The sequence below is a fragment of the Herpailurus yagouaroundi genome, unplaced genomic scaffold (assembly GCF_014898765.1).
Source record: "Herpailurus yagouaroundi ecotype Mexico unplaced genomic scaffold, PumYag 160, whole genome shotgun sequence".
NCBI lineage: Eukaryota > Metazoa > Chordata > Mammalia > Carnivora > Felidae > Herpailurus > Herpailurus yagouaroundi.
Genome location: NW_024412401.1, coordinates 19448338 through 19520091, shown reverse-complemented (window position 1 = coordinate 19520091; position 71754 = coordinate 19448338). Strand labels below are relative to the sequence as shown.

At 42.1% G+C, this 71754-nt stretch overlaps 1 protein-coding gene and 1 non-coding gene across 3 annotated transcripts; one reads left to right on the top strand and one right to left on the bottom strand.

Moving 5' to 3' along the window:
* Window positions 1-6094: 6094 nt before the first annotated feature.
* On the bottom strand, window positions 6095-6199 carry LOC121035205 (U6 spliceosomal RNA). Its single transcript, XR_005792793.1, has one exon. It is a non-coding gene; the product is annotated as a U6 spliceosomal RNA (small nuclear RNA).
* A 17635-nt stretch (window positions 6200-23834) lies between these two features.
* DCAF12 (DDB1 and CUL4 associated factor 12) lies at window positions 23835-63320 on the top strand. Of its 2 annotated transcripts, none has more exons than XM_040481485.1 (9): window positions 23835-24447; window positions 25530-25784; window positions 48747-48953; window positions 50043-50103; window positions 55299-55492; window positions 56710-56775; window positions 57911-58073; window positions 60389-60567; window positions 61111-63320. In XM_040481485.1, exons 1-9 carry the CDS (start codon window positions 24370-24372, stop codon window positions 61267-61269), a joined length of 1362 nt encoding a protein of 453 aa, XP_040337419.1. In that variant the 5' UTR covers window positions 23835-24369; the 3' UTR covers window positions 61270-63320. The 2 variants fall into 2 exon arrangements, with proteins under 2 accessions (XP_040337419.1, XP_040337420.1); XM_040481486.1 differs by lacking the exon at window positions 23835-24447 and adding an exon at window positions 24874-25193.
* The last annotated feature ends 8434 nt before the right edge of the window (window positions 63321-71754 follow it).

Here is a 71754-nt window from a genome sequence, read left to right as displayed (position 1 = left end):
CCATGGGGGTGGGGAGGTTTCACTTTTTCAGCCAGAGTAGGTTTACACCCACATGCAGCTCTTGGATTTTGGTTAGTGGCCAAGAGGGAGCTGATGTCAAATGGTCCTCTGATGTTTGCCAGTCCCCAGAGTATCAGGGGGCACAGCTGGGTGGGTGGATTTCAGCCTAGAGCTCCATCTCCCAGCCCTCTAAAAAAAGTGATCCCATAGCCAGATGGTAGGGGATGGGGAGTGGGGAAGGCTGGAGAAAGGAAGAATTAGCCAGATTAACACCTGGTTCCTTCACCAGAGCAGGGGCTCATGCATGAAAGCAGGATACAGATGGTCTTCCAAGTAATTAGAGAAATTAAATCCCCAGTATTTTTAATCCCTGTATGGCCAGACTGCTAAAAAAAAAAAAATAAAAAAAAAAAAAAAAAAAAGGAAGAAAGGAAGGAAAGGAAGATGTGAAAAGTCCTTTGAATCTTTGCTTGGGCAACGTGTTACATCTTGATATTCCTTTCCAGCAGTAGAATTTCTCATCTTCCTTTTTTACAATACCCTGAATCATGTTTGTTTGTTTATTTTTAATGTTTATTTATTCATTCTGAGAGACAGAGAGTACAGGGGAGGGGCAGAGAGAGGAAGAAGGAGAATCCCAAGTTCTGTGCTGACAGCTGTGGAGCTCAAGGTGGAGTTCAATCCCCAAACCTCGGATCATGACCTAAGCTGAAATCAAGAGTCAGACCTCAACCAACTGAGCCACCTGGTGCTCCTGTTTTGTTTTTTAAGTAATCTTTGTGCCCAACATAGGGCTCAAACTCACACCCCATGATCAAGAGTCACATGCTCTTCCTACTGAACACACCAGGTGCCCCCCCGGGCCTTTGTGAGTATTGATCACACCACTACAGAGAGTGAATGATGCCCTAACGGTGTGATAGAGGGGAAAGATTGGGTGGCAATTGGTAAGGTTTTAGTCCTGCCTCTGCCAGTAATTTGCTGTGTGTCTTTTGCAACTTGCCTTACCTCATTAAACCTTACATTCCTCTTTATTTTTTTTTAACTTTTTAATGTTTATTTATTTATTTATTTATTTATTTTTGAGAAAGAGACACACACACAGAGCACAAGCAGGGGAGGAGCAGAGAGAGAGGGAGACGCAGAATCCAAAGCAGGCTCCAGGCTCTGAACTGTCAGCACAGAGCCCGATGCGGGGCTCGAACTCACGAACCTCAAGATCACGCCCTGAGCCAAAATTGGATGCTTAACTGACTGAGCCACCCAGGTGGCCCAAATTCCTCCTCTTATGAATGGGGGTAATACTGTTTGGTTCTCAGAGTGTTTGAAAGGCTGAAACAGAAAAGTGCTGTGATATTTCGAAAAGCATAAAGTATTACAAAATAGAATAAAATATGATTTTATTCATCTTCTCTTCTAATCATTCTTTTTTATTTTATTTTATTTTATTTTTTAATTTATTTATTTTTGAGAGAGCGAGTGAGCACAAGTGGGGGAGGGACAGAGAGAGAAGAGAGAGAATCCCAAGCAGGCTTCTACTGCCAGTGTGGAGCCCGACACAGGGCTCAAATCTGTAAACCACGAGATCATGACCTGAGCCGAAACCAAAAGCTGGACACTCACTCAAATGAGCCACCCAGGCGTCCCATTGTTCTTTTATATTTTAAATGTATAAATGAGTCCCTCACCCTAGATCCTTACTCCCAACAAGGAAGTTGAACTGGATCATGCAATGATTTCGGAAGGCACCAAGCATGAACTGAAATTGATCTGAAAAGACATAGATAATAGGGCCATGATTTAACAGGTTTCACGGGGGGCATGTGTTCACTCATTCACACAACAAATAAGGCAGAAGTGGAGGTGTTCTTTTCTGCTGCTACAACAGATTGTAAAGGCCTCTGGCCAGCTGCTTTATCTAACTACCATGCTGAACAATCGGTTGGTGCCGGGTAGGGAAAAAGTAGTTGTTACTCTGCTTTTTGTGCAGGCATAGGGATGCTGGTTTGGAAGATTTTTAAAAACATCTCCAGTTGCTTGGAAGCATCATTCACAAGTTAAAATATAGCAAGTAGTTGGGTTTTTCAGACTAGCAAATATACATATATATATATATATATATATATATATATATATATACACACACACACACACAAATACACAAAGATTTATTTATTTAAGTAATCTCTACACCCAACGTGGGGCTCAAACTCACGATGCCAAGGTCAAGAGTAGCACACTTCACCAATTCACCAACTTAGCCAGTCATGTACCGCACAGTAGTAAATATTTAGTTTAATTAAATTTTATTTTATTATTATTATTTTAATTTTAACTAGGCTCCACACCCAACATGGGGCTTGAACTCACAACCCTGAGATCAAGAGTCACATGCTCTGCCAACTGAGCCAACCAGGCACTTCTAGCAAAAAATTTTTTTTTTTGATGAAAAAAAGTTTATTTATGTTGAGAGAGAGAGAGCAAGCAAGGGAGGGGTAGAGAGAGAGGGAGAGAGAAAATCCCAAGTAGGCCCCACACCCAGCGCAAAGCCTGACACACCCAACACAAAGCTCGATCTCAAGAACTGTGAGATCATAACCTGAGCTGAAATCAAGATTTGGATGCTTAACTGACTGAACAACCTAGGCTCAGTCCCCCCTAGAGCCCCCTAGAGGGCCCCTAGAGGGGGCTCTAGCAAATATTTTAAACATTAGTAATAGTCAGTGTTAGCTAGGATGTGAGAAAATGGACACTCTCACAAGCAAAGTGTAAATTAGTAGAATCTTTGTAGGATGACGTAGCCATAACCGTTCCACTCCACCTCAAATTTCACAACAGAATCAGGCTATAGATGGGAAGAGGGATATCCCTTGATGCTGAAAGTCCATTTTATTATAGTTCTTAACATATTTAAAGCATTTGATAATTTTATATGCAATCCGATATAATTTAATAATATGTATATAATCATATATCCATTTGACAGATAAAGAAACCAAGGTTCAGATTTATCCCTCTGATTTGTTCAGAGTCTCACTGTTAACAAGTGGTGGAGGCAGGATTAAGACCCTTAAACTCCAGGTGGTACCCTTTTCCTAAACAACAAGATGGGCAGAATACAAAGGAAGGACCTCTTTGCTACAATGGACCAACAATAGTTTCTGGAATAAATAAATGTTTTAAAAAAGAAACATTTGGGTAGGCATACCATATGCCAAACGATCACTCAGGGAGTTGAGAAATGGTTTTGATGTCCCCTGTGGATTGTAAAAATGTGTTTGGTTGCAAGTAACAGAAACTCTACTCAAACTGCAGGAGAGTCCCAGACAGAGTCATCAGGGATGGTTTCTATCTCTTGGTTCTGTTTTCCTCAGTGTTGACTATATTCTTAGATAGGCTTCCCCCATGGGACGGCAAACTGATTCCAGCATCTCCAACCTTACATTGTTCTAGTATAATAACCCCTGCATTTGAAAGCCTTTTCCCCAATACCTCCAGTTTTGGCCAAAACTAGATTATGTATCCAATCCTAGAGTCAAATGGCTGGGTCAGCTCCAGGCCAAACCATGTGAACTAAAATTAAGAGTAAAATCAGAATTCTGTTACCAAAAGCACAGCTACTGTGAAGATCAAAATAATACTTGGAATACCCTGTAAGGTAATGTGGAAAAGTTAGAAGTTTTGATGAAAAAAAAAAAAGTTTTGATGGAAAAAGGACATAAGGCATTTGTGATTTCCACATTGAAAACTTCTTCAAATTCTGGGGCTCCTATGTGGCTCGTTTGGTTAAGTGTCTGACTTCGGCTCAGGTCATGATCTCACAGTTTGTGAATTTGAGCCCTGCATTGGTCTCTGTGCTGACAGCTCAGAGCCTGGAGCCTGCTTTGGATTCTGTGTCTCCCTTGTTCTCTGCCCCTCCCCCACTCCTGCTCTGTCTCTGTCTCTCTCTCTCTGTATCTCAAAAATAAATAAATATTTTTAAAAAAAATTTTTAAAGACTTCTTCAAATTCTCTTTTATGGAAGGAGAGAAGGCTTCCCAGGAGCAAGACAGCTCCTTTATTCCCCACAAATCTGATTGTACTAGGAAGGCAATGCCCTCTGCTCACCGTGACAAGGGAGAGGTGCCTGTCTACTGCCTGGCCAGATGCCTACTGCCTCACTGTACTCTGAGGAGAGCTTCTGAGGGGGGAAATGGTTTCCATCCTTAAGGCTATTTTACTGGCAGCTGGAATTAGCAGGAAAAATACAGAAGATATGAGTTCATTAGTATGTCTAGAGCTAGAAATCTGGAACCAGTGGGATATGAAAGAGCAAAGGTGTGTATATGTAAACATTTATGTATAACTATAACAAAAGGAGAATGGATTAGAAGAAAGGAAGTGAAGGCAAAAGAGAGAAGAAAAAAGAGACAGTTTGGTTTTCTAAGTAGGTTTTGTATTCTCATTGTCTTTCTTCCCTTCTTCCTCCTTTTCTTTTTAATTTTTTTTTTAACGTTTATTTATTTTTGAGACAGAGAGAGACAGAGCATGAACGGGGGAGGGGCAGAGAGAGAGGGAGACACAGAATCGGAAACAGGCTCCAGGCTCTGAGCCATCAGCCCAGAGCCCGACGCGGGGCTCGAACTCACGGACCGCGAGATCATGACGCGGGCTGAAGTCGGACGCTTAACCAACTGAGCCACCCAGGCGCCCCATCCTCCTTTTCTTAGTTAGCATATTGACTAGACAGAGACAGAAGTATCAGTGGCTCAATCAAGGTGAAAATTTCTTTCTTTCACAGGTAAAAGTCTGAGTTGATAAACCATGAAAACTGGTCAGGTGAGAGGCTCTGCTCCCCAAGGTCCTCCTCAGACTCAGTTCTGTCCATCTTTTTACCCTACCCATGGTATTAGCATTCTCATCCACAAGGTCAAAATTGACTCACCATTACTACATCTCAAAGAGAGGAAGAGAAGTGTTAGCAGCTTCCTATTAAATGTGTGACCTGAGAGTTGCCAAGATCATTTCAGCTGGCTTCCCTTTTGGCTAGAAGGTAGTCACGTTGTCCTACCCAGCTACAAAAGAAGTTAAAAACGTAGTAGAGTTGGGGCACTTGGCTGGCTCAGACAATGGAGCATGCAACTCTTGATCTCAAGGTTGTAAGTTCAAGCACCATGTTGGGTGTAGAGATTACTTAAAAATAAGATTTTTTTTTAAAAATATGGTATAGCTGACAGCCAAGCACCCAACTAAGCTTAGGGGAATCCATTACCAACTGAAAGATGGGCATATTGGGGAACAATCACTGTCCTTTACCCTTCCAATCAAAGCCAGTTTCTACCCATTGTTCCCCCTTGAAACTCTTCACATCCTTCAAGAATTAGCTTATGTGACCTCTTTTAAGAAGCCTTACCAGGGGCACCTGGGTGGCTCAGTCAGTTAAGTGTCCAACTCTTTATCTCAGCTCAGGTCTTTTTTTTTTTTTTTTAATGTTTTTATTTATTTTTGAGACAGAGAAAGACAGCATGAGCACGGGAGAAGCATAGAGAGGGAGACACAGAATCCGAAGCAGGCTCCAGGCTCTGAGCTGTCAGCACAGAGCCCAACGTGGGGCTCGACCTCACAGACTGTGAGATCATGACCCGAACTGAAGTCAGACGCTTAACTGACTGAGCCACCCAGGCGCCCCTCAGCTCAGGTCTTGATCTCAGGGTCATGAGTTCAAGCCCCATGTTGGGCTCTGAGCTGAATGGGGAGCCTACTTAATAAAATAAAAAATATGCCATTCCAGATCCTCTTGTTCCACTGAGTTCCCATAATTCCTTAGACTCTATGGTATTTTAGTTAGATGGGTTCTCCTACTAGTCTATGAGTTCCTTGAGGGCAAGGATGAGGTCCAAGTCAGATCTCTTCCAACCACCACACCTACCACACAATAGGGCCTAAAAAATGATTACTAAATTACTGAAACTTCTTCTCTTTTATGGACCTTTTGCGAGTAAGCTGGAAATCTTAGCATGTTGAAAAATTAGAAACCCCTAAATTCTTCAGTGTCTACTTCCTAAAAGCAAGGATTTTCTTCCACATAACCACATTTTTTTTCTTCTTTATTGTTTTAAATATGGAACACCACAAGTTTGTGTGTCATCCTTGCGCAGGAGCTGTGTTAATCTTCTCTGTATCCTTCCCCTTTTAGTATAGGTGCTGCAGAAGCGAGCACTACATAACCACATTTTTAAATTATAATTTGACAGAGATCTCCTTAAATGCCTAGAGGAAAGGAAAGAAGTGAGGGAGGAAAAACAAAAAAAAGGAGTAGATTAGAAAAAGAATCTCCAGGTCTTTGGAGTAACCTGTGTTTGGATCACTCCTTCCTTCAGGCTTAGCCAGGTTGTTTACAACTCTGCCTTAACTTCCACTTCCTGCTTCCCTGAGCCTAAAGATCAGCCAAACGTGAAAGCTTATGGTCATCTCAGTTCTCTTAGCATGTGTTCTTCTTTCCCCATGCATGTGGCTTTCTAGATTCCCCAGTATACCCAGGAACCTTTCAAAGCCCTTGTCTTATCTCCTACTAAACTCTCACTCCCTGGACTTTGTTCCCATGCTTTTGGTGTGTCTATTGTTCACCCAGCTGTTATTTTCTGCCCAGGCAGCAACAGCTTGTTCACTTGCCTTTCAATGCTTTTAGGAAAAGTCCTCTGTTGTGCCATCATAGAATTCCAAATTAGGTAAAACAAAGGGAAGCCCATTGCATCAGTCCTTCAGGAAAACCCCGGAGAGCTCAAAAAGACAAATTCTATCCCTTTGGAACAAGGTCCACTCTGCTTCTGAAAGAAGCAGCTACCCACACAAAGATGGCAGGAACATGGGCTGCCATCTTTTTGAAAAATAATTTTTTTTAATGTTTATTTATTTTTGAAAGAGAGAGAGAGAGAGAGAGAGAGAGAGAGAGCAGGGGAAGAGCAGAGAGAGAAGGAGACACACAGAATCCAAAGCAGGCTCCAGAATCTGAGCTGTCAGCACAGAGCCTGATGCAGGACTCAAACTCAGAAACCATGAGATCATGACCTGAGCTGAAGTCGGACACTCAACTGACTGAGCCACCCAGGAGCCCCATGGGCTGCCATCTTTAAGACTGCTGCTACACCTAGGGGCACCTGGGTGGCTCACTCAGTTAAGCATCAATCTCCTGATTTCGGCTCAGGTCATGATCTCATGGTTTGTGAGTTCGAGCCCTGCATCAGGCTCTGAGCTGACAGCTCGGAGCCTGCTTGTGATTCTCTTTCTTTCCCTCTCTCTCTTCCCATCCTCTGCTCGACTCTGTCTCTGTTTCAAAATAAATAAATAAACTTAAAAAAAAAAAAAAGACTGCCACTACATCAGTGAGTAGGGTGGAGCTAGGGTAAGTTAAAATACCACAAAGATCTCCTACTAAGTTTCAGTGGACTTTCTCTTGGCTAAACATTAACTCGGTTGCTGCAAACTTTTGACTATCTCCCAAAGTTCTGGTAAGGCTGAAACAGTTGTGGTCAAGTTTTTTCAGTGTTTCTGAGGAGGAATGGATCCCCTTCTCTGCTATTTTCCCTGATGCCACTCTTATCTTCTATGCCTTTTTCTTGTACTTAATCTTTACATTTTTGTGCTATTCTTCAGGTAAATTCCTTAGAACCATCTTCTAATTCATTAATTCTCTCTTTGACTGTGTCCATTTATAATAGTGTATCTTGTAGATAAGGGCACCTGGGTGTCTCAGTTGGTTAAGCCTCTGACTTTGGCTCAGGTCATGATCTGCAGTTCGTAGGTTCAAGCCCTGTGTTGGGCTCTGTGCTGACAGCTCAAAGCCTGGAGCCTGCTTCAGATTCTGTGTCTCCCTCTATCCCTGCCCCTTCCCAGTGCACACTCATCTCTTCCTCTCTCAAAAATAAATAAACTTTAAAAAATGTTTTTAAAGATAGTGTATCTTGGGGCACCTGGGTGGCTCAGTTGGTTGGGCGTCCGACTTTGGCTCAGGTCATGATCTCACACTCCGTGAGTTTGAGCCCTGCATCGGGCTCTGTGCTGACAGCTCAGAGCCTGGAGCCTGCTTTGGATTCTGTGTCTCCCTCTCTCTCTGTCCCTACCCTGCTCATGCTCTGTCTCTCTCTGTCTCAAAGATAAATAAAAACATTTTAAAAAATTAAAGAAAAAAAAGATGGTGTATCTTGTTTACTGAGATTTTTCCACCCCGGTAGTATAACAGATAGAAACTTAGCATGTCTAATTCCATATTGCTTCTATTTCCTTTGCTGTTATGATCTATAGTTTAGAAACTTCTGCTTAGCCCTGCACATAGACGTGTTACAGCTAAAGTTTCCCAAAACTGTTTTTTACCCAAAACCTACCTCACCCAAGGAGATAAGGAAGTACATACAGAAATGATTATGCTATATTTAAAATTTATAGGAATAATGTGTCCAGATTCCTGTATACAAAGATCAACTGACCAAGGACAAAGAAGTTTACCTCACTTTTCACAGAGTACCTGAGTGGCTCAGTTGATTGAGCTTCTGACTTTGGCTCCGGTCATGATTTCATGGTTAATGGGTTCAAGCCCCACATTGGGCTTGCTGCTGTCAGTGCAGAGCCCACTCCAGATCCTCTGTCGCCCTCTCTCTGCCCCTCCCTTGCTCATGAGTACTCTCTCTCTCAAAAATAAACATTGGAAAAAAAAAAAGAAGTTACATGACTTTTCTCAGAGGTCTACAGACATCAATCACAACTTTTGACTTCAACACCCCCCTCCCCACTTCTCCCTTTTGCTAACATAAAAGAGGCTTGAATTTCATGCTGAGGGGAGATGGTCCTTTGGGACAATAGTCATCATCTTCTCAGTTTGCTGGTTTTCCAAGTAAAGTTGTTTTCCTTACCCTAACATCTTGCTTTTCAACTTACAAGCCTGTCATGCAGCAAGCAAAATGAACTTGGACCCAGTTACAACAGATATACTTTTCCATTTTAGGAAATCTTTCTCCAAATTTCTAATTGACTCATTTATTTTTTTTTAAACTTTCCATTTAAAAAAATTTTTTAAGTTTATTTTTTTAGTAATCTCTCCTCCCCATGTGGACTCCTCCCAATCAAACTCATGATTCTGAGATCAAGAATCACATGTTCTTCTGACTGAGTCATCCAGGTGTCCCTAAACTTTCCATTTTTCATTTTGTTAAGATTTTTTTTTATTTTTAAGTAATTTCTACACCCAGCATGGGGCTTAAATTTACAACCCCAAGATCAAGAGTCACACACTCCACCAACTGAGCCAGCCAGGCACCCCAAATTTTCCATTTTTCAATAATCTTAGATTTATATAAGTTAGGAGGTAATACAGAGGGGTGCCTGGGTGGCTCAGTCAGTTAAGCTTCCAACTCTTGATTTTGGCTCAGGTCATGATCTCATAGTTCATGAGTTCAAGCCCTGCGTTGGGTTCCATGCTGACAGTGCAGAGCCTGTTTGGGATTCTCTCTCTCTCTCCCCCTGACACACTCTCTCTCTCTTTCTCTTTCTCTCTCAAAATAAATAAATAAACTTAAAAAGAAAAAAGATAATATAGAGAATTCCTCTGTATTCTTCACCTAGTTTCCCTTAAGGTTAACATCTCACATAACTATAGTATGTTTATCAAAACTCAGAAACTAACATTGATACAATACTAATAATTTTATTCAGGTTGCCTCATTTCCTTCACTAATGTCCTTTTCATATTCAGAATCCAATCCAAAATACCACATGACATCTAATTGTCAAGTCTCTTTAGTCTCCTCCAATCTGTGACTGTTTCTCAGTCTTTTTTTTTAATTTAACTTTATTTTTTATTTTTTAAAATTTACATCCAAATTAGTTAGTATATAGTGAAGCAATGATTTCAGTAGATTCCTTAATGCCCCTTACCCATTTAGCCCACCCCCCTCCCACAACTCCTCCAGCAACCCTCAGTTTGTTCTTCATATTTATGAGTCTCTTCTGTTTTGTCCCCCTCCTTGTTTTTATATTATTTTTGTTTCCCTTCCCTTATGTTCACCTGTTTTGTCTCTTAAAGTCCTCATATGAGTGAAGTCATATGATTTTTGTCTTTCTCTGACTAATTTCACTTAGCATAATACCCTCCAGTTCCATTCACATAGTTGCAAATGGCAAGGTTTCATTCTTTTTGATTGCTGAGTAATACTCCATGGTACATATATACCACATTTTCTTTATCCATTCATCCATCAATGGACATTTGGGCTCTTTCCCTACTTTGGCTATTGCTGTTAGTGCTGCTTTAAACACGGGGGTGCATGTGTCCCTTCGAAACAGCACACCTGTATCCCTTGGATTAATGCCTAGTAGTGCAATTGCTGGGCCGTAGGGTAGTTCTATTTTTAGCTTTTTGAGAAACCTCCATACTGTTTTCCAGAGTGGCTGCACCAGCGTGCATCCCCACCAACAATGCAAAAGAGATCCTCTTTCTCCGCATCCTCACCAACATCGGTTGTTGCCTGAGTTGTTAATGTTACGTTTCTCAGTCTTTCTTGGTCTTTCATGACCTTGGCACTTTTGGTTTTTTGTTTGTTTTTGTGTTTGTGTATTTTTGTTTTGTTTTGTTTTTTGAGCGAGAGAGAGAGGGCCCAAGTGAGCAAGAGGGAGAGAGAAAGAGAAGCCGGGCTTTTCCCACTGGAGCTAGAGTTCGCCTGATGTGGGACTCAAACTCATGAACCATGAGATCATAACCTGAGCCAAAGTCAGATGTTCAACCGACTGAGACACCCAGGTGACCAACCTTGGCACTTTTGAAGAGTATCGGGCAGATATGTTGTAGAATGCCTAGAATGTCCCTCAATTTAGATTTTTTCTGATGTTTTCTCATTATTAAACTAGAGTTACAGATTTTAGGAAAGATGCCACAGAGGTGAAGTGCCCTTTGTATTACATCACATGGAGGAGTATATAATGTCAATCTGACTTAATATTATTAAAGTTAACCTTGATCATTTAATTTAGGTGGTTACTGCCAGGTTTCTCTACTGTAAAGTTATATTTTTCCTTTTCCATATTCTATGCATCAGAAGTGAGTCACTAAGTCCAGCCTATACTCAAGGAAAGGAAAATTAATCTCCACTTCCTGGAAGGAGGAGTATCAAAGAATGTGTGTTCTTTTTTTTTTTTTTTTTTTAATTTGAGACAGACAGAGAGAGAGAGACAGCAGGAGTGGGGACAGGGGCAGAGGGAGAGAGAGAGAGAATCTTAAGCAAGCTCCACATTGAGCGCTGAGCCTGATACTGGACTTGATCCTGAGATGCTGGGATCATGACCTAAGCAGAAACCAAGAATCAGATGCTCAACTGATTGAGCCACTCAGGTGCCCTAAAAGAACATTCTTTAAAAGATTTCTTTAACATAAGTATGCATTAGATCCTCAAAGGAATAAAGGAAGAATAAGAAATTGTATAAAGTATAAAAAGAATAAAACATTATGAAATGAAAACAGGCAAAAATAAAATAAGAACAGGTATACATAAAAATCAGTCAATGTGAGGACATATGTTAAAACTACCACAGTAACTAGGACACCTGGGTGGCTCAGTCAGTTAAGCGTCAGACTCTTAATCTTGTTCAGGTCATGATCTCACAGTTTCTGAGTTCAAGCCCCACATCTGGCTCTGCCCTGATGGTGTGGAGCCTGCTTGGGATTCTCTCTCTTTCCCTCTGTCCCTTCACCCCACCCCATTAAAAATTTGTTGTTTTACTTTCCTTTATATGGAATGAATTATTCTTCTGATTATGGACTTTTGGGTGAGGGGGCATCTGAGCATCTGACTTTTTTTTTTAATTTTTTTTTAACGTTTATTTATTTTTGAGACAGGGATTGACAGAGTATGAATGGGGGAGGGTCAGAGAGAGAGGGAGACACTGAATCTGAAACAGGCTCCAGGCTCTGAGCTGTCAGCACAGAGCCCGACGCGGGGCTCGAACTCACAAGCTGTGAGATCATGACCTGAGCTGAAGTCGGATGCTTAACCGACTGAGCCACCCAGGCGCCCTGCATCTGACTTTTCTACAATGAGTTCTACTAAAGAGTTTAGGAAATCTACTTATAAACTCATTTTGGAGTGGGAAGTTTTGCTCTTTTGTTTCATTTTGTTTTGTTTTTGTTCTCATTGCTCCCACTCTTCCTTATGTAGAGTTACAGAACTCTAGTCCCAGGCAGGAGAGGGCAGCAGCTTGTTTCAGCTCCTCACCTTAGCTTCCTCACCTTAGTCCCTAGTTTCTAGCACTGAGACTGGCTCCTGTTCACTGCTTTGGAGCACTTCTAATCAAGGTTTGGTCTTTCTGGTGACCAGTCACCATCCAGGAGCCCACCAAGAATCATCTCATTAAAACCAAACACACAGGGGCGCCTGAGTGGCTCAGTCGGTTAAGTGTCCGACTTCAGCTCAGGTCATGATCTCATGGTTCATGGGTTCAAGCCCCGCATCTGGCTCTGTGCTGCCAGCTCAGAGCCTGGAGCCTGCTTCAGATTCGGTATCTCCCTCTCTCTCTCTGCCTGTTCCCTGCTTGTGCGCTCTCTCTCTCTCTCTCTCTCTCTCTCAAAAAATAAATAAACATTAAAAATATTTTAAAAAACACACACTGTGGGGCACTTGGCTGGCTCAGTCAGGAGAGGATATGATTCTCAATCTCAGGGTTATGAGTTCAAGTTCCACAGTTAGGTGTAGAGATTACTTAGAAAGAAAAAAGACACTGCTATCATCTAGGAAATTCCAAAGGATTCACAAACTCTGTTAAGAACTAGAGTCAAAGACCAAATATTAGAAGAAAAGATATTCCTTGTGCTCCTATCACTAGGAAACTACAAAGGTTTCAGGAGGTATGTGCTAGGAAGTAGGGACAGAGACCAAATAAATATATTTTCTATTATGTCATACAATTATTTTGCAATATATATGTATATCAAACCATCATGGTGTACACCCTAAACTTACACAGCGTTTTATGTCAATTATATCTCCATTAAGGTAGAAAAAAATTTTGTTTCTACAATCAGTTGACTTTAAGTAAAGGAGATGATCCTTCATAATGTGGGTAGGCCTCGTGCAACCAGTTAAAAGACTTTAGGAGCAAATCAGGTATTCCTGAGGAAGAAGAAATCCTGCCTCAAGACCACAACACCAGCTCTTGCCTGAGAATTTCCAGCCTGCCCTACCGATTTTACATTTGCCAGCCTCCACAATCAGGTAAGTCAATTCTTTGGAATAAATTTCTCCCTCTTTTTCTTTCTCTGTCTCTATCTCTGTCTCTCTGATACATATGTATATGTATCATTTCTCTGATATGTATATATCAGAAGGATTTATATACATCCTCCTTCTGGTCTTTTTCTCTAGAGAACACTACCTGATAACAGACTAAAATCTAACAATAATGAAATAATTAATAAATTATGGTATATTCTTTGAATTATTTTTCAGCATTTAAAAATCATGTTTTCAAAAGATATATAAATAACACGGGGACATTTTCAAAATATTATGTTAAGTTAAAGCAATAGAAGAAATTAAATCTGCAATTTTATTTAAAAAAAATAAGCACACCCATAGATGGAAGGAATATAGATATACATACATAATCAAGGAAAATCACAAAAACATTTATTGCATTTATTTCTTTTTGCATTTCTTTTTTTCAATGTTTATTTATTTTTGAGAGAGACAGTGCAAGCAGGGGAGGGGAAGAGAGAGGGAGACAGAGGATCTGAAGTGGACTCTGTGCTGATAGCAGAGACCCCCCATGCAGACTCAAACTCATGAACCACAAGATCATAAACTGAGCTGAAGTCAGATACTCAACTGAGTGAGCCTCCCCAGGTGCTCCTCTTGATAATGGTTTTAAAAATATTTTCTGGGCATCTGTTATTGATGTTATCAGAACAAAAATGTTATTCTGTAATTGCCTAATGATAAGAAAATCTTTGTTCCACTTTGTAAGCCGTGTTATCTTTCTATCATTAGTTGATACCCATATGTTTGTTTTTATGCTAATCTTGCCTTGCATTTGAGTCAATAGATATAACTGGTAGAAAGTTCTTCAACAAAATTTGTACATAATATACTTCTACAATTCTTATATTTCGCAATTAGGCATTTACAAAACGCATGAAGGAAATAGAATGACACCATAAGATATATATTTTAATTAGCTATTTTTTCCCATCTTTTTCCAAATAAATTACTTGAGCTTAGAGGGGCGCCTTGCGGCTCTTGATCTCAGGGTCGTGAGTTCAAGTTGGGTATGGAGCCTAATTTTTTAAAAATTACTTGATCTTCTAAGCAGAAAAATTTCATCTCTTCCTTTCATTTTTCATCTTATTGAAGTTACAAATAAAAGTAAGATTGTTTAAGAAACAGGAGGCAGGAGTCAAAAGCCAAGGAAACTGGGTAATTTATAAACTATATAATCAGTTTCTGAATGACTAGAAATTGTATGTTCTTAACACAAAATCTATCAGTGTGCACCAAATTATACATAAAATATAGAAATAGAATTTCTGCTCTCAAAGTAGTTGATGCTCTGGATAAAATAATCTAGGTTCTTAAAAAAGAAAAAAATAAGAGAGTACTAGGAAATGCTAAAATAAATACCACTTGCAACTTCAACTGGACCCAGATATTTAATGCAGCAGAATTGAAAATAATCTGGAGCAAAGGTCCTGGGTTCCAGTCCTCACTCATCCCCTCTGACTATGACTTGACTTTTTTGGCTTTAGTTTTCTGTAAAGGTATGAGTTTAATGAGATGAACTTTCTCTATAGCATCTTCTACCTTTAGTAATCTATGCCTCAGGATCTGAAAAGTACTTCCACAGTGGGTGAAATAATTATCATTCACATGCCTTAGAGACCTCTAACATCTTTGAATCATCAGAGAGCAGTTATTGAGTGCTTACCATCTGTCTCCATTCATGTTCTTATGTCCTCCAGGTCTCTCCTTGCTGTTTTTTTAAATTATGGTTTGTGTGAATTAAAATACCAAATCCTTTCTCCTCACAGAAATGTTTTCCTCCCAAGCCCTTTGCTAGCAAGGATACTTAATTAGCTCCAACACATTAAGGGTAGAGTCATACAGGGAATTGTGGCAACATCTGCTTTGTTTTCTCCAAGAAATCTATGCAAATAAACAGGAGGATTTCCTGTTACTAAGCATGTATAACATAACTCAATTTGTCCAAAGTATTTTATGCTACTTTGTTGTTATTTATTCTTCCTGGAAACACCAAGCCAGGTATAAGGTGATCAGGTCCTGGGTCCTCTGCCTATTGAAGGGCCTCCTTCTGCATGTCACACTGTGAAGGAATGGTTACAAGGACTGACTTGGAGGGGTGGGAGTGAAGAAGACTGGAACTGTTGGGGGTTTTATTTAAAGCTATAAAATAGTTTGAAATTATCTTTAAAAAGAGCAGTATGTGGGGCACCTGGGTGGCTCAGTTGGTTAAGTGTCCACTCCTGGTTTCAGCTCAGCTCATGATCTCATGGTTTCGTGTGTTCAAGCCTTACGTCAGGCTATGTGCTGACAGCACAGAGCCTGCTTGGGATTCTCTCTCTCCCTCTCTCTCTGCCCTCCACCCTTCTGCTCACTCTGTCTCTGTCTCTCTCAAAAATAAACTCGGGGCACCTGGGTGGTTCAGTAGGTTAAGCATCTGACTTCGGCTCAGGTCATGATCTCATGGTTCGTGAGTTCAAGCCCCGTGTCGGGCTCTGTGCTGACAGCTCGGAGCCTGGAGCCTGCTTCGGATTCTGTGTCTCCCTCTCTCTCTCTGCCCCTCCCCCGCTCATGCTCTGTCTCTCTCTGTCTCTCAAAAATAAATAAATGTATTAAAATTTTTTTAAAAAAACTTTAAAAAAAAGCAATATGTAAGGTTATATAGATACAGGTACAAAACATACTGAGAAAAAGCTAGATCATACATCAAGATGTAACTTTTGGGTTTCGTGTCTTCCTTTTCTTTCCTTGCTTTCCAACTTTCTACTTTGAGCACATATTACTTTTTAATTTGAAAAAAAAAAGTTATTTTAGGGGCAACTGGGTGGTTAAGTGTCCAACTCTTGGTTTTGGCTGAGGTCATGATCTCACGGTTTGGGGGATGGAACTCCTCATCAGGCTCAGCTCTGACAGCATGGAGCCTGCTTGGGATTCTCTCCCTACCTCTCTCCCTGCCCCTCTCCCATTTCTCTCAAAAATAAATAAAAAACTTAAAAAAAAGAAAAAAGTTATTTTAATAAGTAAATGGATTTCTCAAGGTTCTGGATGCAAATTGTTGCTACATTAGTCTCATCACACAGTCTCTTCCCTACACCTATTGTTAAACCTACTGTGAACATACTTAGAGAACTTGTAAAACATATATTTGACTTACCTTTTGTCAGTCATTCAACATGTAGGGAATGTATAAAATATGCTAGGTGCCTTCCCTAACACTAGGGATTTGGAGATAATTAAGGGTATCCTCTGCCATCAAGTAGCTCTCAAGCTAATAGAATAGATATGAAAACAGATCATTATCAGCCTGGCTGGCTCAGTTGGGAGAGCCTGTGACTCTTGATCTCAGGGGCATGAGTTCGAGCCCTACGTTCGCTACAGAGATTACTTTAAAAAAAAAAGTATTAAAAAAAAAAAAGAAAACAGATCATTACAATACAGTGTGATAAATGATCCATAAAATGTCCTGTGGGGGAACAGAGGAAGAACATCTGAGAAAAGTTGAAAGATGAGCGATGGTAGGAAGAGACCAGTCACAGAAAAGTTCATGCTTGAGTCCAAGAAATTATTAACTAAGAATGAATGATTCTTATTACATGATGGAATGAATGTACAAACAAGGGACTTTTTTTAATCTTGGAAGTTTCAAAATGCATTCATTCATTAATTTATCCATTTATTCAACAAATATTTGTTGAGTGTTAGCATGTGCACGTAGAGGCCATTTTTAGGCAAAGCAGCTGAAGTGATGGAATGTAGAAAGGGCAGGACCATCAAGTAACCCACCTCAAAATATCCATAGGTGCTAACTAACCAATGGGCTACTTACAGATAGGCACAGTTACCAAAAAAGGGAAGATTGCATACCTCACCATACCTCCTCATCTTCCCCCTTTAGGAACAGCCCCCATGAATTGCCTCTTTGCAGACAGCATCTTCTCCGCTGCCTGCCTACTTCTCTCTTGAGGTGTATTCAATTTGTTCTGCTGTGGGTGAATTCTTTCACCTCTCACACCACCAGCTTTTACCCGATCTTACCCCACATTTGGAGTCCCCCATCAGATCAAGAGATACCCCATATATACACCACATTGCACTCAGGCACTAGAGATAACAATGATAGCAAAGACATCCATAGTCCCTACTCTCAAGCAGCTTACACTCTAGTGGGGGTGACAGACATTAATCAAATAATCCTACAAATGCATGTAAAATTCTAACTGTGGTAAGTTCTCAAAGGAGAAACATACAATGCTTTGAAATTAAATAATGGAGGTGGGGGATCACAACTAATCAAGGAGCCCAGGAAACGCTTTCCTAAGGAAGTAATGTTTCAACTGACATCTGAAAAATGACTAAGTACTACAACAGCAAAGAGGAATAGAAAGAGTATTTTTTAAAATATTTTTAATGTCTATTTATCGTTGAGACAGAGAGAGACAGAGCATGAGCAGGGTAGGGACAGAGAGAAAGAGAGAGAGGGAGACACAGAATCCAAGGCAGACTCCAGGCTCTGAGCTGTCAGCACAGGGCCCAACACGGGGCTCGAACTCATGGACTGCAAGTTCATGACCCGAGCCGAAGTTGGACACTTAACCAACTGAGCCACCCAGGCACCCCTAGAAGGAGTAAATCAAATGGAGATAAAGCTGTACCCAGGCCCCGTGGCAAGAGGGAATATGTTGGTTGGATTTGGAAGGATTGAAAGAGGGTCAGTATGGTTGGAACTGAGAAAGGAGGAGAAATATAGTAAGAGATGTGGCTGGAGTCAAGTTAGGAGCCAGATCATGCAGGGTCTCAAGGGTCAGATTAAGCATTTTTTTTTTTTAACGTTTATTTATTTTTGGGACAGAGAGAGACAGAGCATGAACGGGGGAGGGGCAGAGAGAGAGGGAGACACAGAATCGGAAACAGGCTCCAGGCTCTGAGCCATCAGCCCAGAGCCTGATGCGGGGCTCGAACTCACGGACCGCGAGATCGTGACCTGGCTGAAGTCGGACGCTTAACCGACTGCGCCACCCAGGCACCCCTAAGCATTTTATTTTTATCAAAAGACCAAGAGGAAGACAGTGAGGAAGTAGAGATGACCATGGGGATAGTTTGATCAAATTTGCATTAAAAAAAGAACTATCTGCTGAGTGCAAAACACAAGAGGTCAGAGTAGATGCATGTGGTCTATCTCTGAGATCTTCACAAATGGTGCAATCAGTAGGTGATGGGGCAGCTGGCTGGCTCAGTCAGTTGTGCACGTGACTTGTTTTTTGTTTTATGATTTTTTTGAGGGGGTGCCTTGGTGGCTCAGTCGGTTAAGTGTTTGACTCTTGGTTTCAGCTCAGGTCATGATCTCATGGTTTGTGAGTTCGAGCCCCACATCAGGCTCTGTGCTGACACTGTGGAGTCTGCTTGGGATTTGCCCTCTCTGCCTCTCCTCTGTTTATACTGTCTCTGTCTCTTCCAAAATAAATAAACTTTAAAAGTAAAATAAAATTTATTTTTAAAAATTTTTATTTAAAAAATGTTTAATGTTTATATTTTAAAGAGAGCATGACTGGGGGAGGGGCAGAGAGAGAGGGAGACAGACTCTGAAGCAGGCTACAGGCTCTGAGCTGTCAGCACAGAGCCTGATACGGCTCAAATTCATGATCTGCGAGATCATGCCCTGAGCTGAAGTTGGACACTCAACTGACTGAGACACCAAGACACACCAAAAAAGATTTTGTTTTTAAATAATCTCTACATCCAACCTGGGGCTTGAACCCTGAGATCAATAATCATATGCTCCACAGATTGAGCCAGCCGGGCACCCCAATGTGCATGTGACTCTTGATCTTGGGGTTGTGAGTTCAAGCCCTGCAATGGGCATAGAGCTTACTTTAAAAAAATAAATAGGGATGCCTGGGTGGCTCAGTTGGTTAAGCATCAGACAATTGATTTCAGCTCAGATCATGATCTCACAGCTTATAATCTCATGCTCCCTCCGCCCTTCCCTTCCCCCTCCCCTCCCCAACTCATGCATGTGCAGTCTCTCTCTCTCAAAATATTTTTTTAAAAATTAAAAAGTTAAATTATTTTAAAAATTAATGAGTACATTAATTAATGAGTGGTGATGTTAATAAATGTGATTTAATTTTTTTTTGAGAGAGAGACAGCGCAGCAGGGGAGGGCCAGAAGGAGAGAGGGAGAGAGAGAGAGAGAATCTTTTTTTTTTTTTAATGTTTCTATTTTTGAGAGAGAGAAAGAGAGCATGAGCAGAGAAGGGGCAGAGAGAGAGAGAGGGAGACACAGAATCTGAAGCAGGCTCCAGGCTCTGAATTGTCAGCACAGAGCCCAACAAGGGGCCTGAACTCACAAACTGGGAGATCATGACCTGGGCCAAAGTTGGATGCTTAACCAACTGAGCCACCCAGGTGCCCCGGGAAAGAGAGAATCTTAAGCAGGCACCGCACTCAGCATGGAGCCCAGCCCGGGGCTTGATCTCACACTCTGGTCTCAATCTCATGACCATGAGATCATGACCTGAGCAGAAATCAAGAGTCAGATGTTTAACTGACTGAGCCACCCAGGTGCCCCAATAAATGTGATTTAAAAAAATACATGACAGACTTGGACTAGGGTAGTGGGAGATGTGAATTGACTCAAAATATTTAGTTTTTTTTTTTTTTCAACGTTTATTTATTTTTGGGACAGAGAGAGACAGAGCATGAACGGGGGAGGGGCAGAGAGAGAGGGAGACACAGAATCGGAAACAGGCTCCAGGCTCTGAGCCATCAGCCCAGAGCCTGACGCGGGGCTCGAACTCACGGACCGCGAGATCGTGACCTGGCTGAAGTCGGACGCTTAACCGACTGCGCCACCCAGGCGCCCCGTTGACTCAAAATATTTAGAAGGCAAAATAAATAGGACTTGGTGATGGAATAAATGTGTGAGGGTGTTTGAGGAGAGGTTACAAGAATTGGGAGAGACAAAGATGATTCCCAGGCTTTCATATGTCTGGAGAACATTTTTTTGTTTTGTTTGTAGAGCGGAGAGATGAATTCAATATCCTCTCAGATTAATTTCAGTCTAGGGTTGTGGCTTGTATTTTTTTTTATTTTATTTCTTAAATTTTTACTTATTTGAGAGAGACTGTGCGTGTACATACAAGTGGGGAAGGGGCAGAGAGAGAGAGAGAGAGAGAGAGAATATCCTAAGCAGGCTCCACACTGTCAGCACAAAGCCCGATGCAGGGCTCAAACCCACCAACCGTGAGATCATGACCCGAGCCAAAACAAGAGTCAAACGCTCCACCAGCTGAGCCAGCCAGGTGCCCCAAAAGTTGGACACTTAACCAACTGAGTCATCCAGGAGCCCCAGATAGTGTGTGTGTGTGTGTGTGTGTGTGTGTGTGTGTGTGTGTGTGAGTTTATTTATTTTGAGAGAGACAGAGCATGAGTGGGGCAGGAGCAGAGAGAGGGAGAATTCCAATCAGGCTCTGTGCTGTCAGCGAAGAGCCTGACAGCAGGCTTGAACCCATGAAACTGCAACCTCATGACCTGAGCCAAAATCAGGCGACCCCCAGATTGTAGTTTTTAAATTTTCCTTCTTCCTAGCCTGATTGTCTTAAAAAGTACAAGGGAAGAAACCAGGTGAAAAAATTTTGAGCACTTATATCTTTATATTGAGGTATACTTAATATAAACTGCATAATTTTTTTTTTTAATGTTTACTCATTTTTGAGAGAGAGTGAGCAAGAGAGAGCAAGCATGAGTGGGGAAGGGGCAAAGAGAGGGGGAGGTACCGAATACAAAGCAGCTCCAGGCTCTGAGCTGTCAGCCCGGAGGTTGACACAGGGTTTGAACCCACAGACTGTGAGATCATGACCTGAGCCGAAGTTGGTCACTTAACCAACTGAGCCACCCAGGCACCTCTAAACTGCATAAATCTTGAATGTACACCTTGTTGAAATTTTACATATGTGTACACTGTTATAATCATCACCAAGATCAAGAAATAGAAGTTTCCAGAGCACCTGGCTGGCTCAGTGGGTGGAGCATGCGACTCTTAATCTTGGGGTTATAGGTTCAAGCCCCACATTGGGTGTAGAGATTACTCAAAAATAAAATCTTAAAAAGACATATATGTTTATATACTTATATAAATTTCTTGCACACCAGAAACCTCCCTGGGTTCTCTTCACAGTTAGTAACCACCAAGAGTAATGACTACTCTGACTCCTATTATATGAGATTGTAATATAATATGTATTTGGTCTTTGTCCTGATTCCTGGCACAAGAGCTCCTACAACTCTTGTAATTTTCTAAGTCATAATGGTAGAAGCACATCATTTGTCATTTTTAATAAGTCCCTCTCAACCATACCTGAGTTCATATTAATGGGGTGACTCAAGATGATTCCTTAGATAGCTTCAGGATGGGGGTTGGTTGCCAGAGGAACCAAGCATGTAATTATGAGTATGGAACTTTCAGCCTCATCCCCTAACCTCTGAGAAGGGGAGGAGAAATGTGGATTGAATCAAGGTTAATGATTTAATCAATCATCCCTTCATAATGGAACCTCCATATAAACCCTAACTATGGGGTTTGGATTAGCCTCCAAGTTGGTGAATATATCCACATACCATGAGGGTAGTGTACCCCAAGCTCCACAGGGACAGAAGCTCCTGTGTTCAGGACTCTTGCAGACCTCACTCCCTGTCCATCTTCATTTAGCCCTTCATTTGTTTCTTTTATAATACCCTTTATAATAAGCTGGCAATATATTTATTTTCCTGAGTTCCATGAGGTATTATAACAAATTATGAACCCTGATTAGGAGGTCACAGGAACCCCCAATTTATCTATCAATTGGCATTTGAACTATTTTCATCGATTGATATTTGAACTATTTTCCATTTATGGCTGTTATGAATAAAACTGAGTACTCTCATGCCTTTTGGTGGACGTAAACACTCATTTCTGTTGATATAACCAGAAGTAGTTCTGGATCATAAGGTACACATACTTAGCCATAGTAGGTACTACCATAGATTTTTTCCAAATTGTACCAATTTATGTGCCCACTAGCAATGTATGAGAGTTCCAGTTATTCTACCTCACCAATCATTGGTATCATCAGTCTTTATTTTTTAAATTTATTTATTTTGGGAGAGACAGCACAAGCAGGGGAGGGGCAGAGGGAGAGGGGGACAGAGGATCTGAAACAGGCTCTGTGGTGACAGCAGCAAGCCACCCACATGCCCCGTTGTCGTCAGTCTTTTAAAAGCAACTGTGGACTTTTAAACTTCAAGGTGAATCTTTATTCCACAGAAATTGTGAGCTCTGCTGGGAGGTACATTTGGCGATAGTTCCTGGGTTGTCAAAATGAAGTGCACCAACTCTGAGGATGAGCCTACAGCCTTTGACATGGGCAGAGGATACCAGGAACCAAGTGCAGCCCAGCATGAGCCTAGATTCTCAAAGGAATTCCAGACTCTTGCCCAGTGGGCTCCTGGGTCACCAAGGGCATTGTGAGGCAAGACAGAACTGCAGCAAGAGGCTCAAAAAGAAAGCTGAACCACTTCTGACCCATTCACCCTGTTCATGTCTCTGAAGGGATAGGCCTGACCAAGTAAGATGGGGCTGCCTTTCCCAAGGTGGCACTAGAGATTAGTGGCAGTGCCCACTTGGGATGGCAGAGGACTCTGTCTCAATCTGGTCTGTTTCGGATTGGAAAACAAATCTAAATCTTGTAGGCAGAACCTTAGATGGGTCAACAGAGCTCCCTGGAGGTATGAAGCCTGAAGCGACCAGCAGGTAACTGGGCACTACAGCCCGAAGCCAGTCAACCCCAAGCAAGAGTATCCTGCTTCCTCAAAGGGTTTCTTTACCTGAGGAAAAGCGGAACCAGCACTCAAATTCCTACAGCATCTTCTGAAAATGGAGGCAAGGGTGATCCTGAAGAAGCCCCCTTCTCTAACTGACAAGCAAAACGGCCACTATACTCTGTAGTTCAGAATTTCACCCAATATGCCCTCATTGAGATGCAACCAGGGCCCAGAGGGAGAGGCAGGCAATGGCAGTCCCCTGTTCCTGTCCTCAATTTAGGAGACATAAGAAACATAAATTAAGGCGTGAGGCCTATTTCATAAAGCACAAAGACCCTGTGGCCCGCAGGTCGTGGGAGTCTAAAGGGAGGCGAGGTCGTAGCTGAGGGAAAGGTGACTGAGGAGCTGTTGCAGCTTGGGCAGGAGAGTCGGGAGAGGTGGACAGCAGGGAATCAGGAGACTGAGAGGAGAACGGAGCCTTAGGACTCCCCAGGGGTGGGAAGGCGGGCAGAGGACCAGGGAGCGGCTTGGGGTGGCTGCGCCGGGCAGGGCAGGTACTCTAAAGAAGGAAAGTCTGGGCACGCCGGCCGGACTCCACCTTACGAGGGTGGGGGAAGGAGGTCCTGCCTCCTCGCACAGAGTCCAGCCCTTGGTGCTGGAGCTCCGTTTGTGATAGGTTCGGGGAAAGTGCGGCGCTCAAAAGGAGATAACCAGTGGTGGCTGCCCAGGAAAGGCGTGTGCTGGGAGGGATTCCTTCTCCGAGGCGGGTTAGTTGTCTTCACTTCCGGGTGCCTGCGGATGAGTAGGCGGGGGTCCAAGGTCAGCGGCCAGAACGCAGATTGCTTTGACCCCTGGTCTTCCACTTCCAGCGGCACTCTGACGACCGTTGGAAATGCGCGGGCGGCAGCAAAACGACAGCCGCGAATTTACCACTTGCAGACCCTAAACCCCACCCCTGAAGGCCAGGCGGCGTCTCCGTGGCGACGTGCAGCGAAGTGCGGCTGCGCAAGGGTGACGGAGCGAGGGCTAAGGGGAGGGGGTGTTTTGGTTCCAGCCGCTCGCCGTCCTTTCAGACTTGTACGTCTGAAAGCTTCTCGTTCCTTCCTTCCCTAACCCCTTCCCTTTCCCTTTCCCTTTCCCGGCCCCGGTCCTCCCTCCCTCCTTTCCCTTCTGCCTGCCTCCCTGGGTCCGGGCCATTTTCCGGGCCAGGCGCTTTAAAGTGCGTGGCCCCGGGGCCCAGTATATGACCCGCCGTCTTGCTAACCCTCGCTACCCCCGCCCCATGTGGCTGCGGGGCCGCTGCGGCGCTGCCCACTATGGCCCGGAAAGCAGTTAGCAGGAAGCGGAAAGCGCCTGCCTCGCCAGGAGCTGGGAGCGACGCTCAGTGCCCGCAGGTGAGGGCTGAGAGGCCAGGACTCGGGTTATATCGCCGAAGCGCCCAGAGGGGGATAGAGTCCTGAGATAAGGGAACCGGAACCCGGGACCAAGGTTTGTAATCAGAGGTGGGGCAAGAGCGTGGCCCAGCCAGTACGGTAAGGGCTGGGTCCCCAGGAATTCATAGGAGAGCAGAAAGGACAGAGAGATGAGACACTGAAGGGAAACTTGGAAACAGGGTATACTCCTCACAAGGCCTACAGCCGGGAGTGGGGCTTGAGGGGAAACTAGAATCTTGGCTTTGGAGGAAGGGAAACCGACGTCGAGTGGAATCAGGAACAAAACCTCCCAGAAGGTACGCGGAGGGAGAGTGAAGTCCACCTCCGGGGGGGGGGGGGGGAGATGATTGCGACCTTTATATGGGAAAGATTCTCCCTCCGGCTACCTCAAGCCCCAACATGGGGTTTTTGGCTCCTGGACCGTTGTAAAAAACAGCACTTCTCAGGTATCATTCCTATACCTCCCTCTTTGAAGGAGAAGACCTTGTTGGACGCGTATTCGGACTCTGATTTCCCGTGCCTCCTACCCCGTTAGTATTTGATTTTTCGAATTCTTCAACCGCCTGGAGCGCGGGACAGGGAGGAAGTCTTTGATAGTGCATCCCTGGAAGGTGTAGGACCCCAGTCTGGCCCTAGTTGCACTCTCCATGCTCCGCGGGGAGTACAGACTGAGAGAGAGAAGGGGACTGGGTAGAGATGCAGCCCAGGTCGGTATAGTAATTATGTGGCCCCTCATTCCCTTCCCTGTCAAGTATAGCTTTAGGGGATTTGAATCCTTCACTCCTAAAAGGCCTAGTAAACCTTTTGACCTCTTTTCTGCTTCCATTCCCTTGTCTTTCAGCCCTTGTTTCTCATAGGTTTGACTATGAGCAGTATCTTTTCAATGTTGGAAGAATTAAATTGGACTTTTCTGTATTGAGTTACCTATTCTGTTGTATGTGAATCCTGCAGGATGAGTTCTTGGTGATTTCTCTGATACAGGAGGATCCCTCCTTCTGAACCAAGGTAGCCAAAGCCCTAATTTCTAATGTTGCTTTACACAGTTTGGCTGGGATCACTCACTTCACAAAAGGAAAAGACTCCCCCCGGTGAAGAGATCCTTAGTGTACTACCTGAAGAACCGAGAAGTCAGGCTTCAGAATGAAACCAACTATTCTCGAGTGTTGCATGGCTATGCAGCACAGCAACTTCCCAGTCTCCTGAGGGAGAGAGAGTTTCATCTTGGAACCCTTAATAAAGTGTTTGCATCTCAGTGGCTGAATCATAGGCAAGTGGTGTGTGGCACCAAATGCAACACGGTAAGTGTCTGGGGTAAGTGAACCTTACCCTATGTCCTGCTCTAGAACCTCTCACTGCTCACTTTCCTCATCAGTTTCTTTTGGGAGGATATTGCCTTACTCTGCTTTCCATTCTCTCCTATCTGTTGATAACTTCCGCTTCTCTTTCTGTCCCTTTTGCCACTTCATCATTTCTTTCCTGATAAATCTTCAGAGGAGCCTGTTTCTTTAGGCCTCTTGCCATATGTACAGTTGTTCCACTGCTTTTTTTGGCCTCATGTTTTTGTGTTGCTTTTTAAGTCAGAGAATGCAGAGGAAAGATTTAGGAAAGAATGATGCTCAGAGAGGGCATCATTTGGGATACATAATAGTGGAAACTTAGGTCTTACCTGCTAGACTAAAGGCATATATAAAAATATTTAAGGATGTGTGGGTGGCTCAGTCGGTTAAGTGTCCAACTTGGGCTCAAGTCATGATCTCATGGTTTGTGGGTTTGAGCCCCACATCGAGCTCTCTGGTGTTAGCGAGAAGCCTGCTTTGGATTCTCTGTTCCCCTTTCTCTGCCTCTACCCTGCTTATGCACTCACTCAACACACGTTCTCTCTCTCTCTCAAAAATAAATAATATTAAAAAAAAATTAACTAGCACTTGGCTCAAGATAAAGCGAGCATTACTTTTTAGGGAGTAGAATCTAAAGATGTATTTCTTTTAAGAAAGGGCAGAGAATGTGTGTTTGGTGGTATATTTCAGGATATAAATGTTTGCTCTTTGTAAAGTAGCCTCCTGAAAAGGATTCAAAAGAGAGAAAAATTATTATATAAGTAGGAAAGTGTTCTTACACAGAATGACTTAGAAAATAGTTATAAGTGAATGAAAGGAAAAATATGTCAGTAATCTATATAATAAGCACAATTACAGGCATAGGTAAAATAGGTCAATCCATGATTGGATATTACAATATGATTGGAACAGAAGGACACAAATAGCATGATTTCAGAGGAATGGTAAGAGGCAGGGCCTGGAGGTGGGAAATGATTCCAAAGGAAGCATGAGAAAAGATGGGATGTAGGCCCAGCTGCTCTCTCTGTTTTCACCTCACCCTGAGTGATTAGACAAGTAATGTCATAATGGCTGGGTAAATTTTCCTTAGGCAGAAGCACAGATTGATTGAAAGAGAGAATATCCTTCTAGATCAAGAAAGTGTTAAGTACCAGAAGTGTTTGTTTATAAAGGACATAGGCAAAGATTTAAACAAGAGTTTTAAGGAAGGAAATAATATCTTGGAGGTTGGGGCCAAACTGACATTTCCTCTTCTGTTGAGCGTTGCTGCTTGTCATACAGAAGCCTTTCAAAACTAAGTAGTGGTGGGGCACCTGGGTAGCTCAGTGTCACATAAGCATCATACTGTTGATCTCAGCTCAGGTCATGATCTCAGCATTCATGGGATCGAGCCCCAGGTTAGGTTCTGGGTTGACATCATGAAACCTGCTTGGGAGTCTCTCTCTCCACCCCTCTCCCCCCACCCCCACTTGTGCACACAGGCACGTGCTTTCTCTCTCAAAATAAATAAACTTAAAAAAAAAAAAACCTAAGTAGTTGTGGAAAGACAAAACTTCCTTTTCCTAGTTTCTCATGCCACCACTCATGGTTTAAGAGCACTGTCATTGTGACTTGGAGTAGAAAAAGAGTTTCCCCATTTGGAGGAATTCATTCTGCTCTCCATGTACATCATCATACTGTTTTGCCTGGCAAATGTTGCTGAATTCTGAACTAAGTTAATAATAGTCTTTTTCTTGAATTTATTGCCTCTATTTTGAAGGTTTGAATAATGTAAAGTAATAATTTACTTTTTTTTTTTAATTTTTATTTTTGAGAGAGACACACACAATAGTGTGAGCGGGGGAGGGGAAGAGAGCCGTGAAAGGGAGACACAGAATCTGAAGCAAGCTCCAGGCTCTGAGCTGTCAGCAGAGAGCCTGATGCGGGGCTCAAAGTCACAAACCATGAGATCACGACCTGAGCTGAAGTCACAAGTTTAACTGAGCCACCCAGGAGCCCCTAATCTACTCTTAATACCTACCTCTTCCTGACTTCCTGTGTCCTCATAACCTAAGGTATTTAAATGAGGGCCTATTTTCTTTATATAGTTTATGTTGTTATTTGTTTAGCTTCCAGAACCAAAGCAGGGAACCAGAAACACTGCTCTTAATTTTGTGACATTTGGCAAATGATTCTCTTGTGTGCCTTTGTTTTCCCATCTATAAAATGGGAGTGGTGATATACAGTGCTGAGAATGTGGCTGTGCACATCTTGGGAAACACTTGTTAGCAATATCTTCCTTATGCAAAAATAGTACTGGTCCGGGCAGCTGTGTGGCTCAGTGGGTGAGCACCCAACTCTTGGTTTCTTCTTAGGTTGTGATCCTGGGGTTGTGGGATCCAGCCGTGCATCAGGCTCCATGATGGACATGGAACCTGCTTGGGATTCTCTCTCTCTCTCTCTCTCTCTCTCTCTCTCTCTCTCTCTCTCTGTGTCTCTCTCTCTCTCTCTGTCTCTCTCTCTCTCTGTTTTTCCCTACCCCCCTCCCCCACCCCACTTGTGAGTACACCTATCTCTAAAAAATATGTATATATATTTGTGGTGATAATGAATGCAAAGCTTTTTCCAATGCTGTTTGCATTCATTGGGACTCCACTCAGTTTGAAAGAAAGGAAAATTAAACAATCTTTGGAAAATATGCCAAGATTCGGGGGAAGAAGAGTTTGTGTTGGATTCTCAATAGTAAGTTTTGGTGTATTGAAATTTTGCAATTTAAATGTATCAAGTAGGAAAAGTATACCACAACCATTCATATCCTAAAATAACCTATTAATTAATGTGTCTGCTGGTTAGAAGCTGTTTTTGTCTTGGGTACTGTTGGTATCATTAGCATTTAACTGAATATACACAAATGCTAAAAAGCCCTATCATTTCCCAGTTAACTAGCTTCGGGCAATAGTATTGAAACTTCTGCTGAGGCATTAGGTCATCCATTATGGAAAAAAACATCAGATATATTCTATGTCTTTCTGTAGCTTGATTCCTGAGGTGGGAATTCTGCTATGCTATGGGCTAACACTCAAACTAGGGGCAGTCACTTAACCCTCAGAATTCTCTGGGCCTATTAAGCATAACTACAAGAATGGTCAACGTATGTCTTAATCATTAATAACATTAGTATGGTCATATATATTTTTAAGTTTACTTATTTATCTCGAGGGAGAGAAAGAGAGTGCACATACTTGTGGGAGGGGCAGAAAGAGAGAGAATCCCAAGCAGGGCCCATGCGGTCAGCTCAGAGCCCAATGTGGAGCTCAGATTCACAAACTGCAAGATCATGACCTGAGAAGAAATCAAGACTCAGGTGTTCAACCAACTGAGCCACCCAGGTGCCCCAGTATGGTCATATTTTTTCTTTTCTTTTCTTTCTTTCTTTTTATTTATTTATTTATTTATTTTGAGAGAGACAGAGACAGAGCAAGTTGGGGGGCGGGGGGGGAGAGAATCCCAAGCAGGCTCCATGCTGTCAGCGCAGAACCCAATGTGGAGCTCTAATCTCGAAACCTCGAGATCATGACCTGAGCTGAAAGCAAGAGACAGACGTTTAACCGGCTCAGCCACCCAGGCACCCCTGGTCTTGTTTTTTCTTTACGTAGAGAAAAAGGGGTAGTATAACCTTAATTGGAACATGGGTCTGGAAATCAGGATGGGTAGGTATATTTTCCTGGTTTAGGATTACAAAGTCAAATTGTGTACAGAGCCAGACACAAAAGCTAATTTAGAGAAGCTTATGAGGCACAAGACAGTAAGAAGTAGCAGGGACTGCAGAGAGCCAGAGAAGGCGTTCTTGGCTCTAGCCAGTTTTTGCCATGCAGGAATTTTTTTTTTCTTTAAGTTTATTTATTTTGAGAGAGACAGAAACAATACAAGTGGGGGAGGAGCAAATAGAGAGGGAAAGAGAATCCCAAGCAGGCTCCGTGCTACCAGCACAGAGCCCAACATGGGGCTCAAACCCAGGAACTGTGAGATCATGACCAAGCCAAACTAAGAGACTCCCAACCAACTCAGCCACCCAGGATTTTTTAATTGTTTTTTAATGTTTGTTTATTTTTGAGAGAGAGAGAGCATGAGCTGGGGAAGGACAGAGAGAGAGGCAGAATCTGAAGCAGGCTCCAGGCTCTGAGCTGCCAACACAGAGCCTGACGTGGGGCTCGAACCCATGAACCGTGAGATCATGACCTGAGCCAAAGTCAGAAGCTTAACTAACTGAGCCACTCAGGTGCCCCAAGAATTTTTTTTTTTTTTTGATGTTGTTTATTTTTGAGAGAGACGGTGCAAGCAGGGGAGGGGCAGAGGGAGAGGGAGACCCAGGATCCAAAGTGGGCTCTGTGTTGATAGCAGAGAACCTGATGCACAGCTCAAACTCCCGAATGGCTCAAACTCCCGAACCGAACTATGAGAGCATGACCTGAGCCAGACACTTAACTGAGCCACCCAGGCCCCCTGCCATGCAGGAATTTGAACCTATTGTTAATTTTTCCTTTTAAGGAGAAACTGGAAATCTGGATTTTTATGGGGAAGAGTGTTAACCATTTGTGAAGATTATCCAGAGTCTGGTGTGACAAGAGCTTTAGGTGTCTGAAAGAGAATTATGAGATTAAGGTTGGAAAGGTTCATTAGGATCAAATTATGGAAGCCATGAAGTGTCAAGTTAAGATTTTATTTGTTGGGGAGTGGAGAGACAAGACCCAAGGATTCGAAACAGGGAGTGACATGGTTGGAGTACTACTTTAAGGGAAAGTGGTTACAGGATGCTAGTGCTATACTATAAATGAGAGGTAATGAGGGCCAAAAGCAGGACAGTGGCAGGGAGAGAGTGAGAAGGAGACAGATAGAATACATCTTAAGAGGGTGAGGGGCGCCTGGGTGGCTCAGTCGGTTGAGCGTCCGACTTCAGCTCGGGTCATGATCTCGCAGTTCATGAGTTCGAGCCTCGCGTCGGGCTCTGTGCTGACAGCTCAGAGCCTGGAGCCTGCTTCAGATTCTGTGTCTCCCTCTCTCTCTGCCCCTTCCCCGCTCATGCTCTGTCTCTCTCTGTCTCTCAAAAATGAATAAACGTTAAAAAAAATTTTTTTTTTTTTAAAAGAGGGCGAATGGGTGGCTTGATCAGCGGAGCCAGGATTTATTAATTGTTTTTTAATGTTTGTTTATTTAAAAAAAAAATTTTTTTTTAATGTTTATTTATTTTTGACACAGAGAGAGACAGAGCATGAATGTGGGAGGGTCAGAGAGAGAAGGAGACACAGAATCTGAAACAGGCTCCAGGCTCTGAGCTGTCAGCACAGAGCCTGACTCAGGGCTCGAACTCATGGACCGTGAGATCATGACCTGAGCCGAAGTCGGCCGCTTAACTGACTGAGCCACCCAGGCGCCCCTATGTTTGTTTATTTTTGAGAGAGAGAGAGAGCGTGAGCTGGGGAAAGACAGAGAGAAAAGCGGAATCTGAAATAGGCTCCAGGCTCTGAGTTGCCAATCTTGATCTTGGGGTTGTGAATTTGAGCCCCACGTTTGGGCATAGAACCTACTTTAAAAAATAAAAGATCTTAATGGTACCATCTGTAGATGGTGACATGCTCAGATATAATCCAGAGGATTAAGTCAAAATTGATACTGATGTCTTGAACCTGGGTAACTAGAAGGATGGCAGGAGAAGTACTGAACAGATTTGAAGAAAAAATGAGTTTAGTTTTATATTTTCACTTAGCTGAAATTTAAAAGAGGGGTAAAGGGGAGTACCTGGGTGGCTCATTTGGTTATATGACTGACTTTGGCTCAGGTCATGATTTCATGGTTCATGAGTTCGAGTCCCACATCAGGCACTTCTGTCAGTGCAGAGCCTGCTTCAGATTCTTTGTCTGCCTTTCTCTCTCTGCCCCTTCCCGTACTCTCTCTCTCAAAAATAAATAAACATTTAAAAAAAAACCAAAACCTTAAAAAAGTAATAAAAGAGGGGTAAAGATTAAAGTTAGTGATTTGGGGAATAGTCATCTATATATATAAGGGATTATTGAAATTCATGCACTACTGGGGCGCCTGGGTGGCTCAGTTGGTTAAGTGTCTGACTTCAGGTCATCATCTCACAGTTTGTGGGTTCAAGCCCCACATCAGGCTCCGTGCTGATGGTGCAGAACCTACTTGGGATTCTCTCTCCTTCCCCTCCTTCCTCCCTCCCTCTCCCCCTTCTACACTCGCCCACTCTGTCTCTCAAAATAAATAAACTTAAAAAAAATTTGCATACTACCATGGGAGAGAGGGTAAAGAAGACACTTTTTTTTTTTAATGTCTGTTTATTTATTTATTTTTTTTAATTTTTTCAACGTTTATTTATTTTTGGGACAGAGAGAGACAGAGCATGAACGGGGGAGGGGCAGAGAGAGAGGGAGACACAGAATCGGAAACACGCTCCAAGCTCTGAGCCATCAGCCCAGAGCCTGACGCGGGGCTCGAACTCACGGACCGCGAGATCGTGACCTGGCTGAAGTCGGACGCTTAACCGACTGCGCCACCCAGGCGCTCCTGTTTATTTTGAGAAAGAGAGTGTGCATGCAAACGGGAGGGGCAGAGAAGGAGAGAGAATCCCAAGTAGGCCCCATGCTCAGGAGTTGGGGCTGCTGAATGAGGGGGCCTTGATCTCACCACTGGGAAATCATGACCTGAGCCAAAAATTAAGAGTCGGATGCTTAACCGACTGAGCCACCCAGGTGCCCCAAAACGGCACTCTTAACTTCCATAAACCTTGCCGAAAATTGCGAAAATTTCATTATATGTGTATTTTCTGGGCATGATGTGGGGAAGGTGGTGTGAAGACAAGGCCATAGTTTTCATGAGATTTTCAAAGGGAGTACTATGAGCCAAAAATGGGTAAGAGCCACTGATATTGAAAGGGTGGCTAAAGATAGAACCTTGGAGAATGTCTACATTTATGGAGCAGGAACTGCTACAAGGAGACCAGGGAGGTCAGAGGAGAACTAGGAGAGTACCAAAAAAATTCAAGAAGGGGGATATTTTGGAGCACCTGGTTGGCTCAGTCAGAAGAGCATGCAAATCTTGATCTTGGGGTCGTGAGTTCAAGCCCCACATTGGGTGCAGAGATTACTTAAATAAAAATTTTTTTTAAAAGAAGAAAAGGGGGTATTTTGAGAGGGGATGGTTTGAAGAGGAGGATAGTAATAGAGTGATAATGTATGCAGAGTTTGAGGTATTTAAGACTATCAGGGACTTAGCATAGTAGATAAAATTGCTTATTGCAGTTACAGAGAACCTACACCAAAGGGAACCAAGGAGCCTCTCAGTAAGAGGGTGTTAGAAGGGACTTAGAAGACTGATTTGTGGGAAGGCTTAAGGAAATGGAACTTTCACAGGAAAATTTCCTGTGAAATTACTTTCACCCAGACACCAAGGCCTAGCTGATAGTACCAAGCTCACTCCCTACGTATCAGGGCTACTTTCTTTTTCTCACCATTTCCCAAAGTAATGGTCAAGGGTATACTGCTGACTTCCCAGATCGACTTGGTGGATCATAATGAAGCAGACAAAATGAGTTTAGGCTGCGATTTGCTGTCAGATGGGAGGAAGAAGAACTTTGAGGAGCCTAATTTTGGGGATGGGGAGGACTGGTAAGCACCAGGGTTGAGAAAATAGCTGTAATGTTTTCACTGAGTTTACATATGCAGATTCCTGAAATAAATGCAGAATATGAGATCCAATTTGAGACACAGGAAAACAAAATATGGTGAAGTGTGGGAGTTTTGCTTTGACCAGATCTTTAATTCATGCTCCTTCATTTTACTATTGTATTTCCCCAAAAGGATTATACCCTTTTAGAAGATACTTTTATCTTAATTTTTTACTTTTTTAAAGATTTTATTTTAAAGTAATTTTTACACCCAACATGGGGCTCAAACCTACAACTGAATGAGCCAGCCAGTTACCCCTAGAAGGTACTTATAAATGCTTGCAGAATTTCTTGGGCCCAACCAGGTGTACAGCATTCTCATCTGTATCCTCCAGTTTTGTTTCATAGGATAGTAATCTGTAAATTAGCCATTTTTTTTTTTTTAATTTTTTTTTTTCCAACGTTTATTTATTTTTGGGACAGAGAGAGACAGAGCATGAACGGGGGACGGGCAGAGAGAGAGGGAGACACAGAATCGGAAACAGGCTCCAGGCTCTGAGCCATCAGCCCAGGCTCCAGGCTCTGAGCCATCAGCCCAGAGCCCGACGCGGGGCTCGAACTCACGGACCGCGAGATCGTGACCTGGCTGAAGTCGGGACGCTCAACCGACTGCGCCACCCAGGCGCCCCTAAATTAGCCATTTTTAAAATGACATGGTTATTCTCTGCCTAGTAAGAAATGTTCAGATTTATTCCAGAATTAGTCTTTATGTTATTTTCAGAATATTTGACTCTTAGAGGAAGATTTTATTATTTATGTTTTATTATTTGTTTTTTGACAGAGAGAGGCAGAACATGAACAGGGAGGGGCAGAGAGAGAGAGACAGAGACAGAGAATCTGAGGCAGCTCCAGCCTCTGACCTGTCAGCACAGAGCCTGACACGGGGCTCGAACTCATGAACCCCAAGATCATGACCTGAGCTGAAGTCAGACGCTTAACCCACTGAGCCACCCAGGCGCCCCTAGAGGAAGACTTTAGATGTGGAAATGATAGAATTGTTATGTTGGCAAGTTCATCTGCTGGGGCACATGTGTGGAAGTGTTTCTACATGGGAAATCCTTGTGGAAATGCCTCAAATTCTAAGGTTTCATATAGAGTTAATTGATGTTAGGAGGCTTTAGGAAGAGGAACAGTAGAAATATGTTTATGCCCCTTACATGTGAAGGTGCTAGAGTTGTTTTTTTCCTGCCCTTTTCTGACTTGTCTTCATGTCTGGGAAGGCCTTTCTTGGATTAACATAGGTGTGGGACTCAGGAATCCTGTTTTGTGTAGTGCACTGCAGACTGTGGATCACCTTCTGTTTGTGAGAAAATTAATGGTCAAGAATGTTAGGACCCGACCAGCAGTCCTGTGGAGGGGTTCAAGAATTTTAGGGCAGTTTTCCTCAACAAGAATGTTGATGGTGTTTTTGGTGGTTTCTTTGTTGTCTGAGACTTTATCTCATTTTTACAGAATATTTCACATTCCTGGTTTCTACTCTGTATATTCCAGCAGTGCTCCCAACCCTCTCTACCCTGCACCCCCAGTGCTCCAAAGAGGAAGTAATTTACAGGGTGTTCAGGGAGGATTTCCCAAAGGAGGAAGGGGCTTCAACTAATGGGGAGGAAGCAGAGGTGTGTGTTCTGTAGCCAAATCAAGAAAGTACAAGAAATGTTGAGGGTCCCTAATAAACCCATTTGGCTGATGCAGGGCAGAAACTATGGGGAAAGAGACTGTGACACATTCACTGGAGGGTTGGCTAACTGAATCTCCCTTGAATAATTTTTTTTTCCTTTGGTTCATGCTAGCCTTTTTTTTTTTTCTTTTTCTAAACATTTATTTATTTTTGAGGGAGAGAAACAGAGTGCCAGTGGAGGAGGGTCAGAGAGAGAGGGAGACACAGAATCTGAACCAAGATCCAGGCTCTGAGCTTTTGGCACAGAGCCAGACACGGGGCTCGAACTCAACTGCGAGATCATGACCTGAGCCAAAGTCAGTTGTTCAACTGACTGAGCCACCCCAACGCCCCTCATGCTAGCCTTTAATAATGAATAATCTTGTTAATCACCTTTCTCATCTAGACAATTGAGTCACATGCAGTATGATCCCTGATATATTTAGAGCCTGTTCCTATAGCTCTATAGCCTTGGAGGATGAGGAAACCTGAGTTGCTGAGAGCAGAGGTTTGCTGGGAGGTGCCTGATAGGCCAGCTACCAGAGGAAAGTTAATAATAAAACAGTCTAGAGGTGCCCAGGTGGCTTAGTTGGTTAAGCATCCAACTTTGGCTTGGGTCATGATTTCACGGTTTGTGAGTTTAAGACCCATATCGGACTCTGCGCTGGTAGGGCAGAGCCTGCTTGAGATTCTCTCTCTCTCCTCTCGCAAAATAAATAAATAAACTAAAATAATAATAATAATAGGACAGTGTAGTTATTTCAGTTGGTTCCTACTTTCCTTGAACCCTTCCAAAGCTTGTCCTCCCCACCCCCAAGGCCAATCACTTGAACGGCTGTCATATCATCAAAGGAATAAAAAAGTTCCATGAGCTAAGCATGACTTCCTTTGTCAGTTTACTTGTTTTAAAATTCTTTTTTAATGTTTTTATTTATTTTTGAGACAGAGAGAGACAGAGCATGAGTGGGGCGGGGCAGAGAGAGAGGGAGACACAGAATCCAAAGCAGGCTCCAGGCTCTGAGCTGTCAGCACAGAGCTTGAGGCAGGGCTCGAACTCACGGACTGTGAGATCATGACCTGAGCTGAAGTCAGACCCTTAACTGACTGAGCCACCCAGGCGCCCCCAGTTTACTTGTTTTAAATTGATGCATATTTGATTTCTGATACTTAGGCCTTTGTTTCTCAGGCATGACCCAGAAACCAGCTGCATCACAGTCACTTGAGGTGTGTGCTAAAAATGCAGTTTCCTTGTCCCTGCTCCAGTATGGATTCAGGATTTCCCTCAATGAAACCTAGGAATTGACATTTTATTAGTATTTTTTTTTAATTTATTTACATCTATTTATTTATTTTCAAGTTCATTTATTTTTTCTCAGTACTCTCCACACTCAGTGTGAGGCTCAAACTCATGACCCCGAATTCAAGAGTTGCATACTCTTCCGACTGAGCCAACCAGGTGCCCCCCTTTTTTTTTTTTTTTTTTTTTTTTTTTAAGTAATCTCTATACCCAGCATGGGGCTTGAACTCATAACCCCGAGATCAAGAGTCATATGCTCTACCAACTGAGCCAGCCAGGTACCTGAGGAATTGGCATTTTAGACAAGCTCTCAGGCAATTGTTACATGAATCACTGGATTAGACTTTATGCTATGTAGCAATAATTTTTTTGCTACCTTATTAAATCTAGATCAGTTGTTTGAATCCTCCCTGTATATTCTAAACTATGTTCAGGGCATAAGTGGGACATTATAGTTGATGGATCTGGAAGAATGTCCTTGTAGGCATGTTGGTTAGTATCTGTTCAGCGCCAGTAGGGTATAATTAGATGTTATTTCTGCACTTTGAAGAAGCCCTTGACAAATGGTTATTTTTCTTTTCTTTTTCAATTATTATTTTTCTGATTTGCCTGTTCCTGATCTCAATTACAAATAAAGCAAGATATTTGCCCATTATTTTTTCAACTCAGATCTTAGCTTAGGACATTAGTTTCCAAGTTTTTGGTCTCTTTTCTAGCAGATTAATATGTAAACATATGTCAGAATATCCACATTTGTTTGTTTTTTGGGTTTTTTTTTTTTAAGATTTTATTTTTAAGTAATCTCTATACCCAACTTGGGGCTCAAACTCAACCCCAAGATCAAGAGTCTCCAGCTCTTTTGACTGAGCCAGAATATCCACATTTATACCAACAAATTTGATGATGTCATTTTGTATTGCATATTTAGATTCAAAGATTTGTGGGTTGAGTGTGGGCTCTGTTTCTTATTAACTTTGTGCCTATGGACAAGCTCAAATACCTTCTCTTAAGCCTTTCTTCTCTCACCTTTAAAATAAATGGAGAAAGTAGTACCTGCCTAGCAGGGTCAGGAACAGAATTAAATAAAATGTTATTCAGCACAGTGCCTAAAACATGTGTTTAGTAAATTGTTGATGTAATTAATGGTGGCAGTGAAGAAGAAGTGGCAGTAGTGATTTGTTGGTCCTAGACTTTAGGTTTATTTTTGGCCAGGTTTGGGTGTGCTTAAGGTAAATAGCATTTCTGTACCCTGTAAATGGCTTCTTTCTGTATGGTAGTTACATTCCAAGTAGCTTAGACATTTTACAGTAATTCATCTAGGGCCACCTGGCTGGCTCAGTCAGTGGAGCATGCCACTCTTGATCTCAGGGTTGTGGGTTCGAGCCCATGTTGGGTGTAGAGATTACTTGAAAATAAAATCTTGAAAGAAAGTATCATCTAAAAATAAATAGATAAATAAATAATCCCTATTGTCTTTATTATATTTATATAATAATTTATGTAAGGAAGTACAATTAGGAAATTATATTTAATTTCATTATAGAAGGAATACAGATAAAAGCAAAATATTTTTCTGTGTACAAATTAATACCTAGTTCTGATAAGGATGTGGTGAAACAGGTACATATATACATTGCCACTGAAACCCTTTTTTGACAGCAATTTGGCATTATATTTCAAAAGTCTGGTACATATTAATTATTGAATGAAGAGCCTAAAAATATCATACCCTTTGACCTAATATTTTCAGACTAGGGAATTTATCCATAGGAAGAGAAGTCTTTTTTAATGATATAATCATTGCAAGCTATTTTATCTAAATATTAACAAAAAGAGAATACTTGAATAATTTATGGTAAATCACATCTGCATGATATTATGCAGAAATTAACATAATTATGAAGACTAATAACATGCAAAGCATTTGATATGTTAAATGTAATGAGATACAGAATTCTATCTGTGTTTATTATAGCTGTACACAATTATGCATTGACAAATGAAAAAACAGATTTGAAAAGAGAGGGGGCACCTGGCTGGCTCAGTTGGTGGAGTGTGCAACTCTTGATCTCTGTGTCATGAGCTTGAGCCCCATGTTGGCATAGAGATTACTTGATAAAAATAAAAAGAGAGGATTCTGAGTGATCTTTTTTGCATTTTTTTTACTTCGTTATTGTTGATAAAATATTGTTAATAAACTTATTTTATTTTTATTTTTATTTTTTCAACGTTTTTATTTATTTTTGGGACAGAGAGAGACAGAGCATGAACGGGGGAGGGGCAGAGAGAGAGGGAGACACAGAATCGGAAACAGGCTCCAGGCTCCGAGCCACCAGCCCAGAGCCCGACGCGGGGCTCGAACTCACGGACCGCGAGATCGTGACCTGGCTGAAGTCGGACGCTTAACGGACTGCGCCACCCAGGCGCCCCTAAACTTATTTTTTTAAATGTTACTTCAGCTAGATGAATCTTCTTTTTTCTTAGTCTAAAACAATGGTGGAAGTGGCCTTGTTCATTGCTTGTCTTGTTTACTGACAAAAATTCAGCATAGTTATGTATTATATATCTTTTCTGGGGAGAGGAAATAAAATACAGTGGTAGGATATATAGCAAAAGGAGTTTCCTTTCTGAGTCACATAAGGATTTTTTTCGAACTCAAAATAACATCTAGAGAGAAATCTTCCTTCTGAGTGGGCAAATACACAACCATATTGTCCTTAAGACTTGGTACTATAATGCTTAGAAAGTAAAAGTGAGAGAAATAGGATTTTGCAATCATATCATTGTTTTAACACTGTTATTATTGAAAGCTTATAATTTTTTAATATACCAGATAAGTAATTAATATGTAACTATAATCTCTCTACTTTCCAGTAGTTTAGAGATAAGGCTCCCTGTTAATTCTGAATAGATGGTTTTATAACTAATTAGAAATGCTGTAGGGGAAGAAAAAGCTGAGAATAGAGTTGATTTCAGGGTTGTGAGTTTGAGCCCCGCATTAGGTGTAGAGATTACTTAAAAATAAATCCATAAAAAAAATTTAAAAAGAATACACTTCCAATAAATGACTCTTTAAAAAAATCAGTTTATTGAACTTGTTAGATATAAAATTTGCAAAGAATTATGTCACTTAATTCTAGGATAATTATAAATCCTAGTATGTCCTCCTTCCACAAAAATCATGATTCTAGTGGGAAAATACCAGAATTCAGGATCCCATAGGAAGTATCATTGCTAATTTTAGCAAGTCAGCCCATAGCCACCTTTTGAAGGAACAGTTTATAGTCACAATTCAGAGAGTAAGAGGTCTTGGCATAGCATAGGAGCCTGGATTTAGATACAAGGATGTTCATTGCAGTGTTTTATACTACTGAAAATTTGAACACAGCATAAATGTTTAATAATAGGAGATGCAGGGTGCCTGCTAGCTCAGTTGGAAGAGCATGATTACTTAAATCTTTAAAAAATAATAATAGGAAATAATAATGTGCTAGTATACACATATGGTGAACTACCTTATAGGCATTAAGAAATATGTAGAACTATATCAACTAATTTGGAAAGCTGTTACTGCTGTATTAAATAAAACTATATAAAATAATATGTGACATCACATTTTACAAATGAAGAAATATACGCAGGCATGTGACTGAGTGTGTAGTAAAGGGCCTGAAAGAAGATACAGAGAGTGAGTGATAGGATTGTGGTGGTTTTTATTTCCTAATACCTGCTTTTCTATGTTTTATAAATTTAGGATGCATTATTTTTGTATGTATGTATGTATGTATGTATGTATTTATTTATTTATTTATTTATTTATTTATTTATTTATAACTTTTACTTATTTTGGGAGAGAGCACGAGTAGGAGAAGAGCAGAGAGAGAGAATTCCAAGCAGGCCCACACTGTTAGTGTCAAGCCCATTGTGGGGCTCGTACTCACATACCATGAGATCATGACCTGAGCTGAAACCAAGGATCAAAAGCTTAACCGACTGAGCCACCCAGCCTCCCCAGTCCTTTTACTTTAAATAACCACACGATCTCTCCTTTAATATACTTGGAATTAAAACAATGACCTGGGCTTTCTGGTGTCACAACTCTTCTAGGTCCTGAACAGTCTGAAATATTTGTAGCTATGGAGTCTTGATATTGTTCAAGCAGCATATTGAGCTCAGCTGTATCCCCAACCTCCTGTGCAGCAGGATGCAGGTGGGCAGGGAACTGGCTTTTACAGGTGGGCTAGACAGAATGCCTGATTTTCCTGGTCATCGTTGGAGTCTTAAATACAACTCATTATCTTGATCCTTTTCTTATATTGTGCAAGTCATATGTGTTCGTTGAGAAAAAAATTAAGGTAACTGGGACTACGTTTTTATTTATTTGTTTGTTTATTTATGTTAATGTTTTATTTATTTTTGAGAGCCAGAGACAGACAGAGTGTGAGTGGGGAAGGGCAGAGAGAGGGAGACCCAGAATCTAAAGCAGGCTCCAGGCTCTGAGCTGTCAGCACAGAGCCCGACATGGGGCTCAAACCCACAAACTGTGAGATCATGACCTGAGGCGAATTCTGACGTTTAATCAACGAGCCACCCAGGTGCCCCATGTTTTTATTTATTTTGAGAGAAAAGAAGAGAACAAATCCCAAGGATCATGGGGCTCAATCCCAGGATCATCATCTGAGCCGATATCAAGAGTCTGAGCTTAGGGGCGCCTGGGTGGCTCAGTCGGTTGAGCGTCTGACTTAGGCTCAGGTCATGATCTCACAGTCCGTGAATTCGAGCCCCACGTTGAGCTCTGTGCTGACAGCTCAGAGCCTGGAGCCTGTTTCAGATTGTGTCTCCATCTCTCTCTGAACCTCCCCCATTCATGCTCTCTTTCTCTCTCTCTGTCTCAAAAATCAATAAAGGTTAAAAAAAAAAATTAAAAAAAAAAAAAAGAGTCTGAGCCAACTGAGCCACTCAGGTGCCCCAGGAATTATGTTTTTAAAAGCTTATTCATTTAGGTGCCTGGCTGGGCCACTCAGTAGAGCATGCACCTTCATCTCAGGGTTGTAAGTTTGAGCCCCACATTGGGTATAGAGATTACTTAAAAATAAGATTTTTTTTTTAAGCTTATTTATTTTATACCATAGCATGAACAGCTTTCCATGTTAATAAATATTCTCTACTCTGTCTTTTTTTTTCTTTTTTTTAAGTAAACTCTACCCCCAGCAAGGGGCTTGAACTCATGAACCCAAGGTCAGTAATCACATACTCTACTGACTGAGCCAGGCCCATTCTTAAAAGCTGTATAATAGTCCACTGTGTGGCTATACCCAATCCCCTGTGGTGTCTCACTATTTAAAAATTTATTTTATTTATTTATTTTTAAAAGATTTTATTTTAGGAGCACCTGGGTGGCTCTGTTGATCATCCGACTCTTAGTTTCGGTTCAGGTCACGATCTTGTGGTTTGTGGGTTTGAGTGCTGTGTTGGACTCCGCACTGACAGTGCAGAGCCTGACTGGGATTCTCTCTCTCTCTCTCTCTCTCTCTCCTCTTTCCGCCCCGCCCCTGCTTGCATTTGCACACATGCTCTTTCTTTCTCTCTCAAAATAAATGAATTAAAAAAAAAATACTTAAAAAAAAAAGATTTTATTTTTTAAGTAATTTCTATACCCCGTATAGGGCTTGAACTCTCAACCCCAAGATCAAGAGTTACATGTTCCACCAACTGAGCCAGCCCGGTGTCCCAAAATTAATACATTTTAGTTAAAACTATTCACCAATCATTATTTCCTTAGCATAAGTTCTTAAAATTGAAATTATAGGCTTTACGTGTGTTGAAATTTTTGATACATATTGTCTGACCATTTTCTGTTGATCTTCTTGGTCTTGGCTCTCTCCTTTGCTCCTACTCATTTTCTTGGTTTGGAATAGGAATGGATTCTTTGATTTTGGTTGTCTTCCATTTACCCAACTTTCAGCAGACTTAGGCTGCCCAGTTGGCTTTTTCTGTCTGACTGAGTATAATTTATCTTGATATCTGTGTAATCTATGTGGATTTGTTTTCCTTTATCCATTAGGCTCCAGGTAAAACACTTCGAAATTTTAGAAATTTTGTGAGCCCCTTCATTTTATTAAGCTACCTTCATCTTTCTATGTATGCACATTTGTGTGTATCTACGTGTATTATACATGCATTCAGAGATATACTCTCTAATTTTATAAGCTTCCTGATTGTAAGTCCTTTGCTTTCATTTTTTTCCCCTCTGTTCTAGAATGTAAGCTGCAGGGAGCCATTTAGATTCAAACTTACCTTGCCATGCTGCTAGTTCCTGGCAGGGATCCCAGTAGGTTAATGTGGAGTAGCCCCATTCTGGGATTTGTTACAGGAACTGCATGAAGCCTTGGCCCCTTGTCAGAGAGCTTGGGGAAATACTCTGTGGCAGCTCACTCACATCCCTTTCCCTTCCTTTGAAAAAGCAAAAAGTTTCTGTCCTTCACATGGTGCTTTGTCATTCCTCTGCAAGAGTGAGGTTGGGGGTAAACTCCTGGTTTCCTGGGTCCTGTAGAGACTTAGCTATTAACTTTTTCATTTCCCCTGTATCAGATGTTTTTCATCAAGTGTAGATGAAACTACACCATACAGAACTAAACAAACATTAGAATAGTGTATTGCTAGGGCACCTGGGTGACTTAGTTGGTTAAGTGTCTGACTTCAGCTCAGGCCATGATCTCACAGTTCACGAGTTCAAGCCCCACATTGGGCTCTCTGCTGTCAGCACGGAGCCTGTTTCAGATCTTCTCTGCTCCTCCCCGGCTCATATTCTCTCTCTCAAAAATAAATAAACATTAAAAAAAATAGTGTATATTTTTTAGAATAGTATATCACTATTAATTGTTACTTGTTAAGCACCAATTATGTGCCAAGCCCTGTGCTGGATGCTTTATGTTTTATTAGATCTTTTAGCAACCCTAGAGGTAGATCTTATTCTATTTTTATAGATGAGAAACAAAATATAGAAAGGTTAAGTGACTTGCCTAAGATCACACAGCTAATAGGTAACAAATTTGAAATTCAAATCTAGATTTCTCAAAACTGGAGTCATTGGACTTAAGACTTTCTTGGACATGAATAGTTGAAACCTTTTCTCCACATCTTTTCTGGATGGCAGAAATGGACCTCTGTATTAAGACAGGAATGGCCACACACACACACGGATAAAAGAATGGGCTGACACAGTGGCTAAAATCATCTTTAGCCTGCCCTCAGATTCCATAAGAGAAACTTGGATCTTTCCAGATTGCAGGTCAGTTTACTCTTGTATCTTATCAAATTCATTACTCTTAGTATACAGAACAGATTCTCTACATCAGTGCTTCTCAAGCATCAGTATACCTAGAGATCTTGGGAAACTCCAGATTCTTATTAAATATGTGTAGGGCAGGGCTTGAGATTCTTGGGTTCCAACAAGCTCCTTTGAATAGCAAGCATCTAGATCAGTGATTATTAAACCTGGGCAATCATTAGATTCACCTGGAGATCCTTGAAAAGAAGTCAGTTTTACAGGCCCCAGAGTTGGAAATTGGAGGCATTTTAGGGTAGGGCCTGGGAATTGTTTTTCTTTTATAGTGTTTCTAAAAAAGAAAACTCCCCAGGTTATTGTGATAATCAATTAGGGAATCATTGGTCTCAAAGGTAGCATGTTATGGATGCATTGTCCCACAAAACAAAAACACAGAGGTATAAGTGGGCAGTTAATTTTGCTTCATTAAACATTTGAGAGGGACTGTGTTGGTTAGAGATCATTTGCTCTAAAAGAGTAAGAAACCCACTCATGGTTGTTGTTGTTGTTGTTGTTTTTAATTTTTCTTAAATGTTTTATTTATTTTTGAGAGAGAGAGAACAGGGGAAGGACAGAGAGACGGGGACAGAAGATCCGAAGCAGGCTCTCTGGCTCTGCACACTGACAGCAGAGAGCCCAACGTCGGGCTCGAACTCACAAACTGTGAAATCATAACCTGAGTCGAAGTCAGACACTTAGCCAACTGAGCCACCCAGGCACTCCCCCCGCTGATGTTTATTGGAAGGGCTAATATGCAAACCCCAAGAGTAGGAAGTATCTCTAGATCTCAGAAGGAAACAGAACTAAGAATTGGAAAGCTGTTAGGAATTAAGGATGTCCGTGCTGTCTCTCTTCTGTTCCTTTCTCTCTGGGACTGGCTTTGGTAGAAATTGGTCACCCAGACAGTCTGGTCTAATGCCTCCAAACCAGTTTCACATTCCTGAGAGAATCTGATCAGTCCAATCTAGCCTCTGGATTGGTTCTCCCTGAGCCAGGAGGCCACCTCTGGACAATTCTCTGATCTGGAGATCTGGACTTACATCAGACGCACCTTAATAGGGCCCCACTCTGAATGCAGGGATATGTGGTCCCCTAAACATTGTTGGTCACACTTCCTGAAAGGTGTCTTCTACAAGTGCTTACTATATAGCTTTGCACTGTTGGGGTAGGATTACAGAACTAAATAAGATAAATCTCCTACTCTTTGAATTGGGAGGGCATTGTAATTGGGGGGGAGAGAGACAAAGATTTTAAATTAGTGTTGTGGGTAGAGGGGTATCTGGGAAACCTGCAAGAGAAAAACTTATCCAGCCTGGATATTTAGGGAATATTCAGAGAGGGCATACTGAACTGAATCGTGAAAGATAAGTACGTGCTGGCCACATATAGAAAAGAGGGGGAAGTAGTTGTGGCTTTGTGAACAGCACAAGCATGAAACAAAATAATTATATTTCATTGAAGATTTTGGGTGAATAATAAGTAATAAGCCATTATTTCTAGAGCATGAGGTCCATGGCAGGTTGTAAAGCTAGAGAGAGAGGTTGGGGCCAGATTGAGGAGCCTTGATGCTGTGATAAGGAGTTTAGATTTAGATAAAGAGGAATGAATAGATATTTTTTTCTTTTCTTTTTTTTTAATGTTTGTTTATTTTTGAGAGAGAGACAGAGCGTGAGTGGAGGACAGACAGAGAGAGAGGGAAACGCAGAATTCAAAGCAGGCTCCAGGCTCTAAGCTGTCAGCATAGAGCCTGATGTGGGTCTCGAACTCACGAACTTTGAGATCATGACTTGAACCGAAGTCGGACGCTTAACTGACTGAGCCACCCAGGTGCCCACCAATGGAAATTTTTAACTGATATGGGAGGATTGCCATTTTTGTCAAGATGACATATTAAAGTGTGGAGAATAGGGGCGCCTGGGTGGCTCAGTCAGTAGAGCGTCTGACTTCGGCTCAGGTTATGATCTCACAGCTTATGAGTTTGAGCCCTGCATCGGGCTCTGTGCTGACAGATCAGAGCCTGGAGCCTGCTTCAGATTCTGTGTCTCCCTCTCTCTCTGCCCCCACCCTGCTTGTGCTTTCTGTCTTTCATAAATGAATAAATATTAAAAAAAAAATATTTTTAAATGTGGAGAATAGTTTTGATTTTGGCCTTGCCTGAAGGTACAAAGACCAGTTGCCATTGTCCAGACAGGTGATGAGAAAAAGGATGGAAAGGTAGGAGCCAACTGTGAGACTATTTAAGATGTAGATTTGGCAGGTCTAGATTGGATGATGGGAATGTGGGAGGAGTTGAGAAGGAAGGTAATTTGTTTTGCACATATATTTATTTATTTATTTATTTATTTATTTATTTATTTATTTATTTATTTTATTTATTTTGAGAGAGAGAGAGCGAGAGAGAGCGAGCATGCACAGGCAGGCAGAGGACTGGCAGAGGGAGAGGAAGAGAGAGAATCTTAAGCAGGCTCCATACCCAGCACTTAAGAAACTGAACCACCCAGGCACCCCTGGACATTATTGAGTTTAAAATGCCTATGGAGTACATCAACAATGGTGCCTGTTAGGCCGGGAATCTGCCTTAAGTAGTTCTCAAGGCTTATATTATAGATTCAGGGGAGGTTGTGCCTCCCCACCCCACTTTCTTTTTAAAATTTTTCCTCAGTCTCTGGCACTCTTTTTTTTTTTTTTTTTTTTTAATGTTTGTTTATTTTGAGAAAGAGACAGAGCATGTGCATGGGAGAGGGGCAGAGAGAGAGAGAGAGAAAATCCCAAGCAGGCTCTGCACTGTCAGCACAAAGCCTGACCCTGGGCTTGATCCCACGAACTTGAGATCATGACCTTAGTCAAAATCAAGAGTTGGACACTTAGCTTAACTGACTGAGCCACCCAGGCACTCCAGTGGAGAGAGCTCTTAATCAGACTTCCTGCATCCCTGCCTTACACCAGCATAAATGTGTCCTGGACCAAGAGCAGACATGAAAGATGTTAGCACATGTGTGTGCCTCACAGTGCTGTCCATGCAGTGGGCAGTAGTGGTTAGTAAACACTTGAGTGAGCAAGCGAAGAGTGACGTGGGCAGTAGGTCCAGGTCCCTTAGATATGGGTGTTGATTAGAACATGACCTCACCTGACTGCATTCCCCTTCACTGACTTGGAAAGACATCCCTATGAATTGTTGGAAGGAAGCAAGTGGGGACATCGTGTAGTACATGCAGTCCTGATTCTGTCAGATTTCACATTCACCTCTTATTTGTGAGGTGAGGTCAGAAGGTTGAGTGTACCAGAAGGTTAAAGGCTGCCTTATTTGCTCTGCTACTGTTGATTCTTGCAAAGAGGCGCCACCTGCCTCTCAGTAGCTGGGAGCTAACACTCAGATTCCTCATCTGTAAAATGGGACCATCAGAGAGTTCTGGTCTGCTCATCTTTACAGCAGTCTCTGCCCCTCAGCACTGCCCACATTGGTGTGTCCCGAGCACTGTGGGGCCTCAGCAGCCTCCCCAGCCCCACCGACCCCAGGTGTGGCAACCACAGATGTCCCTGGACATGGCCAGATGTCCCCCAGGGGGACTTTTAAGTAACTGGAAGCCCCCAGCACAGAGTCTGGCATACTCACCAGCCAGGATTTTCCTTTTTCTCTACTGCTGAGGGCATTATCGTGGTGTTTGCTCACCTGGGTTTTAAATTAAAAAAAAAAAAAAAAAAAAAAAGTTGGACGCTTAAGTACCAAGCCATCCAGGCACCTCTCTCCCTGGCACTCTTATTCCAGGTACTCCTTCCCTTATATTTAAATTTAAGGCCTATCTAGTTTCTCCTTTCCTAGACCTTCTTCTGGCACAAGCAGTAGGTTACTTTATACAAAGATTTGACGTGATTTGGCTTCATCACAAGAGCTGCTGAGAGGATTTTAAGCTGACTTCTACACTAAGGTGTATGACATTAGAGATTATTTCTCTCTCGTGCATAGACACATTGCTAGCTCCTAGAACAGTACTTGGTATTTTAGGTGGTCCTGAACAACTGAGTGAAAGAGTGAATCATTTAATTCTATAAAGAGTTTATTAAAAGACTTGGGATTGTTCTTTCTCTGAGACTGATCTTTTCTGTAAAACATTTCTCTGAGTTAAATCTTGCAGAGTGGCAAGAGGTTAGTTTGGAAAAGAGGTGGAGAGCATTTCAGGCAGAAGCAGCAGCATGAACAAAGGCATGGGGCATGTGAATGGTGTACGTGCTTAGAGAAAAGCAGTGAGATAATTAATAACTCTTACCTTGTCATATGTCTCAGGTCACTCCAGCAAACCTAACATTTATAACACAGTTAATAGTGGTTATGATGATGGGTTCTGGGAATTGTTTATAAGTTTCTCTGCATGAGTAGATAAGAATTAGATATATAAAATAAGTCCAGAATGGTAGAAAACCTTTAGTTGGGTTCTTTAGGTCCATAGTCTAATGAAAGTCCTCTTTGAAGCTGCCCTTTTTTTTTTTTTTAAGTTTATTTATTTATTTATTTATTTATTTTGAGAGTGGGGGAGCGGGAGCGGAGCAAAGAGAGAGGGAAAGAGGAGGAAAAGAGAAAAGAATCGCAAGCTTGGGACTGGGGCTTGATCTCAGGAACGGTGAAATCAAGAGCCAGATGCTTAACTGACTGAGCCAATCCAGGCACCCCTGAAGCTGTCTTTGAATCCCAGACAGAGTTTACTGCTTGTTAATCTGTGTTCATGCAGTATATTATACCTTTCTCTGTTATATTTCCTTATTTTCATATTTCATTTGACTAATAACCCTGACTATGCCTTTAACAATTTCTAGGGTCTAACATGTAGTAGAGATTAATTAAAGTTTGATGGATAATTGAATGAATGGATGTTTGTACCCAGGGTTATCCATATTAAAGAGAAACTGTGTCACCTTCTTTATCCCTTTTCTTGTAGCTATTTGTAGTGGATGTGCAGACAAGCCAGATCACCAAGATTCCCATTCTGAAGGACCGGGACCCTGGAGGTGTGACCCAGCAGGGCTGTGGTATCCATGCCATTGAGCTGAATCCCTCCAGAACTCTGTTAGCCACTGGAGGAGACAACCCCAACAGTCTTGCCATTTACCGGCTGCCTACGCTAGATCCTGTGTGTGTGGGTGATGTAAGTTTCCCCAGTAATTGTAGTTAGAGGTAACCTGTTTTTAAACAGAGCCTGCTAGGTAACATGGACCCTCCTCCCACATGCCCCCTGGGAAGGAATAGTTTCCCCTAGATTTCTGCTAACTCCAGGGGCATGGGGGTGGGGTGAGAGGGTAGAAATATCTGAATGGGGACTGAATTCCCCATAGAGAGTATCTGGTATATTGAGAGTGTTGTTCAATAAAGCAGTGAGCAACACACCTCAGGGTCCAGCACCAGTGGATTTGTGTCTGAATCCACAATGTCTACATATCTCCCACTGCCCATAGTCAGAGAACAAAGTTTATTAAGTCATTCATTCAGCAACAACTGTTTATTGAGCTTTCTATGTCCAATCATTGTTTTGGACACTGGGGACATGCAATGAACAAAACAGATAAAGCCCCACACCTCGTGAAGCCTGTCTTCTAGTGGAGGGAGACATATAAACCAATATATAAACCAATAAATATTTACCAGCAGTATGTCGGAGTGTGATAAGTGCCATGGAGAAGTGTAAAGGCAGATTAAGGGGATAGAGAGAGTTGGAGAATGCTATTTCAGAGGATGGTCAGAGAAGTCCTCATTGATAAGAATGACATTTAGCAGGGAGACATAAAGGAAATGAGAGTACAAGTCATGTTGATGTCTGGAGGAAGAGAGTTCCAGACAGAAGGAACAGCAAAGAGGTCAGTTATAGCTCTTGTACCAGGAAGGTACAAGAGGAGAGTGGTAGGATGAAATTAGGGAGAGAAAAGGTAGGTGATTATGTGTAGGAGCCCCAAATAAGACATCCAGAGGTGGCAGGCCAGAGCGGTGTGTCCACCAGACATGTTCATTGCCCATGGGAATGCCGGTTTTATTCCAGCTTTGAGCTCCTCAAGACAGAAGTTAAAAATTGTGGGATCCTGCCGTATGGGTTAAGATCATCAGAGATCACTTTATCAGTTTTACAAAGATCTTTTCAGTCAGACTGTATGCTTTTCAAGAGTATACATTGTAATCCTTATTTTACTAATTTATTTTTTTCCCCTCTCTCTCTGTACTTGTCTGTCACTTCTTCCTCTCCAAGGATGGACACAAGGATTGGATCTTTTCCATTGCATGGATCAGTGATACTATGGCGGTATCTGGTAAAATTACCCTTTTGTATGGAGTTTTTGTGTGGCAGGGAGGGAGGGAGGCTAGAAATTGAAAAGGGGTAGTAGTGCGATTGGAAATAGCCCAGTAAACAGACCATCAGCCAGGGGCCAGGAGATCTTATTTCCAATATTGGCTCTTTCTCTTACTTATCATGTGTCCTTGAATAAGTCATTTCCCCTCTATATTCCTGATCTGGAAAGTGGAGTTTTGCTGGCATTCTTCATTTATTATTCATATTCCTCTTTGTTCCCCAAAAGTATGTGTGATGGCATGTTAGCCTCAACGTTTCTGGGGTACTTCATTGTGACAATGGTTGTGAAAGTTTTTGGAAAAGTTGATGTGAAGTATTAGGAGCAGTTATTTTCTGTACAATTATATAAAGTGCTTCTTATTGATAAAAGTTGTATAGAATTGGGGGAATTTCTTGGGGCGCCTGGGTGGCTCAGTCAGTTAGGCATCCGACTTCGGCTCAGGTCATGATCTCACACTCCGTGAGTTTGAGCCCCGCTTTGGGCTCTGTGCTGACAGCTCAGAGCCTGGAGCCTGCTTCAGATTCTGTGTCTACCTCTCTCTGACCCTCCCCCGTTCACGCTGTGTCTTTCTCTGTCTCAAAAATAAATAAACATTAAAAAAAAAATTAAAAAAAAAAAAAAAGAATTGGGGGAATTTCTTTCCCAGGGGTAGAAGTCAGAAAAAAACACAGGGAAATTAGTGTAGAGAAGATAATAAAGAGATACACAAATGCTTTCCGGATACCCACAGCAGCCTACAAAGTAGGCTGAGAGTGCTACAGTTTTGCTGGGTACCCATATGTAAAAATCCAATCCCCAGTTCTAGATTCCCAAATAAAAATAATCATAATGGTTGCTAAATTAAGTACCTCATATCTGTTATTTCTTATAATTCTCAGAATAATACTAAAAGGTTTGCATTATTAGCCTCATTTCACAAATGAGAAACTTTATATTCTGAGAGTTTATTATAACTTGCCAAAGGCCACATGAATAGTGACAGATGGACTCAGGATCTGAATCCAGGTCTGATTTCAAAGCCCATGCTTAGAACTGCTACTAACAAAGCTCAGGGAACATAAATATTTCCTCTTTCAATTCTTCGCAAGGCAATAGAAAGCAGCCAAGAAGGAAGATGAATCTAATGAAGAAACATAGTTACAGGTCAGAATTACCCAGGAGTGGTTCAGAAGCTTTTGAATTCCCTGTCATTTGCCTCCCTGGGGAATGAGAGCTGTTTGAAGGCAGAGGCCGAGCCCTGTCATCTTTATAACAGGGATTGCCTGTATGACAGTAACCTGCACTAAATGTTGTTGGGAGCCAGGACTTGGCTTCGCTTTGGGAGCCTCTCATCTCTCCTTGAGATACCCTGCCAACATCCTATGTTTTCAGGCTGCTAACTCCCAAGTCTACATTTTCTGAACAGTATAGCAGGTTTTAAGAACATGGGCTCTGAGGGCACCTCGGTGGCTCAGTTGGTTAAGCACCTGACTCTTGATTTTGGCTCAGGTCGTGATCTCATGGTTTGTGGGTTCAAGCCCTGTGTCAGGCTCTACATGGGCAACTTGAACCCTGCTTGGGATTCTGTCTCCCTGTCTCTCTCTGCACTTCCCCCACTGACACTCCCTTTGTGTCTCTCTCTCTAAAATAAACGTTTTTATAAAAAGGTCATTGGTAGGATTAAATGAAGTAATACATAGTTGCTGCTGTATTAAAAATGCCCAATACTTGTTAACCATTGTTAATGTTCAGCTTGATGATGAATATCAACCCCTGAACATTCCACCTCAGACTCAGCACATTCATACTCATCATCTTCCAAGATCCCCTCCTCTCCAAGGACATATATTTGTGAATGCTCCCACCTTCCACACAAAGGTGCACAGCCAGAAAACTAAAACTCCTCTTAGGGTCTTCAGTCTCCTTAGATTACCAAGCCACGTTTATACTGCTTTTTAAAGCATGTCTTATAAACATTGTATGTCACCTATACTTAAATAATTAAAAAAAAAACCCCTCTTATATACAATTTCTTTCTTTTTTTTTTTTTAACGTTTTATTTATTTTTGAGACAGGGAGAGACAGAGTATGAACAGGGGAGGGTCAGAGAGAGGGAGACACAGAATCTGAAATAGGCTCCAGGCTCTGAGCTGTCAGCACAGAGCCTGACGTGGGCCTCGAACTCACGGACGGTGAGATCATGACCTGAGCCGAAGTCGGCCGCTTAACCGACTGAGCCACCCAGGCGCCCCTACAATTTGTTTTCTATGCTAGAGTGCTCATCATCTATATCTTGAATTACCCCTAATATCCTTCCATATTTTCTCTCTGCTTCTGTAATTGTCTTCTCTAATCCAATCTTCATGATGCTGCCCAACTAGTTCTTTAAATAAATTTTCTTTATTTTAAAAGTAATAGGTGTTAATCATAAGAAATTTTTAAAATATAAACAAAAAGAAATAAGAACTACCCTCAATATCTCTACCCAGAGATAACTACTATTAATATTTTGAAATATATTAAAATAATAGTCATTTTTCAGTACATGTTTTTAGTTGGTTAAAATGGATGAATGATGAATATATGGATAGATGTACCTACCAAGTGTAATAAAATGTTGATAGAATACAGTTCATTGTAAAATTCTGTCAACATTTCAGTATGCTTGAATTTTTCATAATAAAACTTGTATAGTTTTTTTTTTAATGTTTATTTATTATTAAGAGACAGAGCATGAGCATGGGAAGGGCAGAGAGAGAGGGAGACACAGAATCTGAAGCAGGCCCCAGGCTCTGAGCTGTTAGCACAGAGCCTGACACAGGGCTCGAACTCACAAACTGCGAGATCATGACCTGAGCTGAAGTCAGACACTTAACCGACTGAGCCACTCAGGCACCCAAAAACTTGTACAGATTTATTTTTTAATTTGCATTATAAACCATGCATAGTTCTTCGGATGTGTCCTTCTCTCTCTGGCCTTTTCTAGATTTCATATGTAATAATACCTCTGCTTTGAATCTCTGTCCATAAGCGTTATGATGCAAACAAATTGGTGGCACCTGACTGGCTCAGTCTATAAAGCATGTGACTCTTGATGTCGGGGTTGTAGGTTTGAGCCCTGTGTTGGGTGTAGAGATTTCTTGAAAATAAAATCTTTAAAAGAAAAGATGCACACAAATTGGATGGTATTTCTCTCATGTTAGATAATTTTTACTATGAAACATTTGTGAGATTTGCAATATGGGAAGGATATCTTCTAGTCTAAAGGAGAGTTGGCAAATAACTTTACTGGAAAGGAATTTTAAAACATGATTTTTTTTTTGAAATTTATTTATTTTGAGAAAGAGTGAATGTGCTCGTGTGCATGCAGGCAGCAGAGAAGCAGAGAGAGAATCCCAAGCAGGCTCTGCACTATCAGTGTAGAACTCAGTTTGGGGCTTGAGCTCATAAACTGTAAATCATGAACTGAGCCAAAATCAAGAGTGGACGCTCAACAACTGAACCACCCAGGCACCCTTAAGACGGGATTTTTTTTTTTTTTTAATATTTCTTTGAGAGAGAGAGAGAGAGAGAGAGAGAGAGCAGGGGAGGGGCAGAGAGAGAGGGAGACACAGAATCTGAAGCAGGCTCCAGGCTCTGAGCTGTCAGCACAGAGCCTGACGTGGGCCTCGAACTCATAGACCTCGAGATCACATGACCTGAGCCGAAGTCGAATGCTTAACCGACTGAGCCACCCAGGCACCCCAAAACAGGATTTTTTTTTAATGATTTTTGATTTTCTATTTTATGACTATAACACAGCCTTATTCTTATAGGACATACAGATTGTTCTGAATAAACATCTTTTTGTATGTGTCTTATGATAGTGCATTATTCCTAGATGGGAACACACACTTTCTGGTTTTTGCTGCAGATGCTCAGTTGTCCTCCAGAAAGATGGTCCCATTTAAGCTTGCCACCAGCAATGTATTCAGGGCTCAGTTCAAAGAAAAGTGTTTTTAGTTTTTTAAGTGCTTCATTATTGTTTGCTAAGGAAAACTATGTTTTTAAGTATTCATTTTCTGCAGAATGCTCATCCTTTTTTTTTTTTTTTTAAGTCATCTCCACACCCAACATGAGTCAAGAGTTAGTAGCATGCTCTACTGACTGAGACAGCCAGGTGCCTCGAACTTGCATTCTTTTTTTAAAGGTTTTTGTTTTTTGGGGTTTTTTTAAGTTTATTTTTGAGAGGGTGGGGAGGGGCAGAGAGAGAGGGAGACACAGAATCTGAAGCAGGTTCCAGGTTCTGAGCTGTCAAGCACAGGGCTCAATGTGGGGCTCAAGCCCACAAACTGTGAGATCATGACCTGAGCCAAAGTGGGATGCTTAACCCATTGAGCTGCCCAGGTGCCCCCAAACATTCTTTTTTTTTTTTTTTTTTTTTTTTTTTTTTTTCAACGTTTATTTATTTTTGGGACAGAGAGAGACAGAGCATGAACGGGGGAGGGGCAGAGAGAGAGGGAGACACAGAATCGGAAACAGGCTCCAGGCTCTGAGCCATCAGCCCAGAGCCCGACGCGGGGCTCGAACTCATGCACCACGAGATCGTGACCTGGCTGAAGTCGGACGCTTAACTGACTGCGCCACCCAGGCGCCCCCAAACATTCTTAATATGGGAATTATGGTCCCTATAGGTCCATGGAAAGCCTTCAAGAGGTTCATGAACCTCCCTAAAATTGAATGTACAATGTGGTATTTTGTGTAGTTTTCTAGAGAAAGGGGTTTTTAACATTCCTAAGTCTCTCAGAGGCATACAAGACTCAGAAGACATTAAGTACTGTTGCTCTAAGGTGGAGGTTCCCAGACTCTACTGCCCAGCAGACATCACCTGTGCATGCCCAAGTGACCTAAGCATTTGGCTTGGAAAATTACTGAGCTTTCTCAAACTATAATTCTCTTGAAAAATCTCACCAATGGTTAAAGGTTATATTATAACTCCTATACCTTAGTTGAATCATCCTTTTGATGTAACTATTAAAATGTATGCTGTTCTGTTTTGTGCTGGGCCACCTGACCAAGCTACATATGAGGATGATGCCCAGAGAGCTAGACTAAGAAAGCCCATCTTGGTTTCTGTAGGACTGTTCCATAGAGATTTGAGTATGTCTGACATCTGTGGTTTCCTTGCTCTGTAGGCTCACGTGATGGCTCTATGGGACTCTGGGAGGTGACAGACGATGTGTTGACCAAAAGTGATGCAAGGCACAATGTGTCACGGGTCCCTGTGTATGCTCACATCACTCACAAGGCCTTAAAGGACATTCCCAAGGAGGACACAAATCCTGACAACTGCAAGGTCCGGGCTCTGGCCTTCAACAACAAGAATAAGGTATGACCTTGCCAAAGAGGAAGCCTATTCCTCTTGCTTCAGCTTCTTGGCTTAAATCTTGTAAGATTCACTTCCCTTCTCTTTCCAAGTCAGTCCTTGTAACATAGCTTAGTTCTGAGCCTATGGAGAATTGAAGGCTGAGGGACACTGGTGAGAAATTCTGAGATTATAAAACCCATCCCTTGCATTGAGCTCTGCAGTATTTCTCTGGATGGTCCATATTTGTAGGTCAGCCTCTCAGAGTTTCCCCAGGGCCACTCTGATTTGACTGTCTCTCATTTGCACATGCCTTTGCAAGTGCTCTATTTTGGGTGTGATTTTCATATGTGCCTCTGAAAATGATAACTTTTTTGTCTTTGGTATTCAGGTTCTTTTCATTCTTCACTGCCTCTTATCAACACTCCCAGCAGGTCTTACCTAATCATTGAGTCCGATCTGAAACTGGCAGTATTGAATGTTAGGGTGGAGACTCAGAGCCAGAAGAGGAGAAAAGCTCCCCAAATCTGAATCAGGCCACATTTGAAAGATAGTTCCCTTAGCCTCCTATCTCCTGTCCATAGTTATGGCTTAGAGGTAGATTTAGATCCTCCAATCATAGAAGCTTTCACACAGATTTATGAAACTGTCCTTCATGTGTGTGCTCTGCTATAACTATCCAACGAGATGTCATGGGAATGATTACATAGTAGGAACTTTCTGAACCATAGGTATTTATATTACTGCTAGAACCTGGCTGGCTTCTTGAGTTCTCCCAAGAAGCAGCCTTGATTTAATATTCTATCCAGCTGCATGCCATAGAGTGAGATGATGGACTAACAATTAACAATCCCTGGCCCCCCCCTGCTGGAATCCTCATGGGATAAGAATGAACAATGGGGGGCGCCTGGGTGGCGCAGTCGGTTAAGCGTCCGACTTCAGCCAGGTCACGATCTCGCGGTCCGTGAGTTCAAGCCCCGCGTCAGGCTCTGGGCTGATGGCTCGGAGCCTGGAGCCTGTTTCCGATTCTGTGTCTCCCTCTCTCTCTGCCCCCTGCCCCCCATTCATGCTCTGTCTCTCTCTGTCCCAAAATAAATAAAAAAAAAAGTTGAAAAAAAAAATTAAAAAAAAAAAGAATGAACAATGGGAGGACCCCAACCTTCAGGGTCTTCCCCTGCTTACTATTGTATATTAGTTGCTACAGATTGAAATATAACCTATTTTTTTCATTGCTCTTGTAGGAATTGGGAGCAGTGTCTCTGGATGGTTACTTTCATCTCTGGAAGGCTGAAAATACACTGTCTAAGGTGTGATGAACATGACTTAGTGGTTTTACCTAAAAATTTACCTTTTGGTTAAAATACTCTCCCTGAGCCTTTTCATTCTGTCTAAAGCATCAGTTTTCCAAGGGTCTGGCCATGTTATTGCACAGTGCATGGAATTCTGAGTCTGATGTGCCTCTTTTAAGTCTTTTAAAGAGATCAGAGGTGGTGATTCTTTCACATTGCAAGGACTTACTGAAAGACTCCTTAAACTAACAGTCCTCCAATCCACAAGGCATTTAAGTATTTGGTTATGGATTATTGGCCATTTGGCATGTCATAAGGGCAGGAGAACCTAAAAGTTAGGAATCACTGGCAACTGAAAATTAATTAAACTAATATAAACCATCTTTGAAATAATAGGTAATGAGAAGATTTACAATCTTTACAAGCAACTTTTGCATAAAGTCAAATCTGTCTGTGGGTTATTTGCCCTCTTCTTGTCCCAGAGGCCTTTGCTGCCTATTACTTCTGTGATAGACTCGTCCTCAAGAAGAAGCAGAGCTTCAGGAATTACTGACTCCTTCATCTGAAGCAGCCTTTGAGCTCCACTGACCTTGCTTGGTGCCTTACATGCAGTTGGCACCTGCTGAGGACTGACTTAAGGGCTAAGGCTGACTGGTGTTCCCTAGGGTTGAGCCAGGCCCATGAGTGTGCTTTCTGTAGTATACAACTCTCATACAATTGGGAACCTAGGCTGAGGATAGCCAGAAATTAGCCCCTTTATCTGAAGAGTAGTGAGGAGGGTGGTGGCAGAGAGGGTGCTGGCAGAGAACACAATGTGACCTTGGCTTTAGTGCCCTGGGGTTACCCCTGGAAATAACCTGTAGGTCTAGGCTTTTCTGCTTCTGATTATTTAATTCCAGCTTAACCTTTTTTCCCCTAATCAGTCCTCTTCAGTATTAGATCTTATTTCTTATTAACAGTCACCCTCTCTTTCTCTTATTTACTTAGGGGTGGAACAGGGCATTATTTCCTTAATCAGGGCTTGTCTTTTTGTCTCTGACTTTGTGTGGCTTGTGTATGAAGGAAACCCACACAGGTGGGCATCTAAAAACAGTGCCCTATAGTACACTCTCTGGTATTGCCATGGGTGCATCATTTCCTCTCTCTGTTTCAGCTCCTCTCCACCAAACTGCCATATTGCCGTGAGAATGTGTGCCTGGCCTATGGTAGTGAATGGTCGGTGTATGCAGTGGGCTCCCAAGCTCATGTCTCCTTCTTGGATCCACGGCAGCCATCATACAACGTCAAGTCTGTTTGCTCCAGGGAGCGAGGCAGTGGTAAGAGTCCTGGTATGCCCCTGAGGCTTATAGCTGCATTGCAGATGAGTTTTGACTTTCAGTTTCTGTGTTGATTTCCAAACAACAATCGTGATCTTTATGGAACTTGGTGTTTGGTAACACACGGAGGGAGCTTAAATACTCGCAGATGGCAACAGAGCTTCAAACACCACAGACAAATTTGTGGCCACAGAAGCCTCAGTGGAAACCAACAGTCAGGATATTGGTGGTTTTCTTATTTCTTCATAGATCTTGACTTTCTGCCCTGTGGTAGTTTTTTGCTGGTGCCCCATCTGAACTATAAAAATCATTTTATGCCAAGAGATGATGTACAGTGAGGAGTTTACAGAGGGCATGAGGAAACATTTGAGGGTGATGTATATATTAGTTATTTTGATTGTGGTGATAGTGTCATGGGTATATACATATGTTAAAACTTCAGATTGTGATTTTAAATATGTACAGTGTATTGTTTGTCAGTTATACCTCAGTAAAGCTGAAGAAAATAGTTTAGTTCTGATCACTGGGTGAGTTGTAGCTTCAGCCTCCCATCTTTTATAGCATATTTTCTCTGAGAGCACTCTTTCTTTATCCAGGAATAAAAAGATTATGTTTGTGCTGTCCTTTAAGATTTCAGTATATCTTTATCTGACATGTTATTTCATCTTACCTAGAACCCTGTAAAAAGCAGGTAGGAAAAGGTAAGGTTAGTGTTAATAACTCTGTTTTATAGATGAGGTGACTGAGACTCAGAGCATTTAAATTCCATGCTCAGTATCTTCTGGATTGGTGGAAGAACAGCCAGGGACTAGAATACAGATTATTCAAGTTAACAGAGTGTATTTTCTTCATCTCACTTTGTTCCCCTTCTCATGCAAAAATGTAGCTACATTATCCTGGGAGTCCTAAAAGGCACAATAAGAATTACAGTTTAGCCTCTTTCTTTCAAGAAGTGTTTATTTTCATTCAGATATTGCAAAAGTGGCTTTTGTTTGGGGTTTGTTTTCAATTTTAGTTAAGATGCTCATGTTTCAGTGCAGAGAGAATAATGTGTGTAAGGAGAGTTTTAAGGGGAAGAGTGATTAGGGTTGGCTGGAATGATGTCTGCAATGAAAAGCTTTAAGAGGGGCGCCTGGCTTGGTGGGTGGAGCATGTGACTCTTGATCTTGGTGTTGTGGGTTCAAGCCCCATGTTGGGTGTAGAGATTAGTTAAAAAAAAATTGTGTTTAAGTTTTAGGGGTACCTGGGTGGCTCAGTTGGTTAAGTGACCGACTCTTGATTTTGGCTTAGGTCATGAGACTCATGTCGGGCTTCACTCTGAATGTGGAGCCTGCTTGGGATTCTCTCTGTCCATCTCTCTCTCTCTCTCTGCCCCTTCTCTGCTCTTTCTCTCTCTCTCAAAATAAATAAATAAACATTTTTTAAAAATTAAAAAAAATGAGGGGCGCCTGGGTGGCTCAGTCGGTTAAGCATCCGACTTTGGCTCAGGTCATGATCTCACGGTCCGTGGGTTCGAGCCCTGCATCGGGCTCTGTGCTGACAGCTCAGAGCCTGGAGCCTGTTTCGGATTCTGTGTCTCCCTCTCTCTCTGACCCTCCCCCGTTCATGCTCTGTCTCTCTGTCTCATAAATAAATAAATGTTAAAAAAAAAATGTTGAAAAAATTTTAAAAAATGAGTCTTAAAAAAATAAAGCTTTAATAAGATATTTTGGTTACTGTTACAGGAGTAGCTTTCATAACTAATAAGAAAATACTGATTCCACAAATATTATCAAGCACTTCCTATGTGCCAAGAGACATCTTCGTACCCCATGCACTTCTTTGATCCACAGACACAGTACCAGATAAAGACCTCTTGCAGTGTCAGATAGGGGTTTTAGGTCAGATAGGAAGAAGTCCTTATTAATATAATGATATATAAATATGCAGGTTACCCTGTTTCAGTACAGGTTTGAAACACAGTGAAGAAGTTATGAGTTTACATATAACAGTTTAGAGTTATGAAAGATGACTCCACAGTAAGTCTAGGGGAGGCAGGAAGGTTCAGGGCACAGTTAAGGTCTTAGGCTAAAGGATCTTAGGCATCATTTGGTCTCTGGCACTTCCCTAAGGTTTATGGGAAGGTCCCTGTTAGTGCATGGATTGGCAGTGTGGCATCAGCATTCTAAGGCTTTTGCATGAGATATACCTGCCATGGGAAAGGCACTGTGTGGTATGTGGGTGCCATGTGAACTCAGTGCTGGAGAAATTCAGGTAGTCAGACCATCAAGTGCATATTCTCCCTACTCATTGCCCTTTCCTTTTTTCTCTCTCAGGGATCCGGTCAGTGAGCTTTTATGAGCATATCATCACTGTGGGCACAGGGCAGGGTTCCCTGCTGTTCTATGACATCCGAGCTCAGAGATTCCTGGAAGAGAGGCTCTCAGCTTGTTATGGGTCTAAGCCCAGACTAGCAGGGGAGAATTTGAAACTAACCACTGGCAAGGGCTGGCTGGTGAGTAAGACCGTGCCTGACATGGTTACTGAACAGTGACAGAAAAATTGTCTTCAGTCTACCCATCTGCTCCCACCCCCACTGATAACACCAGCTAGTCACATACTTTTTCACTGGTAAGAGGTACTCCTTAGAGCAGAGAAAGGCACTTTCCCTTGATTTTGCTTCTGCGTCTACATGTTAATGGGAAAACTGAGGCCCAGTAAGACACACTAATTGATTTAGGATTGCCCCCAGGTGATAATAGAGCAGAAGGAAGGAACCCCCCCACCGTAGCCGCTACTGAATTATTATTGAAGTGTTTGGTCCCAACTGTCCTGAGAAGACCTTAGGTTTGTATAGCAGTTCTTCAGCCTGTTCACTTTTCCCTAATGTTCATTTGGAGAAATGAGGCTCCAGTTCCCATGAGCACCAGTCTCCTGACATCAGGTTAGATGCAAAACCCTCTCCTCTTAAGGAGACCAGAAGGAATTCCTGTCCCTTCCTATCCCCTTTTCTGCCCTATGGCCTAGAGGTGCTAACAATCTCTTTTTCTTCCCATAGAATCATGATGAAACGTGGAGGAATTACTTTTCGGACATTGATTTCTTCCCCAATGCTGTTTACACCCACTGCTACGACTCGTCCGGAACGAAACTCTTTGTGGCAGGAGGTCCCCTCCCTTCAGGGCTCCATGGAAACTATGCTGGGCTCTGGAGTTAATGACAACTAACTCTTTCCCAAAATGTAGAGATTTACACTAACTTCCATCCTTAGTTTCCTTGTTTCTTTTGATTTTCTTCCAATTGTTTGAGGCCCTCATTTTAGTGGGAACACAAGAGTTTGCCTATGGTTTAGGCACTTGACAGGAAGCTCTGTACAGAAATCTGAAGTGTTTTTTGTTGTTTTTTCCTTTTTTCGCTTTTGGTAATCAGAGTTTCTTCTGTCTTTTTTCTTTCTGGCTTCTCAACCAAACATTGTTAATTCTTATTTGTATTTTTTCTTTAAGTGACACACACTCTTCCCTCTCTGGCTTCTGGCAGAGGCTGGCATAGTCATTCTCACCCTTACTTCACTCTTGAGAGGTAGGGTTCCTTTATAATTATGTGGTTGCTGTCAGACTTTCTGTGAAAGTTTGGGGGCTGTCTTTGTGTGTGTGTGTGTGTGTGTGTGTGTGTGTGTGTGTGTGTGTGTGAGAGAGAGAGAGAGAGAGAGAGAGAGAGAGAGAGCAAGCGAGAGAGAGAGAGAGAGAAAGAGAACTTGTGTGCCTGCAAATACCGTGTGTCACTGAAATTACCTGGAGTAAGAATTACTTGTAATTAAAATATTTATAAAAGAAACAACTTTATTCACAGAGTCAGCTTTGGGACTAGTCTTTATCTTGTTTTTTTAAAGTCTAACAGCACTGATTATAGGAAGTAAAAACAGAAAGAAAAACAGTCACCACCAGGAAAACCCTTTGAGTTAGATGGCAGGCTTCCTGGTGACTTTCATGCCAGGACTCCAGGGTGATCCGTCCCCTACCTGTCTTCCCAACCTTGTGTTCCCCAGGTGAGAACACTTCTCTGTGTCATTTCCATGTCATCGTTCCATCTACTGAGCCAGTGGCCACTCCCCTAAAACATCAGGGTTTCCAGATGCAGTTCTCGAGGCTGCAGAAGCATTGGTAGAACTTGGTAAAGAGAATCCCTATCCCAGTCTTCCTTTTCCTTCCCTCAAACAAGACCTGATATGGTATCTCAGGGGCCTGGAGCAGGGGGCCTTACATTTGCTAAGATTCACATACTCAGTCCCCTTGGCTTTGTGGAGAAACTTCTCCTTTGCCTTTCTTCTAATCTTGTGGGTTTTGCTTTGCTTTTCTAAATTAGGTTCAGTCCAGGAGGGTGGGGGTAAGCAGGGGGTTTATCTGTGTGTAGCGAGTGCTTCATGTGTGGAATGTTCATTTTCTTATTACAGTGGGGCTGGGGTTGAAGCCACCTCTCCCACTCTGTTGGCTTAGCCCCAGGGTGGTGGTGGTGGCCTAGAGCCAGCAACATTGTGCATGTAAAAGCATTGATGTGATTAGTAATTTTTTCCTCCCTTGAACTGTGTTTAGTCTGAGGTTTTGAAACTTGCAGGCAACTGACTGACCGTGATGTCCAGTTATTCCTTGCTTTTTACGCATCATGTTGCAGATAGCAGCTGTTCCCATCCACAAATTCCTCCTCCATTCTAAGCACATACTCTGCTTCTGTCAACAGCCCATCCTGGGGGAAAGGAAAAGTCTTATTTATTCCTGCACTCTCATTTCTAAATTGCTCTCCCAGTTATCCCCCTCTGCTCTGGGTGTAAGTGGGAAGATGGAAAAAAAGAGTGCCTTCTCCTTGGTAATGGGGTCTGGTGGGGGGAGGAGACAGCAAGTCCACCCTATCTTGGTTATACAAGGCACATACCACAGTTTCTAGAATTCTCATCTTCTAACCTAGAGAAATAGGTGCTATAAACAGGGAATTAAGTAAAATGCTGGATACTATAGATCTTTTAATTGTCTTAATTTTTTTTTCTATTCTTAAACTACAGGCTGTAGATTTCTTAGTTCTCACAGAACTTCTATCATTTTAAACCAACTTGTATATTAAAAAAAAAAAAAAAAAAGATCTTAAGTAGGATGTTTTGTACTGTTGCCAGACCCTCTTCTGTGATGGGTAATACGTTTGATTGTTTGAGATTTTGTTTTTAAAAATGTAGCACTTGACTTTTTGCCAAGTAAAAAAATAAATATTATTCCAGTTGCAGAGTGGTTTGAGTAAATATGTATAGCCAAGAAGCAGCGGGGTAAAAGCCCCAAATGACTGGTTGAAAGTTTACCTTGGGGGGCTAGGATTGCTTGGAACAGAAGGGGAACACAAGAGTTCCCTCAAAGTTAAGGGCAAGTCAAGTACAATCACACGAACACTTAGACCTACTTGCTCCTGGTCCCCAGCCCTGGCCAAAGATCATTTATTCTGGGGTCCGGGTCCAGTTGAGGATGAATATGCCCAGGCAAGAGGACACAGTGACCAAGGTGAGTGATGCTCTTCCCAGATCTGGTTTGGGGGTGTACCTGAGAGAAAGGCAGACTGCTGAATTGTACCACCCTCCTCATCACCAATCCTGGAAGATTCATCGGGGCTGGGCCACAGAGGCAGGCAAAGCAGTATATTCCTCTGTCTCAAGGCACTTGTTCCTCTCTAGACAAGCTAGATACAGCTGCCTTTTGCACCTACCTTGGAGACTGACTACAGAATAAAATTCATACAGGCATCTACCTATGTGATCAAAGGCCACAAAACAGGAAGGGAGAGGTGAATTAGTTGAGGCAATTAAGAGGGCTTCCTAAAGGAGAAAAACCTTTTCCAAAATGAAGTTTTTAGAATTTCCAATCCATGAGACAGTGATGGGTGTTTGCAAAATGTTCCTTGGTCAAATTATTTCTGGGAAATGCAAATGTAAACAAAGACATGCTTTTTCCCAACCTCAGGTTTTGGTTACTGTGGAACTTGGGTCCATGGAACATGCTCAGAGAAAGGTGATGGGATCTGAGGGGGGACCTGGCCTAGGCTTCGGGCCTCCATGGAATCTTGGCCCTGCTCCTATTTTCCAGCTAGACTTTCCAGCAAAGTATGTATCTCACAGAAAAGCTTTGTGGACTTTATAGGGTCCCTCCCTTTCCTGCCAGTCCCGATTCCCTTGCCATGAAAGAACTTCCTTGTTCTCCCTCAGGCCACATGCCTCGTTCCCCTGGTCTACTTGCTGCTCCCATCATCCTTGGGTCCTTTTACAGAAGGCTTTGGAACCTAATTTATGTTGAGTTCCCTACCCCGCAACTCCAAGAGTTGACTAGTATTAATCAGGCCTTTAGTAGTGTTTTATTTTTATTTTTTAAAGTTCACCCATTTATTTTGAGAGCACCTGTGAGAGCAGGAGAGGGGCAGACAGAGAGGGACAGAGAGAGAATCCCAAGCTGGCTCCATGCCATCAGCACAGGTCCAACATGGGGCTTGAACCCAGGAACCATGAGGTCATGACCTGATCTGAAACCAAAGGTCAGGCCCAACTGACTGAACCACCCAGGTGCTCTTTTTGTTCTGCTTTTTTAAAAAAAGTAATCACCCCACATGGGGCTCAAACTCACGACCCCAAGATTAATATCAGGTCTTCCAACTGAGGCAGCCAGGCATCCCTGGCCTTCTGTGTTTCTAATTAAGCTGAAGACTCCCAGTCTAGCCTCTCTGATCCAACTGCTATCCAGACAGTTCCTAGAGCGGGTACCCAGAAATAGCAAGTCAGGATGTCAAGACCCTTAGCTTAGCATTGGGGTCAATTGTAAAAGTCAGCCAATGACCCAAGTGTTTTTTTCTTTCCTTTCCAATTGGCTGATGTCTGGGAGCCAACAATGGGTGAGGTTGGGGGTGGCTGTCATTCAACGTTACTTGGTTTTAGCCACATCTCATTCATGCTAGTGTGCTGAGATGACTGGATGCTTTGGAAGGGTAGAAATATGGGCTAAGTCTGGAACCACCGATAAAGACAAAACAAAGTTTAAGTTTCTTAACTTGTTTTTTCTGCCCTTCAGCTCCTCCAAAAAATAATCCAGAGAAACAAATGTGAGAAATTTGTTTCTATACTACCACCAGAGAGAGGGGTGAACTGAACTGCTCAAGATGGGGTTGTAAGCTCTTCTGTTTCAGCGCTCCAAGACAGGGCTCTGAGCTGTCCTCTCAAATTCCTATTGGGTTGAGCCTCACATCTAAACACTCCTCTTGATTAGTGTGTAATTGCTGAAGTCAGAATTTTAAAAGGATAATAATACTCATTAACTGAACTCAGTGTCACATGTTTACTGCATTTCTTGTTAAGCACCATTCAGAGCTATAATTAACATCCCTACTGCTATGGACAAGAAGAAAACAAATGAACAGCTTCCCTCACTTGTAGCTACTTTTTTCTTAACTGGTGGCAGCTTGAACAGAGGACTGGAAATAATAAGACTCCAGGGTCAAGGCCATTGCCCATTGCAGAGAACACTGTGCTGGGTACCATGGCCTGAGGTGTGGCGGTTTGGGCCCTGTAATGTATTGCTTATGTGAGAAACATCCTTCATTTTTACTACCACCACCCTCTCTGCTCCTCTAGGCTCTTTTGCTGAAAACACAAAATTATTGTCCCAACCACCATGCTTCAATTTCTACCAAACAATCTTTCTTCCCCCCTGGGAGAGAGGAGTTTTCTATCACTGATTAGAGATCCTGTTGCTATTCCTTGAAGGGGGATATGCTACTCCCAAGTTCTGACCAACCACTCAGGGTAAGTGGACCAAAAGGGGAGGGTATGGGTTCTGTTTTAGTTCTACTGCAGCTGCTTGTGACCGTGACTTTGAACAAGTCTTTTCCCCTCTTTAGTTTTTTCACCTTCTACAATGAGGAGTTCAGATTAGACATTAGATGATTTCCTGGGTCCTTAACATCCACAACTACTCTAGTGCAGGAAGTCTAAAAAATAGGAAGCAATCCCTCCCCTCAAGCAGTTTGTCTTCAAAACAGGTAAATATTATAGCAGGGCTTGTAAAATTTCATTACGTGTCTTATTTTCCTAATGGCTTCTGATAAAACATTGAGAATTGTGGGTTGGATAGTGTCTCCCCAAAATTGAAATCTATCCGGAGCTTCAGAATGTGACCTTATTTGGAAATAGGGTCTTTTCAGATAAAAATAAGGTAAGGATCAAGATGAGATCATACCAGGTTAGGGTAGGCCCTGCAGTGAGGAGTTTCCTATGTAAGAGAGAAAAGGGCATACAGGGACACACAAGACAACATGAAGAGAGACAGATTGGAGTGATGTATCTTTTTTTTTTCAACGTTTATTTATTTTTGGGACAGAGAGAGACAGAGCATGAACAGGGGAGGGGCAGAGAGAGAGAGAGGGAGACACAGAATCGGAAACAGGCTCCAGGCTCTGAGCCATCAGCCCAGAGCCTGACGCGGGGCTCGAACTCATGGACCGCGAGATCGTGACCTGGCTGAAGTCGGACGCTTAACCGACTGCGCCACCCAGGCGCCCCTGAGTGATGTATCTTTAAGCAAAGGAATTCCAGGAGCCACCAGAAGCTGGAAGAGGCAAGGAAAGATTCTCTCCTAGAGCCTTGGGAAGGAGCATGGCCATGCTGACACCCTGATTTTGGACTTCTGGACTCCAAAACTGTAAGGGAATGGATTTCTGTTGTTTTAACACCACCAAATTTGTGGGAATTTGTTTTGGCAGCCCTAGCAAACTAATACAGGAATACTCTGAGGAATTTTCAGATAGCAATTTTTATAAAATCACATGATACGTAAGAAAAAAAATTTTTTGTGATAATACAAAGATGAATGGTATTCACATAATAGTGCTGAGACGTGCAAAAGCAAAAATTAAAGCCCAGAACCACACTTGAATTGATTCTGCCTGACTCTGTCCATTCCAGGACCAAGGCAGTAATCCCCAAACTGCTCACCTCTGGTTGTTTTTTCCTACCTATCTCAAACTGAATATTTTTTTAAAAATTTTTTAATGTTTATTTTTATTTTTGAGAGAGAGAGAGAGAAATAGAGTGTAAGCAGGGGAGGAGCAGAGAGAGTGGGAGACAAAGAATCTGAAGCAGGCTCCAGGCTCTGAGCTGTCAGCACAGAGCCCAACGTGGGGTTCAAACCCACAAACTGGGATCATGACCTCAGCTAAAGTCAGATGCTTAACCGACTGAGCCACCCAGATGCCCCTGAACATTTAAAAAAAAATTTTTTTTTCAACGTTTATTTATTTTTGGGACAGAGAGAGACACAGCATGAATGGGGGAGGGGCAGAGAGAGAGGGAGAATCGGAAACAGGCTCCAGGCTCTGAGCCATCAGCCCAGAGCCCGACGCGGGGCTCGAACTCCCGGACCGCGAGATCGTGACCTGGCTGAAGTCGGACGCTTAACCGACTGCGCCACCCAGGCGCCCCTGAACATTTTAACTTTTACTCAAGGTCATCTTTTCACAGTGCAGATTGTCTTAGGATGCCTTCCTATCCTGAATGTATTGGCCAATAACACGTACAGCTATCTGCAGTCCTCCTTGACAGCAGGAGATAATAGGAGATCTAGCTAAAGCCTGTGATAAACTTGCTCTACTATAGAATCTGCCTTGTGCCTGCCTGTGCAGACCTGAGTTACTAGCCAGGGTGTGAGGAAAGATCAAGGATGCATGAGTCAAGGATAAAGAATGCATGAGTCATTAGGTAAAGTTACCATCGACTATATTCTTTTTAGGCTACTAGTTTATCTGGTGGCTGTGGACTTTATTAGGAAACCTTAACCTATCCAAATGAATTTATTGTGTTGAAAAATTGATTATATCCATTGACCCAGCAGTTTCACTTTTGAGAATTTTAGGAAATGTTCTAGGCAAACATGCAAAGATAGATGTATAAGGATGGTTTGTCATAGCATTGATTATTTAAAAAAAAAAAAACACAAAACTTGGAAGTATCCTAAGTATTAGTAAGGAAATGCTAAATGAAAATTTAAAATATTTCCAAGTAGGGGTACCTGGGTGGCTCAGCTGGTAGCATCTGACTTCGGCTCAGGTCATGATTTTGTGGTTCATGGGTTCAAACCCCATGTCAGGCTCTGCACTAACAGTGTGGACTCTGCTTGGGATTCTCTCTCTCTCCCTCTTTCTCTGCCCCTTCCCTACTTGTGCTTTCTCTCTCTCAAAATAAATAAATGAACTTAAAATATTTGCAGGTCAATCTCATCACAAAAAGAGAGACCACCAGATATTATGTGCCTCCTGATGGGTTACAATAGGAAGTTTCGCTTTTTGTAGGTTTTTTAATGTTTTTTCTTTTTAATTTATTTTTGAGAGAGAGAGAAACAGTATGAGTGAGGGAGGGTCAGAGAGAAAGGGAGACACAGAATCTGAAGCAGGCTCCAGGCTCTGAGCTGTCAGCACAGAACCTGATGCAGGGATCGAACTCATGAACCACAAGATCATGACCTGAGCCAAAGATGGATGCTTAACTGATTGAGCCACGGAGGTGCCCCTGTTTTGCTTTTGTTTTTAAGATTTTATTTTTTAAGTAGTCTCTACACCCAATATCAGGCTTGAACCTACAACCCTGAGATCAAGAGTCACATGCTCAGGGTGCCTGGGTGGCTCAGTCAATTGAGTGTCTCATTTCAGCTCAGGTCATGATCTCGCATTTCTGGAGTTCGAGCCCTGTGTCAGGCCATCTGCTGTCAGCACAGAACTGACTTAGGATCCTCTGTCTCCCTCTCTCCTGCCCCTCCCCCACTTGCGCATGGGCACACACTCTCTCTCTTTCTCAAAAAATAGACAAACATTAAAAAAAAAAAAAAAAAAGGCACATGCTCCACCAACTGAGCCAGCCAGGTGCTCCTGCAATAGGAAGTTAACAGCATTACCTAAGAAGTGTTCTTGCCAGAAAATCAAACTTGATCTGAACAAGCACAGATCTATCTATCAGCTCTCAGAAAATACAGTGACTGGAGGAATATATTAATGGTATAATGGGGATGCAAACAATCAAATTCAGGATGTAGAGGAAATGACCTGTTTTTTTCCCAAGAAACAAGTAGCAAGAAGGACAACTGTAACAGATTAAGGGAGACTTGAGTCATATATATCAAGCAAATGTAATGCATACATAGTGTTTACATCCTGATTCAAAACAATGCAAAACAATGCTACGGTAAAAAGAAAATTAACACTGACTAGATATTAGGTAATAATAATGGTTGTTGGCAATCTGGCTGGCTCATAGGTAGAGCATGTGACTCTTGATCTCAGGTTTGTGAGTTCGAGCCCCATGTTGGGTATAGATATTACTTTAAAAAATTTTTTTAAATAATTATTGTTAATTTTTCTAGGTATAATAATGATATTGTGGTTATGTTTTAATTTATTTTGTAAATATTTTATTTTTTTAAATTTTTTTTTCAACATTTATTTATTTTTGGGACAGAGAGAGCCAGAGCATGAACGGGGGAGGGGCAGAGAGAGAGGGAGACACAGAATCGGAAACAGGCTCCAGGCTCTGAGCCACCAGCCCAGAGCCTGACGCGGGGCTCGAACTCACAGACCGCGAGATCGTGACCTGGCTGAAGTCGGACGCTTAACCGACTGCGCCACCCAGGCGCCCCAATATTTTATTTTTTTAAAGTAATCTCTACACCTAACGTGGTGCTTAAACTCATGACATCAGGATCAAGAGTTTTATGCTCCTCCTACTAAGCCAGCCAGGTTGCCCCATGGTTATGTTTTTTAAAAATCCTTAGCACTTAGAGATATTTATGGATGAAATAACATGAGGTCAAGAATTTGTTTCAGGGGTGCCTGGGGTGATTCAGTTGGTTAAATATCCCACTCATGATCAGGTCATGATCTCACAGTCATGAGATCGAGCCCTGCATTGGTCTCTGCTGAGAGTGGAGACTTCTTAAGATTCTCTCTCTCCCTCTCCCTCTCCCTCTCCCTCTCCCTCTCCCTCTCCCTCTCCCTCTCTCTCTCTCTCTTTCTCTCTCTCTCTCTCTCAGGTGCCTGGGTGGCTCAGTTGGTTAAGCTTCTGAGTCTTGGTTTTGGATCCGGTCATGATCTCACAGTTTGTGGGTTCGAGCCCTGCATCAGGTTCCACACTGACAGTTTGGAATCTACTTGGGATTCTCTCTCTCTGCCTCTCCCCCATTTGTGCTCTCTCCCTCTGTAAAAAAAATAAAATAAATCTATTCAAAAAAAGAAGAATTTGTTTTAAATAATTCAGAAGGTTAAGAGTGCCTGGGTGGGTCAGTCAGTTAAGCGTCAGACTTCCGGCTCAGTTCATGATCTCACAGTTCATGGGTTTGAGCCCTGTGTTGGGCTCTCTGCTGTCAGTGCAGAGCCTGCTTCAGATCCTCTGTCCCCCTATTTCTCTGTCCTTCCCCTGTTTGTGCTCTAGTGCACCCTCTATCTCAAAAATAAATAAACATGTAAGCATGTCAGGTTATTGGGTGGCTGGCTATTATCTGTCACTCTTCCCTACTATCAGTAGGTCTGACTGTTTATCTTGTACATTCTCACATGTGTTCCCATTTGCTGTGTGTGAGAAACTACAGTATAAAGCTTATGGGAGTGAATGGCATTTAAAAAAATAATAATTCAGAAGGTTACTTTTTTTACAGCAATATGTTTATAATTGTTGAAGCTGGTAGATGAGTATATGGGGGCTCCTTATACTAGTGTCTCTAATTTTGTAATGTTAGAAATTTTCCATCATAAAAAAATTTTAATGATATATGCAAGTAAATCTATATGTTCCTTTTTTTTTTTTAATTTGTTTATTTAATTTTTGAGAGCACAAGCAGGGGAGGGATAGAGAGGAAAGACAGAATCCAAAGCAGGATCTGTGCACAGAGCCTGATGGCAGGGCTCAAACTCACACACTGTGATTTCATGACCTGAGCTGGGATCAAGAGTCAGATGCTTAACCCACTGAGCCACCCAGGCACCCCATGTGTTCTGACCTAGAATGACTGCTCAGATATATTATTACATAACAAAGTAGTTACAAACCAGCGTATAAAGCAGGATCTGTTATAAAATTCATACATATCTATATTTAGGTATCGGAAAAATCAGTAGAATGTTATCAATAGAATGTCAGTAGTGGGTCTTTAGCCAGCAGAGTTTCAGTGATAACTTGTATTTTCTTATCGTGTCCTTAAAATGCCCCCTCCCAGTTTTGTTACAATATGTGTTGATTGTGAATAAGCATTTATAATAAAGGATAGTGGACAAAGAATATTGATGTCCTTTGCTCAAAAAGACTAAAACAGGGGCACCTGGCTGGCTCAGTTGGTAGAGCATGCGACTCTTGATCTCTGGTGTTGAGTTCAAGCTCCAGGTTTGGTGCAAAGAAAGAAACAAAAAACTATGGGGTGCCTGGGTGGCTCATTCAGTTAAGTGTTCCACTCTTGATTTCAGTTCAGGTCATGATCTCACAGTTCGTGGGTTTGAGCCCCGTGTCAGGCTCTCCTCTGGCAGTGTTGAGCCTGCTTGGGATTCTGTCTCCCTCTCTCTCTGCCCCTCCCCTCCTTGCTCTTTTTCTCTCTCTCTCTCAAAATAAATAAACACTTAAAAATTAATTTATTACTTAACATTATTGAAACCTTCA

Bases quoted from the DNA above. Each gene is read 5' to 3' on its own strand.
- DCAF12 (XM_040481485.1), top strand. From the start codon at position 24,370: ATGGCCCGGAAAGCAGTTAGCAGGAAGCGGAAAGCGCCTGCCTCGCCA. The intron at 50,104-55,298 runs GTAAAATTACCC...CTTGCTCTGTAG, and splicing joins TGATACTATGGCGGTATCTG to GCTCACGTGATGGCTCTATG. The intron at 60,568-61,110 runs GTGAGTAAGACC...TTCTTCCCATAG, and splicing joins CCACTGGCAAGGGCTGGCTG to AATCATGATGAAACGTGGAG.